This window comes from Stegostoma tigrinum, unplaced genomic scaffold (assembly GCF_030684315.1).
Source record: "Stegostoma tigrinum isolate sSteTig4 unplaced genomic scaffold, sSteTig4.hap1 scaffold_49, whole genome shotgun sequence".
NCBI lineage: Eukaryota > Metazoa > Chordata > Chondrichthyes > Orectolobiformes > Stegostomatidae > Stegostoma > Stegostoma tigrinum.
Genome location: NW_026728419.1, coordinates 4,516,795 through 4,588,883, shown reverse-complemented (window position 1 = coordinate 4,588,883; position 72,089 = coordinate 4,516,795). Strand labels below are relative to the sequence as shown.

The following is a 72,089-nucleotide window of genomic DNA, read 5'->3' as shown; positions in this document are numbered from 1 at the left end:
ATGGAACACAGTGACCCTGAATTCCCATTGTATCTCTTGAAAATAGCCTCACTTTCCAAAATAGAATCACTGCAAACAGTTCCTCCCCTAGTCTATATGTGCCAGCTCTTGCCTCGTGTGATAATGTCAAGTGATAGAAGTGGTGTAATGATAGGGGGCTTTCCTCAAATTTAGACACTTCGGCACTATCCTTGTCGCTTTCCATAATGACATTCAAACTTCGAGTTATTATCTCTATCCCCAAAAAAATTGGAGGTAGGAGGAAACTTTATATGACTTTTTAAATGCATCTTAACAGGGTCCCACTGAAGAAGCAAATCAGCATATTTGACCACATGGACTTGGAAGTGATGTGCTGGCATGCGTTGAGAATTGTTTAACAGACAGAAAAGCACATGCTAATAAATTGTTGATTTGTGAATTTGCAGGTTGTACTTTGTGAATTTGAGGAAGGATTCATGTTTGGGCTCCAGCTATTCATAATCTCTCGACCAATGAGATGTACAGATCAAAACTAATGTTTCTGTGTTTATTGATGGCCACACCATAGATGGGATTGTGAGCTGTGCAGATAATGCCAAGAGCATGAAGGGGGACATGAATTGCCTGTGTTTCGGCACACATTCATGCATGTGATGTGGACATAAGTGGCTTGGCCAACATTTACTTCCCATCTCTAATTGCCTGGAGAAGGTGGTGGTGCTTCTGAGCAATGTTAACTTTGATTTCTTTTCACATGTTGAGCTTTTCCAGCAACTTCTGTTTTTAGTTGTGAGCTGCCTTGATTGACCCACTGCAATGTGTTGGGAGTGCGGACAGCCACAGAGCTGGTAGGAAGGAGCATGGCTTGGAGGAGCCCTTGGAAATACTGCTCATGTCATACACCTGTTGTTTTTCTTCCAGGTTGTTTGTGGTCTTGTGAAAAGCTGCAGCTACCGAACCTTGTAGATTGTAGTCACTGCTGCCACGGTGTGTTACGAGTGAAGTGAGTAAATATCATTCCAAACATGAGGCTGCTTTGTGCTGGATAGTGTCAAGCTCATTGAGTATTGTTGGAGCTGCATTCACCCAGGCAGGGGGAGCATATTCTTTGACATTGATGTCCTGTCCACTGTAGATGGGCAGCGTACATTGTATGAAAAGTTGTTGTTTCTAAAATTCCTTTTCATTGCAAAATATCAGTCCTGTGTTTGGGAAGATTTATTTTATCCTGTGAATGATGAATGGCCAGTTCTGTACACGGAGCAGTCTGTTATTTTCTTGTGGATTGTGAGTGCCCAGGTCTCTGCATGTTCAGTTGTGATTGTTTTCATTCTGTGGACTGCCAGCAGTTGTTCAAGTGTGAAGTGTTACTTCTTTTTTTGTTTGAAAGAAGTATTTGGAGAGCGAACAGCTCATTCCCTGAGCGGAGCAATTTTTTTTTAGTCCTGTACACTGATTTTTTCACCCTTGTGTGTCTGCAGACTGCATATGGTCAGTCCTGCGTGAGGACTTGTTTCCAACCTGTGGGCTGCCATTGGTCAGTCCTGTGTTGTAAACTGCTTTTGTGTGTATCCGAGCCTTTGGCATTGATCTTTAACTCGTCATTGTCTACAGGAATAGTGCCAGATGAATGGAGGATAGCAAATGTGATTCCCCTGTTCAAGAAGGGGAGTAGAGACACCCCTGGTAATTATAGACCAGTGAGTCTTACCTCAGTTGTTGGTAAAGTGTTGGAAAAGGTTATAAGGGATAGGATTTATAATCATCTAGAAAAGAATAAATTGATTAGGGATAGTCAGCACGGTTCTGTGAAGGGAAGGTCGTGCCTCACAAACCTTATTGAGTTCTTTGAGAAGGTAACCAAACCGGTTGATGTTATGTATATGGATTTCAGCAAGGCGTTCGATAAGGTTCCCCACAAAAGGCTATTGTACAAAATGCAGAGGAATGGAATTGTGGGAGATATTGCAGTTTGGATCGGAAATTGGCTTGCTGAAAGAAGACATAGGTTGGTAGTTGATGGGAAATGTTCATCCTGGGGACCAGTTACTAGTGGTGTACCGCAAGGGTCGGTGTTGGGTCCACTGCTGTTTGTCATTTTTATAAATAACCTGGATGAGGGCGTAGAAGGATGGGTTAGTAAATTTGCAGATGACAGAGGTTGGTGGAGTTGTGGATAGTGACGAAGGATACTGTGGGTTGCAGAGAGACATAGATAAGCTGCAGAGCTGGGCTGAGGTGGCAAATGGAGTTTAATGCAGACAAGTGTGAGGTGATGCACTTTGGAGTAACCGGAAGGCAAAGTACTGGGCTAATGGTAAGATTCTTAGTTGTGTAGATGAGCAGAGAGATCTCGGTGTCCGTGTACACAGATATTTGAAAGTTGCCACCCAGGTTGACAGGGCAGTTAAGAAGGCCGTGTTTTGGCTTTTATTAATAGAGGGATTGAGTTCTGGGACCAAGAGGTTATAATGAAGCTGTACAAAACTCTGGTGCGGCCGCACTTTGGAGTATTGTGTACTGTTCTGGTCACCGCATTATAAGAAGGATGTGGAAGCTTTGGAAAGGGTGCAGAGGAGATTTACTAGGATGTTGCCTGGTATGGAGCGAAGGTCTTATGAGGAAAGGCTGAGGGGCTTGAGGCTGTTTTCATTAGAGAGAAGAAGGTTGAGAGGTGACCTAATTGAAACATAAAATAATCAGAGGGTTAGATCGCGTGGATAGGGCGAGCCTTTTTCCCAGAATGGTAACGGCGAGCACGAGGGGGCATAGCTTTAAATTGAGGGGTGAAAGATACAGGACAGATGTCTGAGGTAGTTTCTGAGGTAGATTCGCCAACTTTAGGTACATTGAAGTAGTCATTGGGCAAGCATATGGACGTACATGGAATTGTGTAGGTTAGATGGGCTTGACATCGGTATGACAGGTTGGCACAACATCGAGGTCCGAAGGACCTGTACTGTGCTGTTATGTTCTATGTTCTATATAACTGCACCAAGGCTGGTATGCCATCACTAAGTCACCCTTTATTTACTCCTGCACAGAACTTTGCCTATGCCCAGCCAGCTCTCAGTCATTGTCCAGCACTCAGGAGATTATAAAAACGCTGTTTTCTTTTTGCTGTCATTTTTTCTTTTTGTATTTCTTCTTCGTTTGTTTTCCCCAACACGGCAGAAGTGGGGAGTGGGTTCACACCAACAAATTGTGTTTGGCTAATTGTGTCTCGGGTTTGGGTTTAATTCCTGGATTTTGAATGGTTAGGTGGATCAATTACTCTGGTTCTCAACCGGTGGCCTGAGAATGGTCAATGCTGTCTGGGAAGATTTTATTTATCTTGCAGACTGTAAGCAGATCGTCTTGTGTATGGCATTGGTTAATCCTACACATTGTAAATGGTCAGTTCTGTGTGTAGAGCTTGATTTTATTCAGTGGACTGTGGTCATTTCTGTCTGAAGGCTGCAATTGATCTTGTGGACTCTGGTCAGTTGTGTGTGCAGAGCTGGTTTTAATTTCTCTGCGGGGAACTGAGTTTATTCTTTGTTTTTCTTTTATGGCTGGATGTGTCTGTGCGTGTGTGCATCTTTGTGTCTCTCTCATTTCTGAAGAGCTCAGTTCTCTACACAGACGCTGTCAACCTACGTACTTTGTGCACCAACTTCTGTTCTGTTTCAGATCTTCACATTTCGCAGTTCTTTGTTTAATTTTAAAGCTTTAATTTCACCTGTTAGGGCATAGGGCATACAACAGTCATGAACCAGAGCAGGTCCTTCAGCCCGTCATTTCTGCGATGACCATGATACTGTTCGAACTGATGCTATCTGGCTGCACAGAATCCGTATCCCGCTCTTCCCTGCCCATTGATGTATCTGCCCAAATGCCTCTTAAATGTCGCTCTCATCTCTGCTTTGACCAAATACCCTGGCAATCTGTTCCAGGCACTCACTCACCTCTTAAAAACTCTCATGCCTGCTTTAAACTTGCCCCTCTCAGCCTAAACTTATGACCGTTGTGTTTGATATTTTTCACCTGAGGGAAGAGACTCCAATTATTCACTATCCTTACTTCTCAGTTTTATATATTTCAACAAGTTGCCCGCTCAGCCACTGACCCTCAAGCAGAAACAATCCAAGTCTGTCCAACCTGTTCTTTTCACTCATACACTCTCACCCATTTAACGTCTCATTAAGCTCTTCTTCCCTCCTCTTTAAAGCCTCCCCATCCTTTCACGCTTGCATCTCGGTAATTCTGTGTGGACTGCTAGTTCATATGTTGTGAATTACAAATTGTCCGTGATCTGTGGGGAGCTTTTATTTATCCTGTGGACTTCAAATGGCCAGTTATTTATGATCTAATTTTCATCAAATGAATTGTAAATAGTCAGTGTTGTGTGGAGAGCAGGTTTTATGCTGTGGAGTTTTGAGTAGTAAGATCACACACAACTGACATGAATGTGGAGCTGATCTTTATTGTAATTAGTTGTATGTGTGGTCTTTGTGTGCTCGGTGAATGTTCCATTTTTGCATTTGTGTTGGCACTTCTTCCTCAAATAACAAACACACCCTTATTACTGTGACTTCATCCAGTCCCTACAGCATTCCTTATGTCTGTAAATGACAGAAGCCGTAACATCCTCCTGTTGTGACATCTCCTCACAATATTTAACCTGTTTAATCACCACCTGCCCTGTTGGTCTCTGGTATATCTCATACTGCTTTGACAGTTTCCACTTTTGAAGCCTGTTATGGATTACACAACGTGCTTTGCAGTTGTAATGGTCTCCATGTTCTGTAACACTCCATGTCACTTCAACCAACTCCAACATGGGGTCGGCCACAGTCTAGTGATAATACCACTGGGCTGTTCATCCAGCGACATAGATAATGTTCTGGGGACCTGGGCAGATTGTGGAATTAGAATTCAATAAAAATAATCACAAATGGTATGTCCGTTGTTGATCATCTTTTATTTTAAAAGAAAAAATAATCTCCACTCAATCACGAATGCCCTTTGGGGAACAGCATCTGAACAGGCCTGTTCGACATGTGACTGCAGACCCACAACAAAATGGCTGACTCTTCACTCAAAAGTGCAACAGGCACTGAATACTGGCCCATCCAGTGATAGCCGAGTCCCAGGAATGAAGAAATAAAAGGGTGTATTTCCCTCCACACCCTTTGCAAACAGTGCAGCAATTCGTACTGGGTTTGTGACATTGTTCAGGCCCTTGCCAAACCCTGCAGCGCTTTCACGACCTTCAACACTCCTTGATCCTGCCATCTCACGGAACCCCAACAATGATTCCACTTCTTACCACGTTCCTCCTGCGAAGAGACCCCTTACAATCTGTTTAACACCGACTTCTATACTTTGGTAGTCTGCTGTCATTTTTTTGATCCACGTTGTTCCTCTTCAGAATTTTAGGTTATTTTTTCGTTGTGTTCTCAGCCTGTATTAATTGCATCTGCTCATTTACTCCGAGTGACGTGCACATAGGAATTTCTTGCTGAGGTTTTGCCTGTTTCAGTGGAATATCTTTTTTTAAAATATTTTACACTGTTCCTTCAAATGTTTTTCTGTGTTCATTTGCGGCCATACATGACAGCCTCTTTACACTGTTTAACTTGGCCGGTTCTTCCCCCCCGCCCCTCCCCAAACTCATGTAATTGGCCTTGTTTCTTTTTGTTTGTAATTTGTATGATCACTTCAAAACTTCATACTTCCTTTGAATTCCACTTTTTCATAATTTCCCTGAGGATCTCTCAGTGTGACATTACTCATTTACTCAGCCTCAGGATACAGTGGTCGATCTGGCACAGCTACGTCCCTGGCCTGTTGCACAACGTGTTATTCAAAGGAACACTGACAAAAACAATCTCCGAGCTCCCCTTCGAATGACACTATCTTATTGCATATACCTTGCCCTTCCCAAAAGGAACATCGTAAGGTACATTTTACCAAAATTCCCCAACACATACCGGTTCACAAATGTACAGTTTTAGTGAAACCCTGTTGCTTCCTGTCCCGATCTGCGTGTCTTCACCAACATCACTGTGCTGCTATAATTCTTCAGCTTTTGCTTTGGTCTGGGAATCTCCTTTCACCTGACCCCAGTCTCAGCATCCTCTCTGTCAGTTTACAGGCCTGTCCATAAACCTGCTGACTTGATTGACCAGGACAGTGGTTCCAGTTATTATTTATTCACTCATGAGATGTACGTGTCTCTGCCTGGAGAGCACTTATTACCCAGCCTAAACTGCTTTGAACTGAATGAAATGGCACAACAAGCCAGAAGGTAGTTGAGAGTCTGCCACATTCCTGTGGGTCTGACCTGACCAAGTGAGAATGGCAGACTTCTTTCCCTAATTGCTGAGCCAAACTCGTTCACTACTGTCATGGGAGGCCTACTTTATGCATTTTTGTACTATGCCTTCCAAAGATAGCATAGGAAGTTCAGTTATCATTGCAGGCCTGTGCTGTCTTTGTGAGGGTCAACATAAAAGTGAAAGCAAATCTCCAACAAGAGGGCAGTAATGCTGCCTCTGATCTTTTTGCTCTGTGTTCCTCCTCCATGGCTGTGTGTATGTGGTCAAATGTAGACTCTTGTGGACCAAAGTCTTCAACTGTTCCAACTCCTCTAACTGCTCCTATTTCTGTAACCACCTCCCCGCTCGACAGTCCCTCCATATATTTGAAATATACTCCAATCCTGACTACCATCCCTATCTCTATATCTTGCTTCAATGTCTGCAACTTGTCTCGTCTTTGTCGCCTCTTTCTCCAGTAATTGGAGTCATAGAATTTTGCAGCACAGAAACAGACTATGTGACCCAATTCATCCATAAGGCCCAAGTTTCCTGAATGGAATAAGTCACATTTGCCTGAGTTTGGCCCATATCCTTTCAAAACTTTGCTGTCTATGTACCTGCCCCATTATCTTTTCAATATTGTAGCTTTCTCTGGCAGCTCGTTCCATATATGCACCATTCCCTGTGTGGCAAATGTTACCTCTCATGTCTCCTTAAACCTTTCCCCTCTCTCCTCAAACCTATGGCCTCTAGTTTTGGACGCCCCTCCCCTGGGGTAGAGATGTTGGCTATTCATCTTATTGATGCTCCTCAGGCATTAATTGACTTGTAAAAGGTCACCCTACAACCTCCTGTGCTTGAGTGAAATATCTCTGCTCGGGGTCCAACAGATTCGTCCCTGGTTCCCCAAAAGTCATCAGGTACACTTGATCAAGCTTTTCAAGACATCTAACATCACTGTTCTGTCATGTAGACTCTTTTCTGGATATTACTCTTTATTTACCTGAATGTACTGGTTTTTCCCCACCTAGTACTGATATGAAATGTTGTTTAGCGTCTCACCCATCTCCTGTGGTTGCCCATGTTGGTGGCCTCTTTGATCTGTATGAATCCCCATTTTCTGCCCAGTCGCTCTTTTGCCCTTAATATCCTATTGAATCTCTTTGGATTCTCCTTAACCTTATCGGCCAAAGTTATCTCATGCCCCATCTTTGCTCTCTCGATTTCCTTCATAAAGTTTATTCCTACACTCCCATAGTCCTCAAGGGATTCATTTGATCCAGCAATGTCCCATTTTTCTTGATCAGAGCCTCTATATCATGAGTCATTCAGAGTTTCCTACTTCTGTCACTATCGTCCATCACACTAACAGAAATATGCCGGCTCTGACCTCTCGTTTTTGAAAGCTTCCAACTTGCCAGATGCCCCTGCAAATAGCCTCCCCAACCGTCTTTTGAAAATTCCCGTCAAATACCATCATAATTGCTCTTGACCTACTTTATAACTTTATTTTGTGGACCAGGCCAATCTTTTTCCATAGCTGTTTTCAAACTAATAAAATTGTGATCTTTTTGCCAAAGTGCTGCCTCAATACCACATCAGTCCCTTGCCCGACCTTGTTTCACACGTGGAGGTCAGGGTCTGCCCCTTCTTCAGTTGGGCTGTCTACGTATTGTTTGAGGGAGTTATTTTTAAACACACTTAACAAATTCTTCCCATTGAAAGTGCATAACACTGTGCGGTATCAGTCTCTGTTTGGAAAATTATAATTCCCTACCATTACACCCCAATAGATAGCTCAGACCTCTGAACATATTTGCTCTTCAATTTCTCACCAATTGTTGGCTTGTCCAATTATATCAAAGCCATCGCCCACCCTTATTTCTCAGTTCCACAAAAATAGCTTTGCTGGGCAAACCCCAGGAATATTCTCCCTAATCGCTGCCGTCATGCTTCTCCAATTCAAAAATACCTCTTCCCCTCCTAACTTGCCTCTCCTTCGAACCTTCCTGTGGTGTCTGTACCCTGGTACATTGAGGTGCTCGCCCTTTCTTTCCCTCAGCTGTTTTTTTTTCTGTAATACGTTAGCTGTCCCAATCCCATGTCCTCATCCATGCTCTGAGTTTATCTGCCTTTCCTGTCAGGTCCATTGCATGGAAATAAGTACAGTTCAATTAATCACTTTTACTTCATTTTTTGCCATGCTGTTGCCTGCCTTGTCTGTTTAAATTGCCGTCTTCAACGTCTTTGCCAGTCTCTGCTGTTTCGGACCCAACACCCCTGCTTGGCTGGATCGATCCTTTCGGGTACATCTACTGATTCACCTTGTGAGGACGTGACCCCAGTTCATGTGTCTTCACCACCCTGTCTATCTGTGCTGATGCCTTCAGGGATCTATGGACTTGTGTACCAAGGTCCTTTTGTTTCTCAGTACTCTGCCTGTACCTACCGTTCATTATGTATGTCCTTCACTTGCCGTAACTCGCGCAGTGTATTATTTCAAACTTATTAGAAATAAGTTCCATCTGCCATTGCGCTGCTCGGTTTATCAACTGATCAATATCGGACCGTCGTCTGAGACCATCCACCTCACGATGGACAACGCGTCCAACTTTTGTCATCTACAAACCTACTGATGATACCATCTACTTTCACAACCAAGACATTAATGTACAGAATAAACAGTAATGGGCCTTGCAGTGATCCCTGCAGTCTGCTGATGGTCAAAGGCTGTCATTCACAAAAAAATACTCTCCACCAGTTTAGGATCTATTTTTGCCGACTTGTCTCAATCTCATGGGTTCCTACCTTTTGAATCAGCCTTCCATGTTCAACATTGTCAAAGGCTTCACTGATTTTCATGCAAACCATTTCATTTGCACTGACCTCATCAATAATTTTTGACACAATTAGAAAGAACTCAACTGAATTCATCAGACAGGATCTCTCGACCAAATCTCTGCTGATTAGCCCAATGAGTCCTTCCTTTGCAAGTGTTGATTTGTCCTTTCCCTCAGAATTTCTTCCAATAATTTTGTTGCGACCGATATCAGGCTATCTCTTCTCCAATTACCTGGCCAATCTTTGCTCCCCGTATTGAACAAATTAAACACATTAACTATCCTCCAGTCATTCAGCACTACACATGTGGCCACTAAGCGATTAAATATATCTGCAAGGCCTCTGCAATCTCCTTTCTTGCCTCTTATAGTAGCCTGGGATAAATTTCAATGGGCGCTGGTAATTTATCCACCAGTATGCCTGAAAAGCATTTAATTCTTGCTCCTAATTAATCGGAACATGTTGGAGATCCTCACCATCCTGAGCCACAACAATGCCACCTGAGGGCGGCAGGAACTGTACCTCATATTTTGCTTGGTAACCCCGCAGCCCAATGGTCTCAGTGTGGACTTTGCAAGCTTAAAAATCTCCCCACCTCTGACCTTATCCCAAAACCAGCGAAGCTTGTCCCCTCTTCCTTGACCTCTCCGTCCTTTCTCCCAACTTTCTTCTCCTTCAACCTCACTGACCACTACCCACTCCCACCTCCTCCCTACCAGCCGCACCCACGCCTCTGTGACCTGTCCATCTTCCCTCAACTGACCGTCCCCATCCCAACTCCCTGCTGACACTCACCTTGACTGGCTCCAGATCTGCCTCCATGGCCCGTCCATCTTCTCTCCACTAATCTGCTTTTTTAGCCACCTTCCACCACCACCTCCCCCAATTTATTTCAGAATCCCCTTCCTCGCCCCCTTTTCTGAAGAAGGTTCCAGACTCAAAACGCCAGCTTTCCTGTTCCTATGGTGCTCCCTGGCCTGCTGTGTTCATCGAGCCCTACACCTTGTTATTTTATCATGCATTCTCATTATATCACTTTATAACAGTCCAACTTTCCGAATATAGACTCAAATGCAAGTAGTTCCTCCCCCTATCTCTATGTGCCAGGTCCTGTCTAATGAAAGTGATAATGCCTAGTGGTAGAGGCAGTCTAATAATAAGCTGCATTCCTCAAATTTAGACACTTAACTTCGGTACTAAATTGTCATTTTCCATTATGACATCCAAACATAGAATTATTATATGTGTCTCCAAAAAAATGATGGTAGGAGGAAACTTTATTTGCTTTTTCAGATGAATATTAACAGGTTCCCACTGAAAAAGCAAATTAACAAATTTGGACCACATGGACTTGGAGGTGATGTGCTGGCATGTGTTGAAAATTGTTTAACAGATGGTAAAGCACGTGCTTATAAATTTGTTGATTTGTGAGTTTGCAGGCTGTACCTTGTGAGTTAGAGGAAGGGTTCATGTTTGGGCTCCAGCTATTCACAGTATCTATCGATCAGTTAGGTGCACAGATCAAATAAAATTTTTCCATGTTTGTTGATGGCATAAACATAGGATTGTGAGTTGCATAGAGAATACAAAGATGTTGAAGGGACATGAATTGTCCCTGAGTTTCATCGCATGTTCATGCATGTGATGTGGCCATTATTTACTTCCCATCTTCTATTGCTGAAGAAGGTTCTGGTGGTTCTAAGCAATGTAAACCTTGGTTTCTCTTCACAGATGTTGACCTTTTCCAGTAACTTTTTTTTTTGTGAGCTGCCTTGCTTGACCCACTGTGATCCTTTGGGTGCAAGACAGCCACAGTTCTATTAGGAAGGAGCGTGGCTTGGATGGGACCTTGTAAATGCTGCTGGTGTCATACACCTGCTGCTGTTTTCCTTCCAGGTTGTTTACGGTGTTGTTAAATGCTGCTGCTGATGATCCTCGTCGATTGTGGACACTGCTGTCACGGTGCGTTAGAAGTGAAGTGAGTTAATATCGTTCCAAACATGAGGCTGCTTTGTGCTGGATGGTGTCAAGCTTATTGAATATTGTTGGAGCTGCATTCACCCAGACAAGTGAAGAGAATTCCAAGACAATGCTGACCTGTGCAGTGCAGATGGACAGCATGTATTCTGTGGGATGCTGTTGTTTTTAAAACTCCTTTTCATTGCAAAATATCGGTTTGGTGTTTAGGAACATTTATTTTGTCCTGTCAATGATGAATGGCCAGTTCTGGACAGAGAACTGTGCTTTATTTTCTTGCAGATTGAGAGTGGCCAGGCCTCTGCATGTTCAGTTGTGATTGTTTTCAATCTGTGTTCTCCCAGCAATTGCTAACGTGTGCAATGAGAGCAAACAGTCAGTTTCCTGAGTGGAACGAGTCTTTTTTTAAAATGTTCTGTGGACTGTGATTGCTCACAATTGTATGTGTGCAAACTGCACTTGCTCAGCCCTGTGTGAGGAGTTGTTCCCAGCCTGTGACCTGCAGTTGGTCAATCCTGTGTTGCAAACTGCTTTTGTCTGTGTACATGTGAGATAACTGCACAGAGGCCGGTATCCTATCATCAAATCACCCTTTACTTACCCTTGCTCAGTACACTGCCTATGGCCAACCAGCTCCGAGTCATTCCCCTGAACTGAGGAGATTGTCAATCCACTGTTTTCTTTTTCCTTTCGAATCCCACAGTGGCAGATAGTGGAATTAGAATTCAATAAAATTAATCTGTAATGATGTGTCCATTGTTGATTATCAGTTGAAAGACAAAATCCCAACTCCTTCACGAATGTCCCTGAGGGAAGGAAATCTGACCACGTCTGACCAAAATGTGACTCCAGACCCACAACAAAATGGTTGACTCGTAACTGTCCCTTAGCAATTGCCCAGTGCAATTATCAGTGGGCACTAAATTCTGGTCCTTCCAGTGACCCTCTCATTCCACGAATGAAGAAATAATAGGGTATATTTCCCTTCCCACCCTCTGCAAGCATTGCAGCAATTCGTACTGGTTTTGTAACATCATTCAAGCTCTTGCCACTCTCTAACGCTCTCACCACCTCCAGCTCCTTCAACTCTCCCTGGTCCTGTCATCTCATTGAGCCCCAACAATGTTTCCTCTTAACGAAACTCCTCTTGCAATGAGCCCATCTGCAGTCCCTTTACCACCTTCCATATACGATTGCCTGTTGTCATTAACTGAAACACATTCCTTCACTTCAAATTTTTTTTTCTTTGCTTCTTTCTTTGGTTTTCTTTGAATCCAATACTTGGTTCCCTGAGTGAGAGAGAATGGGAATTTCTTGCTGAGGTTTTGTCTGTTCCAATGGAATGTCCTTTTGTTGAATGTTTTACACAGTTCCGTGATTATTTATTCACGCGTGGGATGTGGGTGTTTCAAGCCGGCCAGCACTTATTTGCCACCCAAGCTGCCTTTGAACTGAGTGCCTTGCTGGGCCATTTCAGAGGGAGTTGGGTGTCAGGCATGTTGCTCTGGGTCTGAAGTCACATGTCGGCCAGACCAGGTGAGCAGAGCAGATGTCCTTCCCTGAAGGATATCATGGAAACAGATGGGTATTTCAGACATTGTCATTAATTTATGGATTAATAGTCTAGTGAGAGGAACACACGGCCATTGCCTGTCCCACTCGAAGCTCGTGTATCCCTGAGTACTGATACCAGTGCACCATGAATCGAAATTCCTTCTTCCTGACCATTGGGTGATCCTGACACCTTCCTGGTGATATCAGCCAGTATCTCTTCATACAGTAACTGTCACAGTGTGGATCTAATGATTGCCGCTACAATGAGATCCTGAGCCAGCAGAATTCTCCACTCCAGAGATGTGGCAGCAGAGGCCAAGGATGGAGATGGGGATTGTCCAGATGTCTGCAGTGCTCAGCCCTCTTCCACTTCTGTAATCCTCACTGCATCAGTCTAATTTCTCAGTCTGTTTATGCTTCCGTCTTCGGCAGCTACTGAAAGCTGCTCACTGAGCAGAATTCCTGGCTCCAGTCTCGTCCATCACCATGTTGAAGTCAACTGGTCAATTCAAGCGACAACGGACAGGGAGATCTGGAGCGTTCGTCAGATCCTGCAGTCAGGTAAGATACTCATAGTGAGCAGAGCAGAAGGCTTAAAACATTGACCCATGAGATATGATGTAGCTACAGTGCAGAAGGGGGCGCACAGTGCAGAAAGACCCCAGACTCGATCACAACCCTGCTGATGTTGTAGGCTTGCTCACCGAGCCAGTACCAGGTAGACCAACATATAGGCCAGCCAAAGAACAATAACGGAAACTGAAATACTTCATGGACAACACTATCCACCCAATACACTCTTCCCTAGAATTCCTCAACATCGTCAAGGACACCAGAATAGAAGAGGAGCTGATGATGATATTCTTTGATATTACAGCACGATTTACCTCCATAAACACTGACCGAGCCAAAGAGAAAATGGCCACTCTGCTGGATGAACCAGGATGGCAGGCGCTCCAAACTAACAGAATCAACAAGAACAGCATCCTGAAAATGCTGGATATGTGTCTCACCTCCATATATTCAAACAAATCAATTGAACACCATTGGGATCCCCGATATCAGGACTGATAGCAGAAGTGGTAATGCAAAGATGAGAATGGAGAACAGTCCCCACTATCTAACCCAAATTCTGGGTCCCGTGTGGTAGATGACACCTTGATGATCACATCTAGAAGACGAAAAGAAACCCACTGACAGATGAACAACATCCTCACTAGAATAAAATTCATAAAAGAAGAGGACAATAACCCTTCCTCAGCTATGGTGGAATGTAAGAGCAACAGGGAACTCCATATCATTGTGTACAGAATATGTACAGCCCATACGCACCAGATACTTTATCACACCAGCAACTATCCACCAATACCTGTAAACGGAGGTACATCAGGACATAATTCAAACGAGCCACAACACACTGCAGCAACCTGGAACTGCTCATAGCAGACGTGGAGCACTTATACGGAGTTTTTAAAGGAAATGGATACCCAAAAGGCACAATCCACTGTTACCCACAGGACAGACCACAACAATGAGGCACAATACAGCCAGACACACCAGTCATCGTACTGCAAATCAGAGACCTATCAGCGGTGACCACAAGACTATTCAGATCCTGAGGTATCAGGCTCACCCACAAACCAACAACTACCTACGACTGCTCTTGACAAATGTCTGGGATCCCACACCCAAAACCAATACAAAATACCATGCAAGGACAGTGAGAAACATTATGCAGGCCAAACTGGAAGAAAACTGACAACAAGGATGCACAAATACCAACTATCCACCAAGAGACATGACCAGTTCTCACTGATGTCAGTACACACTGACAAAGAAGGACACCGATTTGACTGGGACAACACATCCACAATAGTACAAAGCAAACAGAGACATGCTAGGGAATTCCTGGAGGCCTGGTATTCCAACTGGAAATCCATCAACAAATAGATTGATCTGGACCCGATATACAAACCACCGGAAAACAAAACCGGAAGTGATGCCAACCACCCCAGCAAACCGAGGCACATAAATAACAAGTGGGACAGAACACCAGCCCTTCACTGGAGGCACACTGACAACGTTACCTAGCAGGGTGATGAAACATCTGCAATCAAACACACTGTCTCAGCGAGCAAGTCTAAAACATCATCCACAACCTGAGCTGCAAATCTTCTCAAAAACTTCACCACCCTACTTTCAGCTCTGTTGTACTGAACTTTCCGAGGACTGCATCGGGAGTCCATAATTCTCAATCCAGGCCTGTGCTGTCTTAGTGAGGATAAGAGCAGCAGAATTAAAAGCAGGCCTCTCAAGACAGTGGCATTGAACTCTGGGATGTTTCCGTTCCGTGTTCTCTCTCCAACAGTCAGTCATACAGCAAGTCTACAGATCCTTTGTTGCAACTCATCGTCATCAGTGCATTGAATCCTTCTAACTCCTTGAACATTAGGTGTCACTCGCTCTTCCAGTCCTCGCTAAAATCTCTCTGTATTTAAAACCTCTGCCAATTCTGACTCCCCTTCCCATCTTTGCAAATTGCTCCAGTCTTGACAACGTGTCCAATCCTGGTATTGTCCTCCTCCTCAAGCCATAACAATAATTTTGACACTTGTCATCTTATCCACTACTTACAGTCCACCACGTCTCTGTGATATCCTCCAGCCCCGACTCACCTCCCCGTCTGGACATATATCATCCTCATGCCCCTGCAACACATCATATCACTGTAACTTTCTCCAGTCCCAAGAACACTCCTGCCTCCCGTAACACAGCACCACATGACCTCTGTGACAATTGACCATTCCTACAGACCTTCCTATCTGTCTAAATTTCTCCAGTCTGATAGCTGTTCCTGCCTGTGTAAACTGCTCGAATATATTGCATTCTGAAGCCATTTTAATCCTCCTCATGTTTGCAACCTCGTTCAGAGTGTGCAATCTCTCCTATCGCTACAATGCTCCTCATTCTCCATCCTTCAGGCATTAATTAGTCTTCCTAACTCTTTAACCTCTTGAAGCCACTAAAACCATCCATGTACCTGTAAAATCCTCTTGATTGCCTTCTCTAACTCCAGCCCCGACACCTCTCTTTCTTTCTCTAACGTCCTTCAGTCTGAAGATCCATGCGAACTGTCACCTCATCCAGTGTCTACAATACTTTGTATTACTAACTTCATCCAATTGCAAAAAACATCCTGAACTCTGTAAATTGCAACATGTGAATCCCTCCCTATCTCTGGAATTGGTTGCAGCCCCCATAGACCTTCACATTCCTGGAACCTTCTTTTGTTCTTGTAACCTTATCCCATTCCAAACCTCAACTTATCTGTATCCTCCTCCTCCTCCTATAACCCTTGTGAACTTCTAGATCTTGTCCAAACTCTGTAATGCTCTGTATGTTGCATCATCTTCCAAAGCTGTCAACTGTCTTTCTCTCTCAAACCTTATGTAGTTGCTGCTCATCGCCCTCTCTCTGTCAAGTCCCTCGGTCTCCAAAGTGCTACTTGCCAATGTAAACTTCTGCTGTCTAAACAAAGGACCATATGACTGTCACCTCCTTTTTGCCACTGAAGTACTCCGTGAATGTTACCTTCTCCATTCGTTATAGCATTCCCTTTCACAGTTACCTCCTCCAGCCCTGAGAACCATTCCTGTCTGTGTAAACTCATATTGCCTGTACAAACCTCTCTTGTACTGTAACCTCCACAGATCCTCTCTATGTCAATTGTGCCAATTGATCACAATCAGTGCCCCCCATCCTTACAACACCAACCGTCTTTGTAACCTCTTCCCCACCCTACAACCCTCCCTTTGTCTGTAATCCCCTCTAGACCCTGTAATCCTTGGCTCTGTTCATAATCATCTTTAGTCCGTAGAATGCATAGTGTCTCTGTCAGTTTCTTCAATCCCTAACATTGTCTGTACCAGTGTAACCTTCTCATGGAGAGAGACAGGAAGAGTTCTATATAAACCCCTACATATCACCCAGGTACTGAAGTGACTCATGAATGCGAGCCAGGTAACCAAGACACAAAACTAAGAAATGGCCCGACAACATTCCCTATCCCTGCAGCTTCTCCCATCAACACAACCCTCCATGCCTGTGTATTCGCTTTGACTCCTTAAACCCTCTCGATCCTTGTAACCTTCACCAGCTCCATTGACTCTCCATATCTGTGAAAAAATCCAGTCGCTTGAACCATCGCCATCCATGTAGTCTCTTCCATTCAGGAGAAACTTCTCTACCTTGATAACTTTTTTCATCCCCTGACGCCCTCGCTATTGATGTAACCATCCCCCATCACCACAAACTCACTATCACCATCACCTGTTGCAGCTCCTCCCTATCTCTGTACACCATCAAGTCTCTACTAACCTTGCTATCATGTCGTTTCATCACTACAACCCTCACAATCACAATAAACTCAACACACTCATCAGTGGCAACACACTCCATCTTCCTCCACCCTTCCTTGTGCAAGTAATCTCCTGAGTCATTCAAAACCTTTGTCTGTTATCTCTTTCAAAAACAAAGATGATAATTACTTTTATAACCAAGAAAAGCTTCTACCATCCTCCCTGTCACAGTAACTTCCTCTAACCCCTACATGCCTCCAGTTTTGTCACCTCTTTCAGCCTGTACACCTCTGTGTAACATTGTAATCTTCTCCAGGCTGAATGACTCTCCCTGTGTCTTTAACTTCGACAGTGCTCCACAGTCCTCTTTATCTCTGTAACTTCCTCCAGTCACTCCAACGCTCCCGATCATTGTAGATTGCTCCAGTCATGACAGTTTCCATATGGGGAGAAAGCAGGAAGAGGGAACTGAGCTAAATGATCAGCCGTGATCTGATTGAAGAGTGGAGCAGGCCCATGGGGCTGAATAGTCTACACCTAACCCATTTTCCTATGTTTCTGTGTAACACTGCCTCTCTCCATAACCACCTCTGGCTCCTGCTATCCTCCCTATGTGTAACTTACACAGCCTCTTATCACTGGAACTTTCTTACGCTGCAGAATATTGCCTATATCTCAAACCTGCTCCAGTACCTGCAGTACTCACCGTCTGTTTCTTCCTGCAGCCCAATAGCCTTCCATGTTTTCTTTACCTTTAGATGCTGGAATTCTCCCTATTGTGTAACATTATATCCTCGAGTGTCCCGTTCTCCGTGTGCTCCTCCAATCCCTATAGCCACCCCTGCCTCTATGACCTTGTCCCACACGCTCATACCTCTTACAACATTGAAACTTTCCCTATCTCTGTTACCTTTTCCTGCTCCTTTAAACCTGTCTGATGCTCTGTAGCTCATCAGCCCACGCTGTGTATGCAATCTGAACCAGCCTCTGTTGCGCTCCTTTATATCTGTAAACTCCTCATTTTCCTGCAAACATCTATCTCCAGTAAAGTCCTCCAGCCCCTGTCTCACTCCCCATCTGTCAGGCCTCCTCCAGTCCCTGCAAACTCTGCAGCCCACAGTCTTTCTAACCTCCCCCAGGCCCAATAAATCTCCCTACACTCTGTACACTTTTTGTAGCCGTTGCAATGTTCCATTTCTCTGTTTGCTCCTCCCCTGCCTAGAGCCCTGCCATTCTTTGTAAACCAGCATCTCAAACACTGTCTCTTTGTGTAATGCTGCAATGTGTTCCCTATTACTGTAGCTTAAAAATGTCCCCCTCTCTGTAAATAGCTCTGCAAATTTCACCCATCCCTACAACTCTGTGTCTCAGGAACCCATCCAGTTTGTTCAATGCTACTTTATCTGTATAACTGTCTCCAGCCCCTATTGCTGTTTCTGTCTCTTTGAAGACACTTTTGGACTCTAGCCGTCCCATCTAAGTCTTGCTTCATCTCTACATTGCATTTCTTCAGTCGCTACAGGTGTCCATTTCTGTTTTGGATCCTATTTTCTGTGTACAATGCACCATTCCATAAAACAATCCCTGTTTTTGTAAAGCACCCCCATCCTGTAAGCGTCCTTATCTCTGCAAACTGCTCTAGCCCTCCTAACCTCCCCCTCTCGATGAACTCGTGCAGCCCCTACATCTCTTTTTCTTGATGTGAACTCCTCTTAGTTCTAAGATCCTGTCTACCTATGAAATCTCGTCCACTTAGCACAGCCCTCCCAACCTTGACATCTATTGACGTCTGTGTAATCTCCTCTACTCCTGACAACCCTTCCTATTTGTATTACCGCATTCAGTTAAAATATAAAACGTATACATTTTATATAAATTTCCAAGTTCTAAGTTGGAGTAAGGCCAACTTTGACCCTATTGGGCAAGAACTTCCAAAAGATGATCAGGAGAGGTAATTCACAGTTAATGGGGTGCTTGGAAGGTGGGAGGCCTTCAAAAATGAAATAAGGAGAGTCCAAAAACAGCATGTTCCTGTTCATGTGAAGGGCAAGGCTGGTAAATGTAGGGGATACTCGTTGACTGGAGAAATTGAGGATCTGGTCAAGAAAAAGAAGGCAGCACATGTCGGGTATTGACAGCAGGAATTGGGTCAGTCCCTCGACGTATAAGGGCAGGAGAAGTACACTCAAGGGAAATTGAGAGGGTGTAAAACAGACATGAGCCATCTTTGGCAAATAGGGTTAAGGGGAGTCCCAAGAGATTCTGAAACTACATTTGGGACAAAAAAGCAACGAGGGAGAAAATAGGGCCCCTTTAAAGATCAACAAGGCTGTCTGTGTGGAACTGCAGGCTGAGATAGTGAATGAGTATTTCACATTAGTCCTTACTGCAGAGAAGGATATGGAAGTGAGAGAACTTGGAAACATAAATCATGAAATTGTCCATATTACACAGGATTAGGAGGTGGACATCTTAAAATGCATAAAGGTAGTAGATAGGTCCCTGGCATCTGATCAGGTGTTATCCACAAACTCAGGGAGAGGCCAGGGAAATAATTGCTGGGCCCTGTGCTGAGATATTTGTATCACTGATAGACACTGGAGAGGTGCCAGAAGACTGCCTGGCGAATGTGTTGCTGTTCTTTAAGAAAGGTGGTAAGGAAAAGCCAGGGAACTATCGACCCCTGAGCCTGATGTCAGTGGTGGGTAAATTGTTGGAGGGGATTCTGAGGGACAGGATTTGTATGCGTTTGGAAAAGCAAGGGCTGCTTAGGGATAGTTAACATGGCTTTGTGAGTCAGAAATCTTGTCTCACTAACAATATTGAGGTGTTTTTTTTTGATGAAGTGACAAAGATTGCTGAAGGCAAAGCAGTGGACATTGTCTGTCTGGCTTCAGCAAGGCATTCACCAAAGCTCCACATGACAGACTAGTTATCAAGCTTCGATCAAATGGAATCCAGGGAGAGTTAGCTATTTGAAACAAAATTGGTTTGAAGGCAGGAGACAAGATCATGGTGGGGGGGTGGTCTATTTTTGGTCTCGAGGACTATGAACAGCAGAGTGCTGCAGGGATTGGTGCTGGTTCCACTGCTTTTTTGTCATTGATACAAATCATGTGGAATGAATATTGGAGGAATGGTTAGTAAGTGTGCAGATGACTCTAAAATTGTTGTTGTAGTAGACAGCAAAGAAGTTTACCACCAAGTACAATGGGAATTTAATCAGATGGGTCAATGGGCCAAGGAGTGCCAGAAGTGAAAATCAGGGCAGGGCTTAATCACTTAATGAGGAGGCCCTGGGAACTGTTATGCAACAGGGGCTCCTTGGTGCATGTGCACAGTTCCTTGAAGGTGGATTGCAGGTCTACAAGGTAGTGAAGATGATATTTGCTATACTTGCATTTATTGGTCAGTACATTGAGTGTAGGAGTTGGGAGGTCATGTTATAGGCTGAACAAGGCATTGATTATGCTGCTTTGGGAATACTGTGTACAGTTCTGGTCTCTCTGCAATAGGAATGATGCTGTTGAACTGGGCAGGCTGCAGAAAAGATTTACGAGCATGTTGGAAGTTTCGAGCTACAGGGAGAGGCTGAATATGCTGGGGCTATTTTCCCTGGAGCATTGAGGGCTGAGAGGTGACCTTCTAAAAGTTAATAAAATTATGGTGGGCAGAGAGTGAATAACTAAGGTTGTTTTCCCAGTGTAGGGGAGATGAGAACTAAAAACTGGTTTAAGCTGAGAGGGAATGTTTTAAAAGGGAAAGCGGGTGGTGCCTGTATAGAATAAGCTGCTAGAGGAACTGGTGGAACCTTGTCAATTACCCATCCAGATATCTTTTAATGTTGTATGTCAATAGGGAGGGTTTAGAGGAATATGGGTCAAATGCTTGCAAATGGGATTAGATTAATTTAGGATATCTGGTCAGCATGGACAACAGGGATTGTTCCATGCTGTACAACTCGGACTAAGCATTTTTGTGTTTTCATTTCAGATTTCCACAATTTTACTTCTGCACTGTTCTTAACCTTTCAATCCCTCTGAAAGACTGAGTTACAGATTTATACAATGCCTGTTCTTCCTCCCTGGCTCTCCCACCTCTCTTTCGGTAATTTTGTGCAAACACTGACTTGAATACCTTACCTGGAGGATACTTATGAATGGATTTGTTCTGTTGATAATCCAGCATATTCCCCAAGTGTCGCTCCACAAATGTCCAGAGGACTTCTCAGTTTCACAGTCTGTTTTCTCTTCTGGTTTCTCACTCATTGCATTTACTTTCTGTTTGAAAGCTTAGCCTGCAGTTAGAGAATTCAAACTGTTCCACATCCAGGTCTGACAGTCACTTTATTTATCACAACCCAATTATCTCAGGATTTTGAACATTGAAGGAGAAAGCAGCACTCACACTTCGAGAAATGCAAATGATTTGTGTGTCAAAGAGTCTGTGAAGATTCATCTGAAATGTCCTAACACCAGCGCAGTGACACTGGGGAGAGACTGTGGAAATGGACAGATTGCAGGAAGGAATTTCTTCATCCATCCCAGCTGGAAACTGACCACCAGAGTCACACTGGAGAGAAACCATTCACCTGCTCTGTTTGTGGAATGTGATTCACTCAGTCATCTAACCTGCTTAAACACCAGGGAGTTCACACTGGAGAGAAACCATTCACTTGCTTGGAATGTGGGAAAGCATTCACTCAGACAACTCAGCTGCTGATACACCAGCAAATTCACACTGGAGAGAGACCATTGGCCTGTTCTGTGTGTGGGAAAGTTTTTCTGACTCGAATTCCCCTCTGACACACCAGCAAGTTCACTCTGGGGAGAGACCATTCGTGAGCTCTGACTGGGAAAGCATTCACTCAGTCATCCAAACAGTCACAAAGAACCACAGTTGAAGCATTTTGCTATCACTCTCATGATCAAATGAACCTTAGTTTTGGGCTGTTTGTACTGGTGTTACTAATTTACTGCTCAATTAAAGGTGCTGGTATTGTGAATAAAAGGTTAATAACAGTTGTCTGTCAGGTGGAGCTTGGAAATAGTCACGTCATGACACATTGACACATTCACACTGACTAAAGACTATCCACCAGCACATTATGTGAAAAGGGATTTCCTGGTTCATCAGGATTGGTTAACTAGCAGCAAACTTGAGTAACTGTTGGGTTTTTTTTTGATTCTGCTGTTAGCTATCTCCAAACCAGGTATTTTTGGGCTTGTTTCTGGAGATCATAGAATCCCTCCAGTGTGGAAGCAGATGACTTGGCCCATCAAATCCACACTGAACCTATGAAGAGTGTCTTACCCAGACCCTGTCTGCGTCAGTTTCCTCCCACAGTCCATAAATGTGCAAAATAGGTAGATTGACTACGCTAAATTGCCCTTAGTGTCTTGTGTGCAAAATGCAAGGACAGAGTAGGGTGTGAGACTGGATGGGATGCTCTTTAGAGAGTTTGTGTGGACTCAATGGACAGAATGGCCATCTTCCACACTGTAGGAATTCTATGATGATCTCGATGGCCCTTTATTTATTAGTTATGTCTGCACACCTTTTACAATTACAGATCCTATTGTTCTCCAGACACGTTTCAACTTTTAATAGGTATTTGTTGATTTGGAAACAATGGTAATGTTTCCTTTTGATTTTTGCCCACAAAATGAAAGTTTTAAGTCTAAACAAAAGATTGGGAGGAGTCCAGTACTATATCCCCGATTGCATTTTCCCAATCGGCTATGAAACCTGGTGACCATTGTGACTCTGTTCGCGGGGGGCGGGGAATGCAGTCTCTTCAGATCTTTACCTGTTGTCCATAGCAGTGATGGATTTCATGATGAATACGTATACACAAGATATCACACAATGTCTTGGTTTATTTTCTGTTTAGTCTGTTGTACTTTAATGGTCAAGGGCTGGTCAGCAGCTGTGGCAACAAACATGTGTTTTGACCAAATGGTCACGTCTCAAAGTCTCAGGGAAACAGTTTTTCAGTCAGGGCAAGGGAGACAGGATTAAGTCAGGAGACCGTGATAATGGTATGGGGACGTAGGTTTGAATCCCACCATTCCAGATGGTGGAATTTGAGTTTTAAAAAAAATCTGGAAATAAGAATCTAACGATGACCGTGAATCCGTTGTCATTGTTGGAAAAACCTATGTCCTTTAGGGAAGGAAACTGCCATTCTTATCCAGTAATATCATGATCCCATGAATGATTTTTAAAAAAATTCAAAAAAATCTCCTGCAAATACATTTTTCTCTGTCTTAATTCATTTGACAACTGCCAGTTCAAACTGGTTGATGGTCACTTTCACATTTGATCAACTTGTGTCCATTTCATGGTTGAAACAAAAAAAAAGGCATGAATGGAAGCATAGTTGTTCTCGTAGGAACAATGCTTGCTCTGACATGTTTCGAAAAAAAAATCTCATCTCACTTATGAGCCAGATATGAAAGCTGACCAGATCCTGATGCTGTGGACTGTGAAAGTGAAATTCTTCACCGTCTTATCCACTAGTGTTGCTATTTCAGGGAGCTATGAATCTCCCAAACTCCTGAACACCTTTGAGAATTTCATCAAACTGACCCCCAATGGCAGGAATGGACAGGGTCAGCTTGGATTGATGAACATAGTTCAGGCTCAACAAGTCTATTGGAACATTTTGAGAATGTAATTAGGAGTGAGTGTGGCCACCTCTCTGTACTGTAGTGATACAGATCCTCTGATCCGCTTGCCCCAAATGGCTGATATTGATTGATTCCTTGGACATGCTGTGTCAGGATCTCCTGACTTAATCCTGTCTCCCTTGCCCTGACTGAGAACTGTTTCCCTGAGACTTTGGGACGTGACCATTTGGTCAAAACACATGTTTGTTGCCATAGCTGCTGACCAGCCGTTGACTGACTGCTGATAATAACAGTGATAAGCTGCCTGGCTTATGCCTGTGATAAACAACCAGGCAAGACAGGAGCACTGTGAAACATTAAGTTCGAGTTGAGATATCAAAGTGCAAAAATGCCAGGGAAAGGTAGAGATATTGTGGCAGAACACGTCTCAGGTGCTGAAAAGCTTGCAGAGTTCTTACCGAAAGCATGTACTTTGTGGACAGGCAATTCTGTATCTTGATGTAACATTTTTATTTAACTTCTGGCTCATTTTGCTAGATTTGCAAATATCTCCTAGTCTGGCTAATGTGAGAATTGGCTTGGTCATTTGCAGTTGTGTCCCATGTCAGTGAATTGGTAATCTGATTAAACTCACAGGCCTTGACTTGAGAAAAATAAAGCACACGTTTGATTGGTTGCTGTTGCACTCAAATGAAAAACGTGCATTGTATATGCCATATCCTTTCCTGGCTCAGTGTTTACAAAATCTCTAGTTCAATACATCCCAAGTCGTCACCATCAAAGTCAAAACTAGTGAATACTTCGATCGCTTCATCTTTTGTTTTTTTTTTGAAATGCTATTTGTCATGAGGTAGTATTGGCAGGCAATTTTCTTTTACTTCTGATGCCATGTGTGAATATTCAGGGATGGTGTTGGTGGGAAGATGCGACATGCACCACGGATGAGGCACAAACATTCAGAGCAAGTGCTGAGCACGCAGAAAAGGAGAGATTAACGGTTACCTTGGAAAAAGCAGATTTGGAGAAAGTTGGGTGAGAGTGTTGAGAGTAAGCACTTTGGTTGCATGGTGGCTCTGTGTTTAGCACTGCTGCCTCACAGCACCAGGACACGTGTTTGATTCCAGCCTTAGGTGACTGCCTGTGTGGAATTTGCACATTCTCTCTGTGTCTGTGTGGGTTTCCTCAGAGTGCTCCCACAGTCCAAAGATGTGCAGGCTAGGTGAATTAGCCATGTTAAATTACCTGTAGTGTTAAGGGAGAGGTCGATTAGGTGGGGTTTAGGTCTGGCTGGGATGCTCTGAGGTTTGATGTGGACTTGTTGGGCTGAAGGACTGTTATGGTTCCAGAGTGCTGAGCTGCTGGAGATAACAAGGTCTAGAGCTGGATGAACACAGCAAGCCAAGCAGCAAAGGAGCAGGAAGTCCGATGCCTCAGGCCTAGACACCCTTCTTCAGTTTTTGATAAGGCTGTTTTTAAAATTGGTTTAACGAGACTGCACCATTCCTAGAAACACTGCAATACCAGGATGATGCATGGAGAGGACAGAGCAAGCTCCTGTTCCAAAAATCGGTTTAATATAGGGTCCTTAAGTAAAGAACATATCTGATATTAAAGCTGATAAGAACTCTTTTTTATTTGAAAAAATATACTTTATTCATAAGATGTACAAAAAAAACACATTCATACACCTACCCAGTCATGCAAGCTGCTCTGGGTTTCCCAGGGCGTACGTACACCAACTAAAGGGGGAAAAAAAAAGCAAGAGAAAATACACCGGCAGTGTTCACCCCACACAGTCCCTGTTGGCCCCCTGACCAGTTGGGGAAGGCGCCAGCTGGGCCCAGTTACCAGATCGGGCACTTTTTTCTGTTCTGGACGAGGGGTTTCATAGGGTGGTCCTTCCCCACCGCGCCATTGGTGGTGGCTGCCCCAGGCTTTAGTGCCTCCCTCACCACGTAGTCCAGGACCTTGGAGTGCGCCAGTCTGCAACATGCGGTCGGGGTCAGTTCTTTCAGCTGACAGACCAGCAAGTTGCGGGCAGACCAAAGAGCGTCTTTCACCGCATTGACGGTCCTCCAGGCACAGTTGATGTTGGTCTCGGTGTGCCTCCCAGGAAACAGCCCGTAGAGCATGGAGTCCCGTGTCACGGAGTTGCTCGGGATGAACCTCGACAAATACCAGTGCATCCCCCTCCAGATCTCCTGTGCATAGGCACACTCCAGAAGGAGGTGATAGACAGTCTCGCCGCCCACCCCGCCACAGCTGCGTCGAGGGCAGCGTGCAGTGGCGCAGAGATTCTGGGCGTGCATAACGGATCTCACTGGCAGAGCCCCTCTCACCGCCAGCCAAGCAACGTCCTTGTGCTAGTTTGAAAGTTCTGGCGATGAGGCATTCTGCCAAATGACTTTGGTAGTCTGCATGGGGAACCACATGACAGGATCCACCCTCTCCTTTTCCCGAAGGTTCTTGAGGATACTACGTGCTGACCACTGCCAGATGGCCTTGTGGTCAAAGGTGTTTCCTTTCAAAAATTTCTCCACGAACGACAGGTGGTACAGGACGGTCCAACGACTCGGAGCATTCTGCGGCAATGAGGCCAGGTGCATCCTTCGCAACACCGGGGACAGGTAGAGCCTCAGTAAGTCGTGACACTTGGTGTTTGCGTACTGAGGATCTACGCACAGCTTGATGCAGCCACACACAAAGGTAGCCATTAGGGTGAGGGTGGCGTTCGGTACGCCCTTTCTCCCCATTTTCCAGGTCTTTGTCCATGGTGTCCCTGCGGATCCGGTCCATCCTCGATCCCCAAATGAAGTGGAAGATGGCCCAGGTGACCACAGCGGCGCAGGTCCAGGGAATAGGCCAGGCCTGCGCCACATACAACAGTACCGAAAGCCCCTCGCACCTGACAACCAGGTTCTTACCCGTGATGGAGAGGGACCGGAACGTCCACCTGCCCAGCACCTGCTTCAGTTTGGTGATACGCCCCTCCCAATTCTTAGTGCACGCCCCAGCTCCACCGAACCAAACACCCAGCACCTTCAGGTAGTCTGTCCTGATGGTGAAGGGGATGAAGGAGCAGTCGTCCCAGTACCTGAAGAACATGGCCTTGCTCTTACCCCTCTTGACTTTGGCCGCAGATGTCCAACAGCCTACTCACCGACCGATGATCTGTGCAGAAGACGGCGACGTGGTCCATGTACAGGGAAGTCTTGACCTGAAGGCCTCCGCTGCCTGGGATAGTCACGCCCTTCAGGCTCACGTCCTTCCTGATGGATGCAGCGAAGGGCTCCACACAGCACATGAACAAGGCAGGAGAGCGCGGGCAGCCACGCCTGACTCCAGACCTGACGGGAAAACTGTCCGATTCCCACCCGTTGATCGAGACTGCGCTAACGATGTTTGTGTAGAGCAGCCAGATCCAATTGCGGATGCCCTCCCCGAACCCCAATTTGGAGAGGACGTTCCTCGTAAGCATGAGGCCCCCTGTTGAAGGCCTTCTCCTGGTCCAGGCTGACGAGGCAGGTGTCCACCCGCCTGTCCTGCACGTAGTCGATTGTATCCCTGATGAATGCGAGGCCCTCGGCGATCTTCCTGCCCGGCACAGCACAGGTTTTGTCAGTGTGAATCAGCAACTCCAGGACAGACATGACCCGGTTGGCTATGACCTTGGCCAGGATTTTGTAGTCCACGTTCAATAGTGAAATGGGACACCAATGCTTAATTTCTTCCCTCTCCCCCTTCCTTTTGTAAATGAGGGTTATGAAGCCCTTCCCCATGGACTTGCACATTTCCCCTGCCTGAAGCGCATGATCGTACACCTCCAGCAGGTCCTAGCCAACCAGGTCCCACAGAGCGGAATAGCGCTCGACCGGTAAGCCGTCGCTCCTGGGAGTCTTATTCCTCTCCAAGTACTTGAGGGCTCTGGTCAGCTCGTCCAGGGATGTCTGCCGGTCCAGCCACTCCCTCGTTTGCCGTCTAAGACCTCCGTGATAGACAACAGGAGCAACTCGGAGGCCGTGCTGGCCGTGGGCTTCGCATCATACGGTCTGGCATAGAAGGATCTGCTAATCCTCAAAATGTCGGGCCGAGACGATGTCACCGAGCCGTCGTCCTCCTTCAGCTAGCTGAGCACAGAGCTCTCTTTGTGCACCTTCTGAAAGAAGAAGCGCGAGCACATCCTGTCCTGCTCCACGGAGCGGACCCTGGACTGGAAGATTACCCTGGAGGCCTCCGCGGTGAAGAGCGAAGCTTGCTGGCACCTCACCTTGCGGAGGTCCTCCGTGACATCGACCCCCATCGACTGCAGAAGGAGCAGGTTCTGCGTCCTTTCCTGGAGTCGCGACAGCTTTCCCCGCCTCTCTCTCACATTCCGAACACCCTTGAGCACAAATAACCTCTTGATGTTCTCCTCCACTGTCTCCCACCCGTCGCCCAGAGACTCAAGGAGGGGTTTCATGGTTCTCCAACCAGCGTACTCCCTCTTAAGCTCCTTGACGTTCTCTGGGGTCAACAGAGTCGTGTTGAGGTTCCACACCCCCTTGCCGGCCTGCTGGTCATCCTGTAAGTGACAGTTGGCCAGCAGGAGGCAGTGGTCAGAGAACAATACCTTGAGCGGATAGACCCGTGTGGCTGCGACCAGGTGTATCTCTGCTGCGCTCCGTCTACAGGGGTGCTGAAGACATTGAGCAGCTTGGCGTCCTTCACTGTGCCCAGCAGGAATCTGGACGTGGCGTCCAGTTTACTCCCCACCCGCTGTCCCCACGCTGGATCTTCCATCTGCATCGATGATGCAGCTGAAGTCTCCACCGAGAATGACTGGCGTGGATGTAGCCAGAAGGGGTGGAAGCTGCTGCAGGATGGCCAACTGCTCACTCTGTACCGCTGGGGCCCTCCAGCACGCTTTCCTCCTTGCCTTCCGGACTGTTGTCCACTCCCCTGGATCAACTGTGCCTCGTCCATCGACTCCGGGTTGTCAGGGGTGGGGGAAAGCGGGGCCTGCAGGGGCGCTTTGCTGGCCTCGAGTCCATCCTGCGTGGCTGGTCCCTCCTGCACGACCTGGCCCTCCTGCACAGTAGGACAAAGGTCTTTGCATGGGCCTGGTGCCTGCCTCTCCTCCCGGTGGGGGGTGGCTTGCCCCACATTGCCCCTGCTAACGAACTGGGCGTAGGTGGTCCCCCGCCGCGGTCACGGCCGGTAGCTGTAGCCCACTTCCCTGCAAAGGTTGCAGCTTTTTTCCTTTGGGCAATCCTTTGCAAGGTGTTCCTCCTCCTTGCAGTTCCTGCAGATGGTGACTTTGCAGTCGGCCGCCACGTGACCTGACCTACCACAGGCATGGCAGACTTTGGGTTGCCCTGCATAGGTCAGGTAGTCCTTGCTCCGACCAATTGCGAAGCTGGCCGGTGGGTGTATGATGTTCCCGTCCACGCCCATCCTTGGCATCACCCTGACCTGCCTCTTACTTGTCCAGATCCTGAAGGGGTCCAGGATGTTGGTCAGGTCCCGTTCCACCTTCACGTACCTTCCAAGGAAGGTCAGGACATCAGCTGCTGGCACATGCGGGTTGTACGTGTGTACAGTCACCATACGTCTCCTCTGCGCTGGCATCACGAACAGTGGGACAGCGGTCAATGCCGAGAGGGGGCTCTCACCTCATTTCTCCTTGAAAACCTCCAGGAAGTGCTCACAAAGCTTGGCGCTCCTGAAGGTTACATCGTAAAATCCTCCTCCGGGGAAATCCTGCAGGCAGTAAATGTCCGCAGCAGCAAACCCACAACAGTCCAACAGGACCCTCTTCACACAGAAGGTGTGGTCCACAGGTGCACCTTCATCCACCTTCTTTGCGGAAACGTGGATGGTGTTCCGGACCCCCTGACGCAGGGCATGAGCACTTGCTGCAGCCTTCACTGCAGGTTTGCTGCTCCCCTGAACCAGCATTAGGCCAAAGCCAGCATTAAGATCCACCGGTTACAAGGGTGCACAATCAACCTGACATCTTCCTTCCACATCCTACACAGGCACTCTCTCCTCTTCTCAGTCCACAATGATAAGAACAGGTATAAACACACCCTTGATCTTTGCCAATGACGGCCAACAAGCAATGCCATTGAAATACTGGACTACCTTAGGTCCCAGTTACCTTCCATATTTTCCATCAGCCTGAATGAGTGCAAAGACTTGTAAATCACTGCTGACAGTTTTTACTGTTGTTCCCGTACTCCTGGGTTTCCTAACCGGGGAAAACCGACAGTCGGTTTACACCAGTACTTTTTCAAGACCTTTTCTATAAAAATCTCTTCGCAATGAATGTAGATCATTGGAAATGTACCAATCAGATGAGGTGGGGCATGTCACTAACAAACCCCATCAACCAACTCCGTGACGACCGGAGGGTCAGTGAGATTGCAGCAACAATTGGTACAGAACCGCACACTCAGAGAATGACCCAGCACAGAGGAAGGTACTTCAGCCTGTCACTGTCTGCATCAGCTGTCTGTACAGGTAACTTCACCATCCCACACCCCATGCTCTTCCCGATGCTCTGTAAATCTCTCATCATTCAACTCTTTCCTGAGGGTCACGAATGATTCTGCTTCCAGCGCCCTCTCAGGCAGTGTGCAGCTGGCAGGAACCACTTGCTGAAGACATTGGGTCTATCTCCCTCGATAAATATGACTCTTCGTTGCAAAAAAGGCAAATCACCACTCCTTCCCTCCAAACCCATCCCACCCCATCTGTTTCTTTGGAATGTGTAACTGCCTGCAGTGTCAATGTGCCTGCAGTTGTAAAAGGGTCTGATTTTGTGCTGTTCAATTCTGCGCACTAAACAAACTGAACTGTTAGCCATGCAAAAAATGCCTGCCTCTTCCCAAATCAAATTGAAGCAAATACTTGAAACAAATTCTAATTCTGTTCAAGTAATATCACTGTCAGGAAGTACTGGATCACAATTATAAACATAATTTCTTAGACTAATCCATCTGATCTGGAATATATTGAACTCTAGTTCCCAAGCCACTCCAACGTCCCTAACATCACTCCCATCCCTTCATGGATGGTGGATATTAAGTTCAGTGCATTGAATAAGTCACAAATGGTTTGGCTTCGACTCCAAACATTCCAATTACAATCTGGAAATTTAGAATTGCAAATTAAGATCCAAGAGCTGTAGAGATATAAAGGATGGAAACAGACTGATTGCTGCAACTTAATAAAGTGTGAAGCTGGATGAACACAGCAGGCCAAGTAGCATCTCAGGTGCACTAAAAGCTGACGTTTCGGGCCTAGACCCTTCATCAGAGAGGGGGATGGGGAGAGGGTTCTGGAATAAATAGGGAGAGAGGGGGAGGTGGACCGAAGATGGAGAAAAAAGAAGATAGGTGGAGAGGAGAATACAGTTGGGGAGGTAGGGAGGGGATAGGTCAGCCCATGGAAGACGGACAGGTCAAGGAGGTGGGACGAGGTTAGGGGGTAGGAAATGGAGGTGCGGTTTGGGGTGGGAGGAAGGGATGGGTGAGAGGAAGAACAGGTTAGGGAGGCAGAGACAGGTTGGGCTGGTTTTGGGATGCAGTGGGGGGAGGGGATGAGCTGGGCACATCCCCTCCCCCCGCTGCAACCAGCCCCGCTCATCCCCTCCCCCCACTGCATCCCAAAACCATCCCAGCCTGTCTCTGCCTCCCTAACCTGTTCTTCCTCTCACCCATCCCTTCCTCCCACCTCAAGCTGCACCTCCATTTCCTACCCACTAACCTCATCCCACCTCATTGACCTGTCCGTCTTCCCTGGACTGACCTATCCCCTCCCTATCTCCCCACCTATACTCTCCTCTTCACCTATCTTCTTTTCTCTCCATCTTCAGTCCACCTCCCCCTCTCTCCCTATTTATTCCAGAACCCTCTCCCCATCCCCCTCTCTGATGAAAGGTCCAGGCCTGAAACATCAGCTTTTTGTGCTCCTGAGATGCTACTTGGCCAGCTGTGTTCATCCAGCTTCATACTTTATTATCTTGGATTCTCCAGCATCTGCAGTTCCCATTATCTCTGATTGCTGTAACTTGTCTATTCGGACCAGATATCCTAAATTATTTTACTCCCATTTGCCAGCATTGGGCCCGTATCCCTCTGTCGCCTTCCTATTCATTTACCAATCCTGATGCTCTTTAAAAGCTGGGATTATACCGCCTCCTCCATACATGCAGCATTCTCTACATGTAAAACTGTCCCTCAGGTCCCTTTTAAATCTTTCGCCTCTCAACTTAAACCCTTGCTGTCAGGTTTGGATTTCTTTCCCTGAGGAAAAGATATTGGCAATTCACCCCATCCAAGCCCCTCATGATTTTATAAACCTCTATAAGGTCACGCCTCAGCTTATGACGTTCCAGGGAATCAGCCCCGGCCTATTCAGCCTCCTCTCCCTGTAGCCCAAACCATTCAATCCAAGCAGCACCCTTGTAAATCTGTTTTTTTTTTCTGAAACCTTCCAACTAAACAACTTACCTGTAGCAGGGATATTATAACTGAGTGCAGTATTCTAAAAGTAGCAATGTTCTATACATCTGCATCGTAACCTCCAAACTCCTATACTGAACACATTGATCAATAAAAGCAAGCATGCCACCTTCTTCGCCACCCTGTCTAACTGTGGCTCCGCTTTCAAGGAACTATGCATCTGCACCCCAATGTCTCTGTTTGGTGTCACTCCCCAAGGCCCTACCATTAAGTTATAAGTACTGCCCTACCAGTTTGCCTTACCAAGTTGCAACACCTCACATTTATCTAAGCTCTATCTGCCTCTCCTTCGCCCATTGGCCCATCTGATCAAGGTCCCGTTGTATTCTTGAGATAACATTCTTCACTGTCCCGAACAACATGAATTTTGGGGCCATCTGCAAACTTACTAACCATCCCTCCTATGCTTCTATCTAAATGATTTATATAAAATTATGGATAAGCAGTATCCCAGCACTGATTCTTGTGACACACCCCAGGTCACAAGTCTCCAGTCCGATATATAACACTCCACCATCACTCTGTGCCTCCTGCCTTCAAGCCAGTTTTTGATCCAAACCACTAGCTTCCACTGGATTCCATGTGATCTAACCAGTCTACCACAAGGAACCTTTTCAAACACCTTTCCGAAGTGCATCCAAACAATGTTTACCCTCTCTGCCTTCATCAACCTTCTTTGTCACCTCTGCAAAATCCTCAAGTTAGTGGGACATGATTTACATCACACCAACACCAGAATCAGATAACTGAGAACAGCACGTGAAGCAAAATATGTACATGAGATAACAAAGCGTGGAGCTGGATGAACACAGCAGGCCAAAAAGCCCACAGCCTCCACAGCCAGCAGCCCCAGAGGAGACAGCCACGCTGAGCCCTGCCGAGTTTGCACCATCCCCCCTAGACCTCCCACTGACTGAGGTCAAATGGTCAGTCCTCAGAAAGGAGCTCACCTTTATCCCCCTCCACCCACACATCAATGAATACCACTCACGTTCGGACATCGAGCAGTTTTTCCTCTGCCTTCACCGCTCCAACTATTTTCTCCTCTCTCCCTCTTTGATCTGCCTCTCCCTATTTATTTCAGAACCCGCTCCCCATTCCCCTTTTCTGATGAAGGGACGAGGCCCGAAACGTCAGGGTTTGTGCTCCTAAGCTGCTGCTTAGCCTGCTGTGTTCATCCAGCTCCACACTTTGTTATCTCGGATTCTCCAGCATCTGCAGTTCCCATTATCTCTGATACAAAATGTGTACAGTACTGGTTAAAAATACTGAAATAATTTCATTGTCTTCAACTTTAAAATCAAATGCTGGAGTCTGCAGCTCAAAAGATATCAGTACAACTGGGGTCAGAGGAAACCCACAGTTCATGAAATGCCCATGAATTAAGGTGATGCCACTAAGCAATTGCCTGTGTGTGATAACATCACCCACTTGAACACAAAGCATTCGGGTCTGCACAAACAGGTGGTGTGCACAAAGGACGTGAGGGTCTGTGCCGATTGAAAGGAGATTGATCAGAATGACTCAAGAACTGAGGGATATTAGTTGTAAGCTCAGGTTGGAGAAACTGAAGTGTTCTGCACAACGCAAAGGAGACTGAGGTGATCTTTGACAAAGGTGTCTAGGTTTATGATAGATTTAGATAAGGTAGGTAAATAGCAGCTGTTCCTCTTCACTGATCGTAAAAAAAATTAGAAACAGAGATTTAAGATATTGGGCAATAGTTACTGGGAGATGAAAGGAAGGAACTTAACATTACTTTTATTTGACTCAGTACTGACATTCAAAGACCAATAATATCCAGTGCTGATCTGCAAATCCTTTTCTAACACTCTGAAGCTCTGAAATTCATTTCCTTCATCTGCTCAAACACTGTACTGCAAAACAAAAACTTTGCTCCTTATTGAAACATGCAGGTTTTTTGGAGGATTAACAGGTTGCTTGCAGAAAGATTGGTTCCCTTCTCGGGCAGTCTAGGACCAGAATACCTCATATCAGAGTGGGGTTTCATATTTAAACCAGAGATGAGGAAGAAATTATTCTCTCAGACAGTTGTGAATTGGTGGAATTCTTTGCAGCAGAGGTTTGTTGTGGCTGGGCCAATAAGTATATTTAAGGCTGAGATCGACAGATCTTTAAGCAATAAAGGTATCAAGGATTATGGGGAAAGACAACAAAGTGCAGATCAGACTGAATCTCATTGAATGGTAGAGCAGAGGTGATGGTCTGAATGGTCTCTTTCTGTTTGTAAACTCAATGGTCTTGAAACGAGGCTGCAAAACTCTCCGCAGTAAAATGTGCAAAATGAAAAATGCATGGAACCCTTCAGAAAGCTGAACCAAGGTGAGACATGGAAAGGGAAACACACAAATGATAGTCAATGTGGCTGATTGATCCGGAGTGATCTGTTTACCACGGTAAACAGGAAAACTGGTCTTCAGCTCTCACATTGAGCTCGGCTCAAAGTTTTGGCAAAGATCTATAGCTCAGTTTGAGGGTGAGTTGTTGACTTGTTTGCCGAGCTGGCATGTTCTTGCTCAGATGTTTCATCACCATGCTAAGTGACATCATCAGGAGACCCTCCGTTGAAGCAATGTTTTTCTCCTCTGCTTGGAATTTATACTGTTTGCTCCGTTATTGTGCGTAGTGTCATTTCTGGTTTTGATCTGTGTGGGTTTGTATAGGGGTCCAATTCTTTATGTTTGCTGATTGCATGACGGCTGGAGAACGATGCCTCTAGGAATTCCTGTGCATGTCTATGTTTGGCTTGGGCTACTATGGTTACCTTGTCCCAGTTGAACTGATGGCCTTCATTGTCTGAGTGTCTCGATATTAAGGAGAGTTTGTCATTCCGTTTTGCTGCTAGTTGAAGTTTTTGAATTCCAGTGTCTAGTTTCATTCCTGTCTGTCCGATGTAATGTTTACAGTCGTCATTGCACGGTATTTTGTAAACCACATTGGTTCTGCATGTTGTGGGAATGGGATCTTTAATTCTTTTAAGTGATTGTCATTGAGTGGCTGTGGGCATGTCGGCCACCATGATTCTGAGTGGTTTGAGGGGTCTTGTCGTCACTTCCAATATATTCTTGATGTATGATAGTGTGGCCAGTGTGTGAGGGCGTACTGTGTCCTTCTATTGTTGTCTGTTTAACATCGGCAGCCTCACCAAAATTCCCTCACACAAGGTACTGCTGCAGAAGACCAGATAATCCGAGTTCCCAGGCCTGGAATCAGAGCCTCAGTAGCCCAGCCGCAAAGATACAACGGGAAATGGGGGATGGCAATGAGCGCACAGGGCTACTCTGTAGTTCCTGTTACACAATCGGTGAGTGTGTGGTCCTTCTATGGTGGTACAGAGGTGCGTAAAATGCCGAGGCTGTGAGCTTGAACCTCACCCAGAGATGCTTTTATTGACACGGAGCAGGGATTATTGGGTCAGTGGGCTGTGGGAAATATCACAGAGCAATATTGGTCAAAACAGAATTTGTAAAAAGACGAACTTCTTTTGTTGGATCTTGAACTGTCCCAGGGAAATGTCTCAATTATCAACCATATTAGAGATTGCTCTCCCATCCGCTGTGAGACTCCCCCTGCCTGTTAAACTCACTCTTTGTATGTCTATCTCTGTGTCTTTTAAAATTTGATTTTTATTTCATATCCACGACCTTTTCATCGGAACCAGTTGAATTTTCATGTGTTTGACACCATTATGGAGAGGAAGTGAAAAAACCTACCAGCTGTGGGGTGTGACAATGGAAGGCAGAAGGGTGAGAAAAGGATGATCAAGAGAGTGGGGAACGATGATAGCCTTCAGATGAATTTGAATGTCATTGTTCACAATCCAGGGAAAGTTATCACCCACAGATAAATAACAATGAGAAATATAACAAAGACAGAATTTGCTGGTGAAACTCAGTAAGTCTGATGGCATCTGCGGAGAGAAAGCAGGGTTAATGTTCCCAGTTCAGTGACCCTTCTTTGGAATGAGGGAAGTAACTGTTGGTTTAGCGTTTACCAAAAGTTCAGTCAAATCATGCGTCTGCCCACCTGTGTGGGTTGCTGGTCTGCTTGGCCCCTTTGACATTGTGTGCCTGTTAGTCATACATTTGTGTGCACGTGTGGGGGCGGGGGGTGGTGTAGAGGGAGCATGCTGGGCCCATTACCCAGATGGTCACTGGATTGAAACCATTCTCTGCTGCTTACGCTAACAAATTGATGTTTGTTAGCAGCTAAGTTAATTTTGCTCACATTGTCTCTGCTTCAGCTTCTTGCTGTCAGTAACCACTTCAATCTACATTTAAAACGCATTTATCCTGACATGGACACACACTGTAAATGTGACAAACATGCACCAGCTGGTACTTTTTCCTTTCACTCAATCCCTTTCTCAACAGGAACCAACACTCGTGTGATGGTCCAAATGGCCTTCTCCTGTTCTCTGTCACTCTGGGATGATCTGAACAGTGAAAGTTATCCTCTACAGTAAGGCAATACAGCGGAGAGACAGCAGTGCAGTGGTGATAATCCTTGGGGACTGAGACACAGCAGCTGCTGGAGTTTGAATTCAATGAATAAAATCTGGAAAGTAAACTTGAATTTCAGGAACAGAGGCCATGACTTTAATTTCCTGAAATCCCATTCATTCATGTCCCTTTGGAAGGGAAGTCCTTGCCTGGTCTGGCATACAAATGACTTGAGGCCCACAGCAACATGGTTGACCCCTAACTGCCCTCTGACATCAGTTCAAGGTAAATTAGGGATGAACAACAAATGCTGTCCTGACCAGCGATACCCACATTCTACGGGAGAATAAGGAAGAACAAAAACACATTCACAACAGGGAAAATGGGCGTTCTCTCTGCATTGACTCAAGTTCACCTGATCGTCCAATCTGGACAGAGACAAGGACACCCACAGCACAGAGAAACCAGGGAACTGTGCAGACTGAGGGAAGGATTCAATTCCCCACTGAGGTGGAAACTCATTTACTCAGGTGTACTGGGGAGAGGTTGTTCACCAGTCCCATGTGTGGGAAGGGATCATTCAGTAAAATAAACTCCGGAGCCACCCACAAATTCGCACATAGTTATACTCTGCTGTTATAGCTGCTGCGAATCCCCACCGAAGAAGGAACCATATCTGGACACCTGTTTCCAGTGGAATTCTGAGGGTTACTCGACCTGAAAGGTTATCTCTGTTTTCTCTCCCCAGATGCTGCCAGTTCTACTGACCTTTTCCAGTAATTTCTGTTTTTTATTTGTTTCTGATTTACAGCAATTGCAGTCCTTTCAGTTTTTAATCCAGTGGAGTTCCACTGCTTTCTGATGTATAACCATCATTAAATCCTAGTTGTAGAACCCATAATTTAGAATAAATAATCATGTAGTTGACCATGATGAAGAAAACCGTGGACTGCAGGGAGTTATCAATCAAGTGGAAAGATAAAATGGTGAAAGGAATTGAATCCACAGGAGTGAGTGATAATGAATTTAGGGAGACTGAACTATGAAAGTGAAGAATAGTGAGTGGTGGAGAGGGACAAACAGACCTTGGAATGAACATTCACAAATCCCTGAATGTGGTTAGATAGGAAGATCAGGTGGTTGAGAGGGTTTGATATATTTTGTATGCACATTATTCAGCTGATAGCTCCAATTCAGCTTCTCATCAATATTCGCCCCCAGGATGATGATAATGGGGAATTCCATAAAGATACACCCAGCGAATGTCACTTGGCTGTGGTTAGATTCTCATTTCTCAGATTTGGTCATTATTTGTTGGTACTTGTTGGTGCAAATGTTCTTTGTCACATGGCAGGGTCACTTCAATGTTGTCCAGGCTCACTGCATTTAGATATCTACTGCTTCGGTATCCAAGGAGCCACAAACGGTGCTAAAGTATTGTGCAAGCATCAGCAAACATTCCCACTTCTGACCTTATGGCGCAGGGAAGGTCATTGATGAAACAGCTGAAGGTGGTTGGGACTAGAACCTGATCCTGAGGAACTCCTGCAGCTGAGACGATTGCCATCCTACAATCATAAGCCTCTTCTTCTGTATTCAGTATTATCAAACCAGGGTGAAGTAGGGTAAGGAGGGTAAGAGAATGTACATTGGAAACAGAGAAGGAAAAGGAGCAGAACTTTAAAACACAGAACAAGTAGAAAATAAACTTGTCCCAGCAGTGCAGCACAAGGTAACTGTCAAATACAACCATATCAGGTCAGAGTTATTGTTGCTCCGACAGTTTAACTGCAGGTCCATAACAGTGAACCATCAACAGTTACTTAGGGCTCAGAAACTATCTGTATAGCTTAAGATAGTCACGTAAGTGTTACTCGCCCAGCTGTGAGCTGACGGTCGGATAGAGAAGCTCTGAAGATAGTATGGAAGTGGAAGTCCTGTTGAAATTAGAGGACTCAGAACTTTTTCAGAAACTGAACAGCATCCTTTTTTTGTAGTAAGTAAGTGACATATACATTTATTTTACATCAATGTCATATGCAACCATTCTTACATGAAAATGCCTTCATATTGCTGTTTTGAGCTGTAAAAGTTGTAGTGTCTCCAAGCTAAACTTACAGACCTCTTCCACATGTATGTGGTACTAGTTTGAATAAATACACCTTGTTTTGATTTACTGAGGTCTGAAGATGCAATCTTTTCAAAAACCAGCTATACAAGGAAGAATAATATTCTCTGGTTCTTATTGAACTTCGCTTTGTCATGATTCCTTCATACAATGCTCTGTCAAATGGAGCCTTAAGATAGTGGATAGTCCCTCTCACATTTGGAATTCAGCTGTTTGGTCCATGTTTGCACTTAGAATGTAGGGAGGACAGGAGATGAGTGGCCCTTGCTTAACTCAAACTGAGATCCATGACCATGATATTATAAAGCAAGAGCTGTTTGATGTTATGGTTGTCACCCAGTTTTGACTGCATTTACGTACTGACAGGCCAGACAATTGACTGAAGGCTTGTCCACACAGACCACGTGTATGGTTTCTCTTCACTGTGAATGACACTTGTTCCTTCCATATTCAAAGCTCCTGGGAATTAAGTGTTCCTGGCAGTTCTTGATCCAGTGTTTGAGTTGGGCAGCCTGTCAGTAAATGTTCCTTTCCAATTCCCTGGAAAAATAAATTTACAATAGTTAAAAGTAGAATGAAAGCTGCTAGATTGTCACCTGGATCAGTAAAAACTGCAGATGCTGTAAATCAGAAATGAAAAGTAATTTGCTGGTAAAGCTCAGCAGATCTGGCAACATCTGTGAATGAAAAAACAGGTTAATGTTTCAGGTCTGATGATCCTTTCTCAAGTTCAGAGGAAGGGTCACCGAACTCAAAACATTAACTCTGTTCTTTCCTTCACAGATGTTGTCAGTCCTGCAGAGCTCTTCCACTTGGATCTTTGAATGGACAGAAGATGAAAAGTACAGGATAAATCAGGCTGTGGGAACTGGCTGCAGAGCCAATCATTATTTGTGCAGAGCCAGCAGAGTGGGAGGTTTGAGTGAGACCACAACAATGCTGTCGGTGTAACAACACAAACCGTACAACTATCTGACCATAACCTGTGTCAGTCTGTAACTGGATACGTGTAAATGACCGAAGCTTGCTGAAAATGCATTCCTGCAAGCAGGTGGGAATTCATCAGGTGGGAATTATCCTTTCGATAATTAATTCCCCTTTTGCACTGGTGGGATTTGTATTTGGAGTACTGTGTTCAGTTCTGGTCACCCGACTTAAAGAAGGTTGTTATGAAACATTTCCTGGCCGATTCAATGGACTAATACCTGGAATGAGTGGATTGCCTTAAAGGGACATCTAGAGGAAAATACAGGCTCGGCCTGTATTGTCTGGAGTTTAGAAAAGAAAGAGGAGACTAAATTGAAACATGAAAGATCCTGAGGGGACCTGACCAGATGCATGGTGAAAACATGGTCCCTCTTGTGGAAGGATCTAGAACTGAGGGTCATTGTTTGAAGGTAAGGGTGAGTCCATTTGAAATAGTGAGGAACATTTCTTTTCTCTCAGAGGGCTGAGAATCTTTGTGACTCCCTTCGTCAAAAGGCAGTGGAGGCAGCATCTTTTTTTTTTAAAAGGCAAAGACAGATTCTTGCTGACCAAGACAATGAAAGATATTCTGAGATATGCAGGTACATAGAACCGAGGTTGAAATTAGATCAGTGATTTTATTGAGTCGCAGAGCAGGCTCGAGGGGCCGAGTGACCCACACTTGTTCCTCATTCCTACGTTTGAATAAACCGCAGGACAAAGCAGCTCAGGTCGTGTCTGATTACTGTGGGTGAGGAGGGTGTTTGAGCTCCCACTACACTCACCCAGTGGATTAGTTCCTTTCTACACCCCGGCCAGCTTCAATTAACATTTGAAAAGTTTTAATCACATCAGCTGTCATCCTTCTAAATTACAGGGAATACATCATTCCTGGTGAGATGATGCATTTTAATAGGAGTAGAGAACACACAAATTAGCAGTTATCCATTCTGCCTCTCGAGCCTCAAAAAGGTCAAAGTTGATCTATTTAGGATTCAATTCCACATTCCCACTTGGCCTTGATAGTCTTTTTCCAAAAAAAAATCCTGTGGGCATTGCTCGCTGTGTTTAATTGTCATTAAAAAGTTGGCAGTGATCTGTCTCCATGAACCACTGTAGTCCATGAGCGGTAGGTGGACGCACAATGCTGTTAGGGAGAGAATTCAGGATTTTGACCCAGCAATACTGAAGGTACAACAACACATTTCCCAGTCAGGATGGTGAGTGGCGTGGAGGGAATTCACACCCACCACAGAGTCTACAGCACGGAAAAAGGTTCTGCTGACTCTGTCTGATCTTGACACTATCTTGCAAGTACTCTGTCATTCCATCTTTTATAGCTGAACCTAAGATATTTTTCCAACCAACAACTTTATGCAAATTCCCTGTTTTCTTTCTGACTCCCTTCTTACATATTGGGGTTACAGTAGCGATCCTCCAATCCATAAAAACTGAGTCTATAGAATTTGGAGGAAAACCACTTGTGAATCTGCTATTTCTACAGCCACTTCCTAAGGTACTTTAAGATGAAGGTTATCAGTGTCTGGGGATTTATCTGCCTGTTATCCCATTAGTTGTCCCAATATCATTTTCCTACTAATACTGATTCCACCTTCCCATTAGACCCTGTGATCCCCTTAATTTGGGGGGGTTATTTGTATCCTCCTTTTTGAAAACCTCAGACATATCTAATTGGTTTGTCTTCACTTTGTACCGCATTATAAATTCCTTGTTTCTGCTCGTAAGGAGACCCTATATTCCTCTTGACAGTCTTTCACTACCAATCTTCAACTAAGAGTTTAATGATGATCATGAAACCGTTGTTGATCGTCAGGAAAAACCCATCTGGCTCACGGATACCCTTCAGGGAAAGGAACTGTTATCCTTCACCTGGTTTGGTCTGTGTGTGACTCCAGCCATACAGCAATGCAGTTGACACTTGATAGCCCTCTGGGCAATCACAGATGGGCAATAAATTCTGGCCAAGCCAGAAAAGTCCACATCCTTTGAATGAATATAAAACAAAATTCTATTGGTTTGTACTGTCCCTGCAGCATGCACTCATGTTCTGTTTTCTCACTCTGACTAAATCCCTTTGTTTCCCTTTGCAGAAATCTAAACTGCTCCCAATCATGTTGTCAGTTGTTTTATTGGCCTAATTGTGTATGCTGCTTCCTTAAATTTAATACCGGTTCATTTCCCTTTCTGTGCTGTGGTTTGATCATGTTTCCCATTTTGTTCTTATGCCAGGCTGCGATGAATAACTTCCCCAGCTTGTCCACGTCCTCTTTCAATGTTTGCCATTACCCATTTCCCATCATCCATTCAAACACTGATTCACCATTTATCACAACTAGCTCGTGCCTCATACCATTTTATCTCCTTTCATTTAATTACAGGACCAAGTCTCAGAAACAACAATATCACTCTCCAGCTTTGTGAAGAATTCTATCCTATTGTGGTCACTCATCCTTAAGGGCCCATACTCAACTGGATTGTCAATTATTCCATCCTCATTATACAATACCCATCTGCTTCTTCAACATGTTGATTCATAAAATTGTACCATATCGACACAGGATTCCTCCTCGACTATACTGCTACAGTGTGATTTGGGCAATTTAAGTAGGTTGCAGTCACCTGTAATTAAAGCCATACCTTGATGCCTTATATCTCTCAAATCCACCCTAATGCCTTCCCCAATATTACTGCAGCTTGGGATCCATATGCAGCACTAAGGTTATTTTCTGTCCATTGGTGTTTTTCAGCTCAACCCAAACAGACTCTACTTCACTACAACCTATAACCTGGCTCACATCAGTTTCCTGTTTTAATCAGCAACTCCTGACAAATCCTTTCCCCTCTTTCCTGCCCAATCCATCTTCCTCAGACAACCCAATTATTCCAGGTTTCAATCTTGCAAACCTTCTCTGAGCCACTTTGAATAAACGAACAGAAGACCAAAACCTGCAGACAGTATTCGAGATTTGGTTTGACCCCTTCCTTGTACAAATGAAGTGAGCATCTTTTCATTGATGATTACTTGTTGTCATAATAAGGGAGATGGCCTCGTGGCTTTCTGGATTTCAGAGAGATCTTAATCAATTGGGGCAATGGGCTGAGGAATGGCAGATTGAATGTTATTTGGATAAATGTTTGTTTTACCACAACGCAATACTTCACAAGGGCAGGACTTACACAATTAATGGTTGGGCTCTGGGTAGTGTTGCAGAACAGAAATAACCGCGGGTTTCAGGTACATCATTCTTTGAAATTTGCATCACAGGTAGACAGGGTGGTTAGGAAGGCATTTAGCACACTTGTCTTCATTGCTCAGGCCTTTGAGTACAGGAGTTGGGAAGTGATGTTGGCTAGTCCTCTTCTCTCAGGCTGTGTGCTGCTCTGGTTGTCCTGTTATGGGAAGATTATTATTAAACTGGAGTGGGTTTGGACAAAATTACCAGGATATTGCTGGGAATGGAGGGTTTGAGTTATAAAAATACGCTGGATAGGCTGGGACTTCGTTCACTGGAAGGTAAGGGGTTGAGAGATGGCCTTATGTAGGTTAATAATATAATGAGACACACAGATAAGGAATAGCAAAGGTCTTTTCCCTCAGTTGGGGAGTTTCAAAACCAGGGGCATTTTTTTTTAAGATGAGGGGAGAAAGATTTAAAAAGGACATGATGGACAACTTTTTGTTTTACACAGAGTGCTCAGTGTGTGGGATGAACTGCCAGAGGAAGTGGTGGATGTGGGTACAATTACAATTTTTAAAAAACATTCAGGTAAGTACATGAATTTGAACGGTTTAGAGCGAATATCGGCCAAACGCAGGAAGATGGGACTAGTTTAGTTTGGGAACATGGTCGGCATGAACTAGTTGTATCGATGGGCCTGTTTCCATGCTGTGTGACCCTCTGATAACATTCTATATCTGCACACTAACTCTGAAACTCAATTTCTTAATTTAAATTCTTCTGCACTTCAGAATTCCATTTAACGAATGTTGTGCTCCATTCATTTTGGGAGGAAGAATTTTTCCACTTCATCCACATCCTGCAAGATATTTTGCCTGAAATAATGTTCCAGATTTCAAAGAAAAGATCGAAAGGGGGGCAAAACAGGTGAGGGAGTAGCTTTTATTAATAAGAAAAACATTGCTGCTATCACCAGAAGAGATATTTTAGAAACACCATCCAATGAAAACATATGTTGAAATTAGAAATAAGAAGGAAAAATCATCTAATGGGATTGTACCATAGGCTTCCTAATAGTCAGAAGGAAGTTGAGGAACAAATGTGCAGAGAGATCTCAGATAGGTGTGAGAATAATAAGATTACAATAGTTGGTCATCTTCAGTTTCCAAACATTTACCCAGACTGACAGAGTGTTAAAGGTTTGGATGGTGAGTAATTTGTGAATTGTGTTCAAGAAAATTTTCTTTCCCAATAAATCAATGTTCCTCTGAAAATAAAAAGCTTTTCTTGGTTAATAAGGCATAGCAAGTGACTGAAGTGACAGAACAGAGAAACTTTGAACCTTGTGATAGTAATTCTATCAGTTTTACAACAGTTGTGGAAAAGGATATGTCTTTCAGAAAAATTAAAAGTTTTCAATTGGAGGAAGGCAATTTTTAATGGTATAAGATAAGAACTTTCAAAAGTTTGAGGAAGGATCAACGGACCCGAAATGTTAACTCTGATTTTTGCTCACAGATGCTGGCAGCCCTGCTAAGCTTTTCCAGCAACTTCTGTTTTTGTAACTTTCAAAAGTTATCAGGAGTAGACTGCAGGTATAAGGATGTCTGATAAGTGGGAGGCTTTGAAAAGTGTGATAATTCAGAATCATTATGTCCCTGTTCGGGTGAAAGGTAAAGTTGGTAGGATTAGAGAACAATGGGTGAAAAAGATACTCAGGTTTTAGTCAAGAATAAAAAATGATAAATTATTAGATGCAAACAACTTGGCTCAAATAAATATCTTGAACAGTGTAAATAGTGTTAGGGGAATTCTTAAACAGGAGATCAGGGCGGCAAAAAAGCAACATGAAACTTCCGTGGTAGATAAGCTTAAGAATAATTCATAGAGTTTTTACAAGTGCATTAAGAGATAGAAAGCACCGAGAGAGCAAGCAGGGCTCCAAAAGGTGAAAAAGGTCAACTCTGTGTTGAGCCACAGGAGGAAAGAGAGATCTTAAAGGAATATATTGCATCAGTTTTTACTGTTGAGAAAGAAATGGAGGCTAGACAAGCCAGGAATAGAAATATTTTGGTTTGAAGACAGTTCACAGAAATGGGGGAGATTTTTAATGAATTTGTTCTCAGTGTTTACTGAGTAGAGAATCATGGATGCTAAGGATAAAAAGGGAAGCAAGTGGGGATGTTCTGGACCATTGCGGAGGTGTTTACAGCCTCAAAGCACATTAAGGTTGATAAATCCACTGGACCTGATGAAGTCCAGCTTTGGACACTGCGGGAGGCTGGGGAAGAAATTGCAGAGATTTTTGCTTCATCTTTTGCCACTGCTGAAATTCTGGAAGACTGGAGGGTGACTAATGTTGTCTCATTGTTTAAGAAAGGTAGCAAAAACCAGTCAGGGAACTACAGGCCAGTGAACCAGTGGTAGACAAGGTATTGAAGATGATATTCAGGGAGTGGATGCACAAATGCTTGGATATTCAAGGTCTGATTTGGGATAGTCAGCATGGCTTTGTGCACAAGAATCATATCTGACAAATTATTCATGCTTTTCAAAGAGGTAAGCAAGAGGATTGATGAGAGTAAGGCAGAGAATTCTGTCCATGTGGACTTTAGTAAGGGCTTTAACAAGGTCCCGTACAGCAGGCTAGTCATGAAGGTTCGGTTGCGCGGGATCCAGGGAGAGCTACTCATGGGATTGATGGTAGGAAGCAGAGCACGATGGCCGAAGGTTGGCTCTTGGACTGGAGTCGTGTGGCTCATGGTGTGACACAGGGGTCAGAACTGGGACCTTTGTCATTTTTCACTGACATAAACAATGTGGATGTGAATGTGCACGGCATGATTAGTAAGTTTGCGGATGATACAACATTAAGAGGTATCACTGATAGCAGTGAAAGTTATCAAAAATTAGAGCAGGATGGTGATCAGATGGGGAAGTTGGCTGAGGATTGCCAAATGAAATTCAATACAGCTAAGCGTGAGGTGTTGGCCTTTGGAAAGTTCAACCGAGGTCAGAGTCATACAGTGAATGGTAAGTTCTGAGGAGTATTGTGGGACAGAGACAATGAGGAGTACAAGTACATAGTTGGTTGAAAGCAGCATCACAGGTAGACAGGGTGGTGAGCAAAGCATTTAGCAGGTCGGCCTTCTTCGGTCGAGGCAGGGCATATAGAAGTTGGGACATTAAAGATGTACAGGTCATTGGTGAGGCCACACTTGCAGTGTGGTGTACAGTTTTGGTCACCCTGTTACAGGATAGGCATAGTTAAACTGGAAAATGTGCAAAGAGGAGTTATAAAGGATATTGCTGGGAATAGTAGTCCTGAGTTCCGAGGAGAGGTTGGCCAGGATTGGGCTTTATTCCTTGGAATGTAGGAGAATGAGCGGTGACCTCACTGAGGTGGATAAAATCATGAGGGGCTTAGACAGGAAGAATGCATGTAGTCTTTTTCCCAGGGATGGGGAATGGAAAACTAGAGTGTACAGATTTACGGTGAGAGAGGTCAGATTTAAGGAGGATGTGAGGAGCAACTTCTTCACATAGAGAGTGGTGCATATTTGGAATGGGCTGCCAGAGAAAGTGGTTGAGACAGGCACGAAAACAACGATTAAAAATCATTTGGGCACGTTCATGGATGGAAAGCGTTTGGAGGGGGATATGGACCAAATGCAGGCAATTAGAACTTGTTGAGTGGGCACCATAGTCAGCACGGACCAGTTTGGGCCGAAGGGCCTGTTTCCATGCTGTATTACACTCTGACTTTAAACCTCCAGGTCCTGCTCTAGTGCATCAAACCATGTTGTGGGAAGTTAAAGAGAAAACATGGGGCGCCCTTGCAGAAATATTTGTATCATCTATAATTACGGGTGAGGTGCCAGATGACTGGAGAGTGGCTAAAATTGTGCCTTCGTTTAAGGGACGTAAGGAGAAGCCTGGGAACTATCGAGCTGAGAGTCTGACTTCTGTTTTGGGTATGTAGTTGAAGGTAATAGTGAAATGTAGGATTTATGTCTTTGGAGAGGTCGGAATGATTAGTTGATTGATTTTCTTGGAGAAGTAACAAAGAAGCTAATTGAGGGCAGAGTGGTGGAAGTCGTTTATATTGACAAGAGTAAACCCTTTGACAATGTTCCACAAGGTGGACTAATTAGTAAAGTTCGATCATATGGGACTTGGGGGGAGCTTGTCAACTGGATATAAATATGGCTTAGTGACAGGACACAGGGACTGGTGGTAGAGGGTTGTTTATCAGACCGGAGGCCTGTTACCAGAGGTGTTCCACAGGGGTCAGTGCTCTGCCCAATTTTGTTTGGCGTCGTATAAAAACGTGATTTAGATGAGAATAGTGCAGACATGGTTAGCACATTTGCAGATGACACCAAAATAGGCAGGATAGTGGACAGCGAAGTAGGTTGTCCAAGATTGCAAAGAGATCTTGATTTATAGGGTTAAGAGGCTGAGGAATGGCTGGTGGTGTTGAATTTGGATAAAGGCGAGTTATTTCATTTTGGTAAAACAAACAAGAACAGGACTTATACAATTAAACGTAGGGCCTTAGGGTTAGTGTTGTCGAACAGAGAGACCTCAGGGTTCAGGCCCTTAATTCTTTGAGGTTGGTGTCACATGTCGAAAGGGTGGTTAAGTCGGTGTTTAGCCTGCTTGCCTTCATTGCTGGGACCTTTGAATATAGGAGGTGGGACGTGATGTTGAAGCTGTGCAGAACATCAGTGAGGCCTCTTCTGGAGTAATGCGTCCACTTCAGATCTCCTGTTATAAAGAAGAATATCATCAACCTGAGGAGGGTTCAGAAAATATTTCTCAGAATGTTGCCAGGAATGGAGGTTTTAAGTCGTAAGGAGAGGCTTGATCGGTTGAGACATTTTTCCACTGCAGTCTAAGAATTGGAGGAGTGGCCTTATATGTTTATAAAATCATGACGCGTATAGATGAGGTGAATGGAAGGTCCCTTTTCATTCAGGTGAGGTATTTCAAGACTAGGGGGCTGGAGAAAGCTAGCTGAATCATTCACTCTCCATTTATGAAGCTGAACAGTTCCTTTTGCCAACCTATTTGACGAAGGGCCAGAGAGATGGAGACTAGGTGATGCTTCTCGTGGCTGGATTAACTTTCTACTCTGGGTGGCTTCATGCTACACTTACAGTCTATAGGTTACCAGTACTGGAGGGTACGGGTTATGAGGAGAGACTGGGGCTTCACTGGAAAATAGGTTGAGCAGTGACTTTGGAGAGGTTTATAAAATCATGAGGGGTATAATGTGAACAGCAAGGATCTTCTCCCTTAGATATGGGAGACCAAAACTGGAGGGTATTTTTTAACAGGAGAGGAGAAATATTTCAAGGGCAGCAAGGGGGAGCTGTTTCAAACAGTAGGTTGTTTTTATGTGGAATGAACTGCCAAAGGAAGTTGTAGATGCAGGTACAGTTCCAATATTTAAAAGACATTTGGACAGGTACATGAATAGGAAAGGTTTAGAGGGATATGGAACCAACTCAAGCAAGTGGGACTTGTTCAGTTTGGGATGGTCAGCATGGACAAGTTGGAACGAAGGAGGCTACAGAACTCAGAAATATTTTCTTGATATTTTCAAAATATTTCACATTGCAGGAGTGGGAGTGCTAGATGTCTTTTAAAATATAAAGATGGACAAATCTCCAGTACCTGATCTAGTGTATCTGAGTACATTGTGGGAAATAAGGGAGGAAATTGCAGAAATATTCATATCATCTATAAATATGGGTGGGGTGCCAGATGACGGGAGAGTGGCTGATATTATGCCTTTGCTTTAGAAGGGATGTTGGGAGAAGCCTGAGAACCGGAGACTGTAGCCTAACACTGGAATACAGTCACAGAATTAAAGTCAGTGTGGATTTACGAAAGGGAAATCATGCTGGATAAATCTGCTGGAATGTTTCAAGAATGCAACATTTAGAGTTGAAAAGACATTGGATGTGGCTTATATGGGCTTTGAGAAGGCATTCAAAGGTCCCACAGAAGAGATTAGCATGTAAATTTAAAGCATGAGAGATTGGGTATTCACAGGGATACAGAACAGGTTGGCACACAGAAACAGTCAGAGTAAACAGTCATTTCTTGTATGCCAACCAGTGACCAGTGTGGTACTGCAGGGGTCAGTGGTGGACCGCAGGTATTCACACTATCTGTTAGTTATTTAAAATGAGAAAGCTTGAATGTCATATCTGCAAGCTTGCAGGTTCAGGACAGTGATCTGTGAGGAGGATGCAAATATGTTTCAGTGTGACTTGAAGTTGAGTGAATGGGGCGAAAATGCAAGGCAGATGAAATATACTGTGGATAAGTTCGAGACTATCCAGTTGATTTACAAAACTAGGAAAACACAAGTCACTGACAGTCAGCATGCTGGTGCAGCAGGGAGCTAAGAAGGCAAATGGTATTTTGACCTTCAGAGTGACAGCATTCGAGTACAGGAGCAGGGACGTCTTGCTGAAGTTGTACAGTATCTTAGTGAGACCACACCTGGGGTGGTATGTGTAAATTTGGAATTCGTACCTGAGGAAGGATATTCTCGCTATGGAGGCTATTCACAATAGTTGATCAGACTGATTCCTGGGATGGCAAGGCTGACATATAAGGACAGAATGGATTGGTTAGGATGAAATTCACTGGAGTTTAGAAGAATGAGGAAAAATTTCACAGAAACCAATAAAATTCTAGGTAAATACAGGAAGGATGTTGTCAATGACCAGGGAGTCGGAGCTTAGGGGCATGGGCTAAGCTGTTAAGGACTGAAATGAGGAAACCTTTTTAAAAAAACAGAGACTGGTGACCCTGTGAAATTTGCTGCCACAGAAAGCAGTTAAGATCAAACACTGGATGTTTCCAAGAAGAAGATCATATGTATAGTTGTGAGGGTTTAAGGGATCAAAGGGTTTGGCTCTAAAGTGGGAAGAGGCTGAGTAGAATGATCAGCAATGATCAAAGTGAATAGCGGAGTAGGATCGAAAGCTACAATGGCCTGCGCCTGTTCCTATTTTCTATGTTTCTATTCTGTTAAAGGTGGAAAAAGAACAAAATGATTACAACTGACACAAATATCAGCACAACCTTATCACCACTGGATGAAAATCCTATAACTCCTTACCAAACAGCAACATGGGAGCTACTTCACCACGTGGATTGCAGCAGATCAAGAAGGTGCAGCGTGATTTTGAAAGTTTCTGGAGTGGCCGCTCTGTCTCTCATTTTCAATCCAGTTTTCAAGTTGTTGAATGCCCTGAGAAAAGCAACATAGTATGTCAGAAATATCTTTGGATGTTTGCTGATACTGGGGGACCTGAGGGGTGGGACTGCGGCTAGGGTTACAGAAGTGGGTAAAGTTGGGGAAGAGGGAGAATAAGAGAAACAATTGGCTGGATTTTGTGGTGGGGTGATGGGCAAAGAATAACCCCAATATCCAAACCACACGGCCCCACCCTGCTCAGTTCTCTCCCTCCACTCTGGTCTTTCTCTGAGCCTCTTTCACACCAACAGCCAGCTCAGCGTCAAAGACATGCATGTGGACACTTTTCAATCAGTCTCGGGCACTAGGACAAGCATATTGCAAACAGTCCTCAGTGTACACAGCAATGATTTAAACCATTAGCTTTTGATACCAGCCCCATTCACAGCAAAGATAGTCACAGGATAAATTTTAAAAAATCAAAAACAAAACTGACCACATTACATAAGCAGTTTACATGATGCATTGTTTCACATGGACAGAGGATTGTCAAACTTTTACCCTGTCACATCAGCAGCTAAATACCTTTTCTCAGAAATCCCCTGTTGTAAAGTCCTTCTGTTTGGACCATGTTCCCTCCCAGACTTGCTGGCACCAGTTCCTAGATGCTGACCTTATTAATGGCCAAAAAAAATGTCTACATCATTTTTGAATAAGAAACAACCTGCAATTAACTTAAAGACCTGGCCTCAGAAATCAATAACTGGTTTTGTATTTTTTTTTAGCACAACTGCTGCTCACAGTCCAGACGTCACCGTTCAACTCTCAGATGCAAGCCAAACATGACTTTTAAAAACTCAGCGATGGTGCTGACACTGGACATAGCGGAAAGACCTCTAACCAGTGAGTGCACACTGGAGTTCTGCTTTACTGAGAACACCTCTCATTGCTGTAATCACATTCTGAAGTGGCTTGACAGGGTAAAAGCTGACAGGACTTTCCCTCTCACAGGACAGCCTAGGCCTGTTTCAGGGAGGAAGCCTGAGGCTCGCTGCAACCTACACGCAGCACCAGAAGACCCCTGTTTGAGACTTGTGACCTAAACTGAGCAATCATGCAGCCCTCTTGCTGGAATACAGCACCAAAGCTGCCCTCCCCTTTAACCCGTACTCACCGCTTGTGGCTTACATAGAGGCCCATTTCATTCCGGACATCCCTCCCAGTACGCATGCTCCGTGGCTGAACGACATCTAACGACCAATAGTAAGCAAGAGGCGGAACAGGAAGAAGGCACCGGATGCGCTTGTTCTCCAACCAATCAGAGGACGAGGCCACAATTCTGGGGGCGGGTCACCGGACCGGAAACGTTGAACTCTGCCTGATCCTTCACAGATGCTGCAGACAGGCTGAGCTTTTCCAGCAAAACAAAGTGTGGAGCTGGATGGACACAGCAGGATAAGCAGCATCTCAGGGGCACAAGAGCTGGTGTTTCAGGCAGTTTTAATGTAGTTCCCATGGTCTCTGAGCTTCTCCAACAGAGATAGTAGGAACTGCAGATGTTGGAGGATCTGAGGTAACAAGGTGTGGAGCTGGATGAACACAGCAGGACAAGCAGCATCAGAGGGGCAGGAAGGCCAACGTTCGGAGCCTAGACCCTTCATCAGAAATGGGGGAGGGGAAGGAGGCTCAAGTAAATATGGAGAGAGTGGGGGAGGTCGATACACGATGGATAGAGGAGAAGATAGATGGAGGGGAGACAGACAAGTTAAAGGAGCGGGGATGGAGCCAGTAAAGGTAGGTAGGGAGTTAGGGAGGAGATAGGTCAGTCCAGGGAGGACAGACAGGTCAAGGGGCGGGATGAGGTTAGGAGGTAGAAGATGGGGGTGGGACTTGAGGTTCGTGGAGGGAATAGGTGAGAGGAAGAACAGGTTAGTGAGGTGGGGACAATCTGGGCTGGTTTTGGGATGCAGTGGGGGGAGGGGAAGAGCTGGGCTGGTTTTGGGAGGCGGTGGGGAAGGTGAGATTTTGAAGCTTGTGAAGTCCACATTGATAACATTGGGCTGCAGGTTTCCCAAGCGGAATATAAGCTGATGTTCCTACAACCTTCGGGTGGAATGGTTGTGGCACTGCAGGAGGCCCAGGATGGACATGTCGTCTAAGGAACAGGGGGGGGGATTTGAAGTCTTTTGCGACTGGGAGGTGCAGTTGTTGACTGTGAAGCAAGCATAGGTGTTCTGCAAAGCAGTCCCCAAGCCTCCGCTTGGTTTCCCGATGTAGAGGGTGCCACAACGGGAACAGCAGATGCAGTATACCATATTAGCAGATGTGGCGTCTCGGATGGGGGTGACAGGGGAGGTATAGGTGCACGTGTAGCTCTTCCTGCGTTTGCAGGGAAAAGTGCCGGGTGTAGTGGGGCTGGAGGGGAGTGTGGAGCGGGCAATGGAGTCATGGCGAGAGTGGTCCCTCCAGAAAGCAGATAAGGGTGGGGAGGGAAAAATATCTTTTGTGGTGGGGTTGGATTGCAGATGGCTGAAGTGTCGATGGATAGTGTGTTGGATCGGAGGTTGGTGGGGTGGTACGTGAGGACGAGGGGGATTCTGTTATGGTTGTTATTGCGGAGAGGGGGTGTGAGGGATGAGTTGCGGGAAATGCCTGAGACATGGTCGAGGGCGTTCTCGATCACTGAGAGGGGTGGTTGTGGTCCTTGAAAAATGAGGACATCTGAGATGCACAGTGGTGGATTGCCTCATCCTGGGAGCAGATGTGGTGGAATTGGGAATAGAGGATGTCATTTTTGCAGGAAGGTGGGTGGGAGGAGGTGCATTCTGTAGCTGTGGGAGTTGGTGAGCTTGAAATGGATATCGGTTTCTAGGTGGTTGCCGAAGATGGAGATAGAGAGGCCAAGGAAGGAGAGAGAGGTATTAGAGATGGTCCAGGTGAACCTAAGGTTGAGGTGGAAGGTGCTGGTGAAGTGGATGAACTGTTTGAGCTCTTCCTGGAAGCAGGAGGCGGCATTGATACAATCGTCAATGTAAAGGAGAAAGAAGTGGGATTTAAGGCCAGTGCAGGTACGGAAGAGGGATTGTTCCACGTAACCTACAAAGAGGCAGGCATAGCTTGGGCCCATGCGGGTACCCATGGTCACCCCCTTTATCTGTAGGAAGTGGGAGGAATTGAAAGAGAAGTTGTTGAGTGTGAGGACGAGTTTGGCTGAGCAGATGAGGGTGTTAGTGGAGGGGGACTGGTCGGGCCTGTGGGACAGGAAGAAGCAGAGGTCCTTTAGGCCATCTGTATGGGGAATGCAGGTGCATAGGGACTGGACGTGCATGGTAAAGATGAGGTTTTGGGGACCGGGGAATTGTAAGTTCTGGGAGAGGTGGAGAGTGTGGGTGGTGTCTCGGATGTAGGTAGTGAGTTCATGGACAAAGGAGGAGAAAATGAAGTCCAGATAGGTGGAGAAGAGTTCAGTGGGGCAGGAGCTGGCGGAGAGAATGGGTCGAGCAGGGCAGGCAGGTTTGTGGATTTTGGGAAGGAGAGAGAAGTGGGCAGTTTGGGGTTGGGGAATGATGAGGTTGGAGGCTGTGGGTGGGAGGTCATCTAAGGTGATGAGGTTGTGGATGGTTTGGGAGACAATGGTTTGGTGATCGAGCGTGGGGTCATGATCAAGGGGACAGGAGGAGGTGGTGAAGGAGTGTCGGCATATAGCCTCAGCAATGTAGAGGTCAGTGCACCATACTACAACTACGCCCCCCTTGTCCATGGGTTTTATGGTGAGGTTGGGACTGGAGTGGAGGGCTGCACTTTCTGCAGGGGAGAGGTTGGAGTGGGTGAGAGGGGTGGAGATGTTGAGGCGATTGATGTCATGACGGCAGTTAATGATGAAGTGGTTGAGGGAGGGTAGGGGCCCTTGGGATGGTGCCCAGGAGGGGTGGGTGCATTGGAGGAGAGAGAAGGGGCCGATAGAGGGAGGGTTAGGCTCACGTTTAAAGAAGTAAGGTGGAGGCGGATGCGGTGGAAAAACTAATCAGCGTCCAAGCATGACCGGTTCTCGTTGATTTGTGGGTGGAGGGGGACGAAGGTGAGCCCTTTACTGAGGACTGACCGTTCGTCCTCAATAAGGGCGGTAGGAAGGAGGGATGGTGTAGACTCGGCAGGGTTTAGTGTTTCTGTCTCCTCTGGAGCTGCTGGCTGTGGAGGCGGTGGGCAGAGTTGCTTCGGCAGTGGCAGGTGGAGCTGCGTCAGTGTCAGCAGTGGGCAGTTGCATAAGGCGGCAGTGGTTGGAGTTGCATCGGCGGTGGGCGGAGCAGGGTAGGAGGTGGCAGCAGCGGTGATGGTAGGGGTGTCCTCGGAAATGGAGGCGGTGGCATTCTCTGTCCCGGAAACGGTGCATCCGGCGGCGGAGGATGTGACATCTTTCCTGGTGGCTCCGACAGAGGCCACATGGCCAATGGTGGTGGGCACATTGTGGGGGAGTTCCTGGGTAGGGTTGGTGATTTGGGAGGTGGGGGAAGCCTGTTTTGGGTGGTAGGTACCATAAGTTTACTGTACTTGGTTTTTGTCTGGAAGAGGGAGGCTCTGAGCGGGGGTAGGCTGGATTACAGTGCCTGGAGATGCCGGCGCATTGCTGCGACTGTGTGTTTCAGGAGTCGCAGGGAGAAACACTTGTGAATGGTCTTAATGCTCTGGATGTAGACATTGTCACGTTTGGGGCCAAATTGGGAAGGCTTGAATGTGGACTGCAGTACGTTGGGGATGATCTGGTTCCATAGGCAGGTACTTAGGAAGGTAACATGGCTCTAGTATCAGAGATAATGGGAACTGCAGATGCTGGAGAATTCCAAGATAATAAAATGTGAGGCTGGATGAACACAGCAGGCCAAGCAGCATCTCCGGAGCACAAAAGCTGACGTTTCGGGCCTAGATCTCTCTGATGAAGGGTCTAGGCCCGAAATGTCAGCTTTTGTGCTCCTGAGATGCTGCTTGGCCTGCTGTGTTCATCCAGCCTCACATTTTATTAAGATGGCTCTAGTACCTGGTTTGCTGCATGACATGGTCAAGCAGTTTCAAGGCCGAAGAGGGCAGTTTTTGGACACTTTTCTAGGGTAATGGTGAGACTGCATGAGGCTGTGGGCATGATGAAATCAGAAGCCATCCAGAGATGATTGGCTGAACTGATTCCTGTGAGAAGTATTTATCTTCAGAGGAAATCATGACCAGACTGGCCCTGGATTTATTGGACTTTAGGCGAATGACACATGGTCTTGTTTAAACCCAAAATATTCTGAGCAGTCTTTTCAAGTTGAATGCCGAAACAATATTTCCATTTGTGAACAGTGGATGGACTGTAAAACTGGAGAATATCTCAGTTAGACAATGGTAACTTATTTCTTTTACCCTTTCAAAGGATTGTATGCTTATGGAAATCTTTCCAGAAAGAGATGGAGGATAAGTCATTGAATATTCTTAAGGGAGAGGCAGAAAGATTCTTGACTAAGAATGGCACACTAGTGTTATAAGGGTTAGAGAGGAATGTTTATTTGAGGCCACATCCAGATCTTTCAAGAGCTCATGGCATGGCAGACTGGGTTTGATTTTTCTGATCACTTACTCCTGATCCAAGTTTCTACGTCCATTGTCTGTAGAAACCGGAAAATAAAGAGATAATTAATGTGGTCATGAAGGCTCTCCCTTTCAGAATGATGGGTACAACTTCCAAATACGATTTTTAAACAGCACTATGAAAATACTCAGGAAAGTTTCATGGTTTTTCAGAAAGATCAGAGACATAGAACGAAGTTAAATTCTCATTAAAACTGCTTTAGTGAACAGATTGGGCTGAATATATGTCTTTAATAGAACAGATTACTTTTAGTTGTTCTGGTGAGATGAGTTTCATTGGCAAGACCAGCATTTATTGCCTCTGACTAATTCCCATTCAGAATTTGATGGTGAAACCCAGGGACACTAACAGATATGTTTCATGGAGAAGTACAGGATTCTGAGCAAGTGACAGTGAATGGACAATGATATATGTCCAAACCAGGATGCTGTGTGGCTTTGGACAGCATAATCCTCAACATTTGATGCTCACAACATAATAGAAATTGTAAGACTGTATTTTCTGTTTTCAAAAATTAAGGTCAGAGTCATTCAGTAAACAAACAGGACCTTCAGCTCAGCATGCCTATTCCAGTCAAACAAACAAAACTACATTGACCACACTTACCTTGAAGTCTACAGCCACGAGGCTCTGGCGATTTGAATGCTCCTCCAGCTGCTTCTCAAATGCTGAGTTATCTTGAATTATCTGTGACCTGAGATTTTGCTTTTTTCTTTCACTTTATGCATGAATTGCGTTTTGCAAATATATCCCACAACATCGAAGACAGTGATTAGCTCGATAGATCATTACAAATGACTACATTGCTTTGTAAACTTCTGGAAAATCAGACTTTCTTTTTAATTCATTTGGGATTTTAATGTAGCTAGATCAGCCCTAGTTGACCTTGAAAACTTCCAGCCCGAATTAAATATAGTGGACACTGAAAAAGGTTACTTCAGAGTACAATGGGATCTTGATCAGATGGGCCACTGGGCCAAGAAGTGGTAGATAGAGTTTAATTTGAATAAATGTGATGTGCTGTGTTTTGGAATTCAAATTAGGGCAGGACTTATACACGAAATGGTAAGCCCTTGGGTAGTATTGCTGGAAAATGTGTCCTGTTAGTGGGCGCATAGTTCCTTGAAAGTGGATTCAGAGGCAGCTAGGATAGTAAAGACAGAATTTGGTGCACTTCCCTTTATTGGCCAGTGCATTGCGTGTAGTAGTTGGGAGGTCCTGTTGCAGCTGTACACTGGTTAGGCCACTTTTGGAATATTGCATGCAATTCTCCCTCCCTGCTATCGGAAGGATGTTGTGAAACTTGAAAGGGTTCAGAAAAGATTTATAAGGGTGTTGCCAGGGTTGGAAGGTTTTAGCTGTAGAGAGAAACTCAATAAACTTTTTCCTGAAGATTCGGAGGCTGAGTGGTGACCTTACTGATGTTTGTAAAGTCAGGAGGGGAATAGATGGGGCATCCAGACAAGGTGTTTTCACTGGGGTCGGGGAGTCCAAAATTAGACGGTGTGGGTTTAAGGTGAGCTGGAAAAAATTTAGAAGGGACCTCAGGGGTAACTTTTTCACACAGAGAGTGGTGTGTGTGTGGAATGAGCTGCAAGGGGAAGTGCTAGATTTTGGTACAATTAGAACATTTGAAAGGATGGGTATGTGATTCGGAAGGGTTTAGAGGGATATGGGACAAATGCTCACAAATGGGACAAGATTTATTTGGGATATGTAATTGGCACGGACGAAGTGAAACTGAACCCTCTGTTTCCGTTCTTCACAACTTTATGACTTTATGATTTGGTGAATTTCTGATGACTAGTTACATGCAGGATATTTGTTGCTGGAAGTTGATCATCTCATTGAATATCAAGGGAGGGCTTTTGGTTTGCCTCCTGTTGGACAACAATAAATTCCTGCCGGACAACATTGAAGAACTGTTCTTGTTAGCCATTCATCAGCTAAACCTGAATGGTGCCCACATATTTTGGAATAACGACATAGACGACTGCAGTAACTGAGTACCATGAAATGGTGCTGAGGACTCGGTTTCAGTACAGTTGGTTTGCTGATGTTTTAATCTCCTGTCAATATGTTCTGTTCGTTTGTGAGCATTCACAATCCTGGCTCAAACAGAAACATTCTCTTTGGCAATGCATATTCGAGTGACACAAACATGGAACCAGATCATGGAAACAGCACTGGAAGGGAGTGGAGGTTAAGAACTGGCAGGAAAACAAATACATCATCAAAATATGCACATGGGAAGCAGGAGTTTATTGTTCTTTTGAGGAAAGACACCATAACAGCTAAAATACATTATTCTCATGAAGGGAAAGCTATATCAATTTTATTAGTTTCATTAAAATAATGGTGATAAACAGCTGGAATAATCTGGCACTGACTATTTGAAAAAAGTTGGATGTTTTCAGAGATAGCTGGGCTGTCCCAGGTTGAGTAAGTGCTGATACTTTATGAGAGATGCGGTTTTGAAAAACTTTCTGAACACAGTTGATGGAACGGACAAACAAGTGGCATTGTGTCGTACTTCGGAATATATCAGACCTTCCATGGCTGCTACCGCATAGAATCAGACAATTGAGAAAAGACTCATTGAGACTGCACCACTAGGTGCTGATCCAAATGCTTTTTATAATTTGGCATGTTTCCTGCCTCAGCCACCCTCATAAGCAGTGCATTCCAGACACCAACTAGCCTCATCACAAATAGGACAAACATCTCCTGACAGAATTGGAAGTCCATACCCCAAATTCTTTGGACTTTTGTGAGGACAGTGAGCACAGTGTTCTGTACTTTCGCTCTTTATTGTTTCAGCTCGTGTTCCAATATCATTTGAAGTGTCATCAGAGTAACTTCCCATGCCAACCATGCTACCTCACTCTTTGTGGCATCATGGACCCGAAGCAAAAATGTGATCAATGCAAATTGGAGACAATCCTGCACAATCTTGGAACCCCTTATAAACAGCTCTGTGTGTACTTCTGCACCACTTGGATTGTAAGCGTTTCAGGAAGGCAGCTTCATGTTACGTTCTCGAGAGTTCTTGATGATGAAAAATAAACATAGCCTTTGCTCGTGCCTGCTAAAAATCCATGGATGAGTGTGTCTTATTAAGAATATCAAGATACTTTATGGTTTCAAAGTTGAGTCTAAAGTCTTGGAAGGTAAGACTTTGCCAAATGAGTTTTAGCCCAGCAACATCAGGAGCATGGCATGACATTGTGGTAAGGATCCTCATCGTTTTCAATCAGAGGACTGATCATGCGAAATCAGTGCCACTGAGTTCAAACCATTCTTGGCAATTTATCTCAATGCGACATGGCATCAATATTAGGGATCTTTAATACAGAAACTTTGCAATGTCTCATTTAATGATCATTCACAAAGACTTGAAGGTCAAATCAAATGGCAGCTTTGTTGTTCTGATCCAGATCAAACAAATTGTGACAGTCCAAAAGAAAGAAAAGAAATTCTGGAATGTAACTTATCCAGTCCAGCAGCATCTGTAATATGACTTTTTCAGAACAGGTTCATAACAGACTGGATATGTCAACTCAAAATCTCTCTCCAGATGTTGCTTCATCTGTTGCGTTTCTCCACCAATTTCTGTTTCTGTTTCAAATTCCCATAATCTCCAGCATTTTGCTTTTCTGGACTGGCCCAGCTTGGTGAGATTTTGACAATATCATCCATTCCTGTTTCCGTTAGTGTTATTGTGCCGATTACACTCATCATGCCCCAGTGTCTGTTTCTTCTTTCAAGTTCCAAAACAAAATTGCGAATATCATCCTAAATGCATGAATATCTGGAAATCCATTTTGATTAAAAGTAATTTTAGAGGCAGCTGCACTTCATGAGACAACAGAAATAGATTACTCATGACGGCACAATTCGTGCCCTTCATTGAAAGCATCTCCCCTCAGGCTCTGAAAACGTTTCATACAAATCTCAGAATATTTACAGCAAAGCTGTGGTCACTCAGCGCATCATCTCCTTACCAGCTGGGGATGAACTATATTCCTGCTATTATTATTCTGTCATCTCGCGACATACCTAACATTTTGAAATCTTGATCTGCTTTTAATTTTGAATATCCTGGGCATACCCCATGATTTAAAAGTGTACACATAATACATAATTTCCTACATCACATTTAAAGTTATCATACTCTGATCATATTGTTGTTTGGCACTCCATCTCCCAAGTATAACGTATTGACTTGCTCTGCTTTGCATTTCATTCTGTCTGTCAGAATAAGTGCTAGTTAAATACTGGTGACATTGGGATATCACTGTCCTCCTCTCCAGTCACGACAGCCACTGCCGCCATTCCATTCTGTCTCTGAACCATTGTCACATTCATTCTGTCCATGACTATTTAGTCCATGCTCTTTAATGAACAACATCATTGCACACGTTGCATTTGATTTTAGTTTTGGTCAATTGAATCATGAAATGTGAGTCTTACTGTTTTAAAGCACATAACCTGCAATGAAGAAGTTTGCGTATTGAAGATACATTGTTGTTTTATTACAGCAGCGAGAAAACCACACTTACTCTGCAAGGTCAGCCCGACTATGCCCAGCGATTTATTTTTTGTTGGTTGCGTCAGAGTAATCAGCACAGTAATAACATTTTGATTGTGTTTTTTTTGGAGGGGGAGGGTGTTGTTGCTGGTGGTTACAGCATTGCACATGGACAACAGGGCAGAGCCATTTAGCCTGAAAAATGAAAACATCCATCATTCTCCCTCACGACAGACGTCGTTAGAGCAATTGCCAATGGTATATCAGACCTATAGCCAACGATGTTAGCATGCAATCCAGTCCAGTTTTAATCGTGAACTGAAGGTTCACTGAAGGTGTATTGAAAGGGGTTAACTAGAACTGTTTGTTCGGTGACTGTGATTGATGTCAGTCTCCATGGATTCGAACTGTGTCACAGGAGGGTTTCCCTATCCTATAACTAAGGGGCTGCATTCAGTGTGTTATCCCATGGTATAAGTGAGACATCAGCGACAGCGCTAACAGGGATCAGCAGCTGCAGAGAGAGGGGGCGGAGAGATCAGAATCGGAGAACAATAGACTGGAATGTTACAACAATGGATCAGAATCTGAGAACAATAGACTGGAATGTTGCAACAATGGATCAGAATCTCAGAACAATAGACAGGAATGTTGCAACAATGGATCAGAATCTGAGAACAATAGACTGGAATGTTACAACAATGGATCAGAATCTGAGAACAATAGACTGGAATGTTGCAACAATGGATCAGAATCTGAGAACAATAGACTGGAATGTTGCAACAATGGATCAGAATCTCACAACAATAGACAGGAATGTTGCAACAATGGATCAGAATCTGAGAACAATAGACTGGAATGTTACAACAATGGATCAGAATCTGAGAACAATAGACTGGAATGTTACAACAATGGATCAGAATCTGAGAACAATAGAGTGGAATGTTACAACAATGGATAACAATCTGAGAACAATAGACTGGGATGTTACAACAATGGATCAGAATCTGAGAACAATAGACTGGAATGTTACAACAATGGATCAGAATCTGAGAACAATAGAGTGGAATGTTACAACAATGGATCAGAATCTGAGAACAATAGACTGGAATGTTACAACAATGGATCAGAATCTGAGAACAATAGAGTGGAATGTTACAACAATGGATCAGAATCTGAGAACAATAGAGTGGAATGTTACAACAATGGATCAGAATCTGAGAACAATAGAGTGGAATGTTACAACAATGGATCAGAATCTGAGAACAATAGAGTGGAATGTTACAACAATGGATCACAATCTGAGAACAATAGACTGGGATGTTACAACAATGGAGAGGATTTTATCCTGGGGTCTTTACTATCTTACCAACTATAGGTCGACATTACCAGATCGGATACTAGGTCTACTGTGGGTTATTCAGGCTGGTTACTATCCCATTCTCGCTATTATTGGTGTTTCTGGTAAGTCTCTCTATCTCTGTCCAGTCATTACTTCCATAAAGTATATTCAACTTTATTGTTGTTTCTGTTGCCTACGTTTGGAAAAGATGGAATCTATTATCTTCAGTTTAATTAAAACGTCACTTCATTGTTCATGAATTTCAGACTCATCCTTCACAAGCATCTGAGAACAAGAATTGTTCACTTCATTGAGGGCCTTTATTGATTTATGTTTCACTGTTGTCTCCATCGCCAAACCTGTCCAACACCAGCTCCATAATATCCCCACTCTCCCCCTCTGCCTCTGTACTGTTATTGAATAAACCATCATCTATGACGTGGTAAAATTCAGACTTTATAGTTCCAGCTCTTTTCTCACCAGTCTTCCAAGTTATAAATAATTTGATCACACCCTTGTTCTTGTTTCTGAAGTAATTAACGATAGGAACGTCATGTCAGAGCAATTAAGTCACTCAGCAGGTAATTCCAGAGTCACAGGTTATTACTCTAAAGATACTGTTTCAAATCACACCACAGTTGGTGGTAGAACTTAAATTCTAATGATAAGAATTGTAATGAAAGTGAATTTGAGTAATAACAACCATAAAATCAGCAGCATTTTGACTAAAAAACTGATCTCATTCCACTGATCTCCTCTGATAAAGAAATCTAACGTTTTACCTGGTCTGGATTAAGTGTGAATTCAGACCCATAACAATGTGTTTGGCTCCAAACTGCCTTGTGAAATGGTCACAGTTAAAGGTAATTAACGATGGTTAACAAATGCTGCTCTTGCCAGTGATTCTGACATCCCATGAAAAAAAACGTTTAAGTCAAAAAAAGAAAGATGTCAGAGATCTGAAACAAAAAGAACCAAAGTGTTGAGGGAAATGAACAGGTTTGACAGGCTTTGATGAAATTTAAACAGATTTAGCATTTCAAGTTCACTGAACAGACATCAGAACTGAAATCAGCTGGTAACTATTGTGATTTATTCTGTTGACAGGGATGTTTGTTTTGAAGGCGAGAAGGAATGAGTTGAATAAATGCTGAAAGATAGAACTAGAGGAAAACAAGAAACAAAGAAAGGGATTGTTGATGATCAGGTGGGATGGAAATAAAATGTGAAATTAATTACATTTATTTTTCGCTTTTTCCCATATTCCTGAATGTCGTGCCCATGTAGATATACTTCAAAGTCCCTGTCTGAAATAAGTTATGTCCCCTCAGTCTGTCTTTCCAGAGTGTGGTCATCTTCACTTATTCATTAATGGGATGTGGGTTTGACTGGCTGGGCCAGCATTTATTTCCCTTTCCTAGTTGCCCTTGAGAAGATATCTGTGAGCTGCTTTCTTGAATCACTCCAGGCCATGTGCTGTACGTTGCTGGTAAATAGGTCTGTCCTGTACCATTTCTTTGAGACTTTGCGGTGATTGATACAAGTGAGTGGCTGGCTTGGCCATTCCAAAAGGCATTTGAGAGGTAACCACATTGCTGTTGGTCTTGAGTCACATGTAGGCCAGACCAGGTGAGGATGGCACATTTCCCCCCTTGAAGGCCATTCGTGAGCCAGGTGGATTTTTCCCAATGATCAACGATGGCTTAATAGTTTCATCATTCCATGTAGTTCATTGAATTCAAATTCCACAATTTGCCATGGCAGGATTTGAATCAGGGTGTGGGTCATTACCTGGATCCTTGGATTAATAGACTGGAAATAATACCACAAGATCATCACATCCCAACATCCCCAGTCACCTCCAGCACCAATAGTGGTGTTGCTGCTATCGCGACTGTGGTACAGATTGTGCAATTACATTGTCAACTGCTTCTGTTAAGAGCAGACTCATTAATATTTCAGGCCACTGCGACTGTGTAGAGATATGATTGTTTATCAGCCAGGAAAATAAACTAAGGCGAGGAAGGCATTTTCAACACTGAGAGAGTGCACCATGTCTGCATCAGGGAGAGGGCAGTACTGACAAAGGGCATCAAGTGAACTGGTTTCATTCTAGAACTTACTCAGAGATAGTAGGAACTGCCGATGCTGGAATATGAGATTAGGTATAGAGCTGGATGAACACAGTAGGCCAGGCAGCATCAGAGAAGCAGGGAAGCTGATTGTTCGGGTCTGGGCACTTCATCCAGCTCTCACATTGTTATCTCATTCTAGAACTTTCTTTGCAGCAGTGGGTGACTTATCCATCATGTGCCAGAGTGCCGACCTCCAATATATTCACGACATGACACACCCCAGCCCTGCCTGGTGTAGTGAATGTGATGTTCTGTTTCCATGAAGGGAGGAACAGAAACTCTTCCAGAAATAGCAGGGAACATGGTGAACAGTGAAAATGAGGAACTGTGGGAAATTCAAATCAAATTTCACTCTGAGATAACTTGCTTCATTGTTCATTACATCACCAATTTTAGTGTCAGCTGCAAACTTACCAACTATACCTCCTGTTTTAAAAGTGAAATCATTATAGAATGACAAAAACAATGGCCCAGCACTGGTCCTTGTAGCACACCATTGGTCACTGGTTAGCATTTCGAAAAGCGCTCTGTCACTGCGCTTTGTCTTCTTCCTTTGAGCCAATTTTTATTCAAATTGTTCGTTCTCCCTGTATTCCATGTGATGTGACATTGCTAACCAGTCCACCACGTGGAACCTTGTTGAATGCCTAACTGAAACCTTTATCGACAACATCTAACACTCTGCCTCCATCAATCCTTCTCGTCATTTCTTCAAATTTAATCAAGTTACTGAGACACTATTTCCCAAGCGCAAAGCCAGGTTCACTGTCCTCAATCAGCCCTTCCCTTTCCAAATACATGTAAATCCTGTCCAGAAAATCCCCTCCAACAATGTGCCCATCACTGATGTCATCCTCACCAGTCTGCAGTTCCCTAGCTTTCCCTGATCACCTTTCTGAAATAGTGGGACCATGTTAGCCAACTTTCAGCCTTCCATCACCTCATCGGTGGCTATCAATGATACAAAATATCTCAGCAAGAGGCCCAAAAGTCAGTTCCCTAGGTTCCCATAAATGCCGAGGATACACTCGATCAGATCCTGATGATTTATTCATCTTTATGCATTTTAAGTGTCAAGCACCACTACCTTCGTAACGTGGACACTTCTTACTGTTTATTTCCCCGAGTTCCCTCAGGTTCATATGCTTTGAACAGAAAGCACAGATACAAATTGTTCATTTTAGTAACGCACTCATCTCCTGCGGTTCCACACATAGGCAACCTTGCTGATTTTTAAGGGGCCCCATTCTCTCCTTATATACTCTTTTCTCCAAAATGTATTTGCAGAAATCCTTTGAATTCTCCTTAACCCTATTTACTGAAACTCTCTCATGACCACTTTTTGCCCTCATGATTCCCTTCTTACGTATACTCCAACTGTCCTTTGCCTCCTGTAGGGATTCATGCAATCCCCGCTGACAACACCTGATACATGCCTCCTTCTTTTTCTTGATCCAAACCTCAAGTTCTCGAGTTATCCAGCATTCCCTGCACCTATCAGCCTTGCCTTTCATCCTAACCAAGTGTACTGTGTCTGGAATTTCGTTATAAATTTGTGATGATTTCCCATTGCAAGCCATCCCTTTACTTGTGAATATCACTCACATCAACTTTTGAAAGTTCACGGCTAATATCGTTCAAAATGACCTTGCTGAAGTTTAGAATTTTAGCTTTTAGATCAGGTCAATTCTTTTTCATACTTATTTAAAAATGAATAAAATGATGGATTTTTTTATGCCCGAGGGTGCTACCCCACTGACAACTCAGTCACATTCCCTGCCTTATTCCCCAAGAGTACGTCTAATTCTTTCTTTCACCTTCTCTTGGAGGTAAATCGATATGCTGAACAAAAAAAAATTCATGAACATACACAAAAAAACGCTCTTTCTATCCGATTCTTTCACACTATGGTAGGCTCAGTCTATTTTTGGAAAGTTAAAATCCCCTACCGTGGCCACCTTATTATTTTTTACAGAAAACTGTCGTATACTTACAAACTTGCGTCTCAACTGAACCACTGACTGTTTATTTTTGTGGTGGGGAGTACAATTCCAACAAAGTGGTCAACACTTTCTTATTTCTCAATTGCACCCAAATAACTTCATTGATCAAACATAGGAATATCCTCCCTAAGTAAAGTCAGAATGTTATCCCAAATCAAAAATGCCATCGCCCTTCTTCCCCACCTCCTTTGCAACCTTTTCTACCTGTCTGATAGCAGCTATCTGTTTGAACGTTAAGCTGCCATGACTGTCCATCCAGGAGCCACATTTCTGATAGCTATGTTATCCCAGTCTCATGTCACTAACCGTGCCCTGAGTTAATCTGCAATACTGTCAGACCACGTGCATTGATATAAATGCAGTTTAACTTATCAGACCTACCTCATTCTCTGCTTTGCTCCAGCCTGCCTTGCCTATTTGACTTGCTTTTTTTTAAGAACTACTGCACCAGACTCAGACTGCTCCCTTTACTCACAATGTCGCTTGATCCCTCCAGCATATCCAACTGCACCAACCCCGCATCCCACCCTCATCATGTTACCAGTTTAAATCCTCCTGGACGGCTATCACAATTCTCACTGCTAGAATATTAGGCCACTTCCCATTCAACTACAATCCATCCTCCTTGTAAAGTTCACTTCAACCCGGAAGAGATTCCAAATATCCAGAAATGTGTATCCTTTCCCCCACATCAACTCCTCAGCCCCGAGTCCATCTGCTCAATCTTCTCTATTCCAAACCTCACTAGTTCGTTGCACCAGAAGTAATCCAGTTATTACTGTACTCACCAACCAACATTCATACATCCTTCCCTAATTTCCCATGTTCTACCCTCATAATCTCATCCATTTTCTCGTCCTATGTTGTTAGTTCCAAAGTGTACAACAATCTCCTGTTCGCCTGTCGAGCCATTGAGAATATTATATACCCTGTCCAAGACATCCTTAACCCTCGCACTCTGTAGGCAACACACTATCCTGCTGTCTTGCAGTTGGCTGCAGAAACGTCTGCCTGTGTTTCTGCCTTGACAGTTCCCTGAAATCAATCACTTGGAACCTGATGTAACCCTCATTACAGTAGAGACAGTATGGCGACCAGAAACTTGGCTCTGAGTGCTATATTCCTCAGAGAGTCTGTCACGCCCGAATTCCCCAAAACAGCATAATCGTTTGAGATGGAGATGGCCACAGGAAACTCCTGCATTGCCTGTCTACCCATCCTACATTTCCTACAAGTAACCCGTCAACCTCACTGTATCTGCAGTATTTCTACCCCCGGAACAGATTTTCATCACATTCCCTCACTCCTGTAAATTCCTCCTTGCCTCCAGCTACTGCTGTAACTGATCCATGCGATCTGATATGATTCACAGAACATTACAGTGCAGTACAGAACCTTCAGCCCTCGATGTTGCACCAACCTGTGAAACCAAACTGAAGCCCATCTAACCTATACTATTCCCTTATCATCCACTGTCCCTCCTGACCATCAGCAAGTGACATTAAAGTAACCGTTCTGAGGGAGGGTCACCGGACACAAAACATTAACTCTGTTTTCTCCTTCACAGATGCTGCCAGAGCTGTTGAGTTTTTCCAGTGACTTTGTTTTTGTTCTGACGTTAAAGTCACATGTGTGTACCATTAGCAATGGCACCAGGAGAAACCACATGGAGCAGTCTGTCTGTGCATTCTCTGCTTCATTGGTTTGTCATGTTGGAGCATCATTGACATCATTCTGTTTCTGTTTATGTGGCTTGAGGGTCGGAATGGCCGACTCCTGGTCCCAGGGAAAAGGTTCAAGGACCTGATTGGATGACCCCTGGTACCTGTTTAACAGCTCGATGTGCTGACGAGACTCCTTGTCTTCCTGTGTAATAGGCAGGAGAGAGTGAATGGGCTGTGCCTCTTATTTCCCAATAGTTTTGATGAGCTGAATGGCTTCATTCCCTTCCTTTGACACCAGCTTGAAGAGCTGGATAAACTGCTCCATTATTACCGTGGACGTGAGCAGTGTACAGCTAAGTGCTGTTACATGAATATTACCGACACTTCAACAGCATAAGCTTGACTGTTGTCGTCCCACACATGTACACAGACTGCTTCGGGGGCTGAGAGTTGTCAATTTTTCCCTGAATATTGTGTGATACAGTGAACAGCCAGGGTCATTTTTTCTCAGGTGAGGGTGTGCAAAAATAGAGCGCATAGAGTTATTGAGAGATGGAGGAGATTTTAAAGAGACCTGAAGGGTAACTGTTGCATGCAGAGGGTGCTGTGTGTAAGCAATAAGCTGCCAGAGGAAGTGGTTGAGACTGGTACAGTCACAACATTTGAAAGGCACCACGATGGATACATGAATAGGAAGGGTTTAGAGGGTTATGGGCCTAATGCTAGCAAATGGAAATACATCAGTTTGGAAATTCTGGTCAGCATGGATGGGTTGGACCAAAGGGACTGTTCCTGAATTGTATGATTCCGTGGCTCGACAAGGCTTTCCTTCCAGGAATGAGTAACGTGAAATAAATTTGATAAGCTTCTGAATTAAGTGCATTTTGTTTTCAGTTTAGGGAATTGTAACTGCACGCAATATATCGGGAGTGGTCTCAGTAAAGCCCAATACAGATGTAGTACACAGGGCTCTGTCCTTGGGCCTCTACTGTTTGTAATTTTTATTAATGACTTGGACGAGGGAATTGAAGGATGGGTCAGCAAGTTTGCAGACGACACAAAGGTCGGAGGTGTCGTTGACAGTGTAGAGGGCTGTTGTAGGCTGCAGCGGGACATTGACAGGATGCAGAGATGGGCTGAGAGGTGGCAGATGGAGTTCAACCTGGATAAATGCGAGGTGATGCATTTTGGAAGGTCGAATTTGAAAGCTGAGTACAGGATTAAGGATAGGATTCTTGGCAGCGTGGAGGAACAGAGGGATCTTGGTGTGCAGATACATAGATCCCTTAAAATGGCCACCCAAGTGGACAGGGTTGTTAAGAAAGCATATGGTGTTTTGGCTTTCATTAACCGGGGGATTGAGTTTAAGAGTCGTGAGATCTTGTTGCAGCTCTATAAAACTTTGGTTAGACCGCACTTGGAATACTGCGTCCAGTTCTGGGCGCCCTATTATAGGAAAGATGTGGATGCTTTGGAGAGGGTTCAGAGGAGGTTTACCAGGATGCTGCCTGGACTGGAGGGCTTATCTTATGAAGAGAGGTTGACTGAGCTCGGTCTCTTTTCATTGGAGAAAAGGAGGAGGAGAGGTGACCTAATTGAGGTAGACAAGATAATGAGAGGCATAGATAGTGTCGATAGCCAGAGACTATTTCCCAGGGCAGAAATGGCTAGCACGAGGGGTCATAGTTTTAAGCTGGTTGGTGGAAAGTATAGAGGGGATGTCAGAGGCAGGTTCTTTACGCAGAGAGTTGTGAGAGCATGGAATGCGTTGCCAGCAGCAGTTGTGGAAGCAAGGTCATTGGGGTCATTTAAGAGACTGCTGGACATGCATATGGTCACAGAAATTTGAGGGTGCATCCATGAGGATCAATGGTCGGCACAACATTGTGGGCTGAAGGGCCTGTTCTGTGCTGTACTGTTCTATGTTCTATGTTCTAATCGAATGATTATACAGATAGCTTTTGCATAAAACAGCACCATTCCATATACTTTCTTAATCACTGACTACATGCGCAGACTAAAGTTAGAGGATTCATGTGCCAGGACTCACAAATACATCTGCACTACCATGTTCTGCAATCGCTTTCCGTTCATGTGCTTTACTGTTATTTTGTCCTTCCATCATAGCACAGACTTCCCCATAACCATGGAGTCAGCCTGGAGTCAGGTCACTAGTGGTGTGCCTCAAGGATCTGTTTTGGGACCACTGCTGTTTGTCATTTCGATAAATGACTTGGCTGCCGGCATAGGTGGATGGGTGAGTAAGTTTGCAGATGACACTAAAGTCGGTGGAGTGGTGGACAGTGTGGAAGAATGTTGCAGGTTGCAGGGAGACTTGGATAACTGCAGAATTGGGCTGAAAGGTGGCAAATGGAGTTTAATACGGATAAATGTGTGTTGATTCACTTTGGGAGGAATAATAGGAAGGCAGAAGACTGGGTCAATGGAAAACAAAAATATTGGTAGTGTGGATGTGCAGAGGGATCTTGGTGCCCATGTACATAGATCCCTGAAAGTTTCCACCCAGGTTGATAGTGCTGTTAAGAAGGCTTACAGTGTGTCAGGTTTTATTGGTCGAGGGATTGAGTTCCAGCGCCGTTATGTTGTCAAGTTCGTTTTCGGAGACCCTCACGGACTTGCTGCAATAACAAGACACTGACCTGTTTAGAAAAACACAAATCCATTTATAACCAAGCAAGTACAAGCTGTGGAGAATTACTGTACTCAACCCGGCGCTGAGTGCACAGTCTCACAAGTAATTCTCCCCGAGCAGCAGACAGTCCCCGCTTTTTATTCTTTACAAAAGACATGATACACAAAACGATTTCACAACTTACAATGACATGATACATAAAACAATTACTACAACTGACAAAAACAGGATACCAAACAATTATTACATCAACAACAGAAAAGACCAGGATATATTATCGATTGCTGGTGAAGTGGCTGCTCATGGCAGGAGGCGATTTCGAGTTGTTGTCTGGGACAGATTGTGATTTCAAGTGGCCAGTGTGTCTGGCTGGAAAAAAGTCAGTGCCCTGGCCCCTTTGTCAGCGGCAGAAGTTACATGCTTTAGAGGTTTCACACCTTTACAAATATTCCCCACCTACCCCGATTTAAAACAGTTTGATTCGGATTTTAATTCAGTCAGGAAGTTTAACTCAGTGTCTGCATACCGATGTGCGAGAAGATAAGGAGTTACAAAAGCTTTACACTGAATTCCTAGCTGGGCAGGAAGCTTCAGGGCAGTGCATGCATACCTATGTGTTGGTAGATAAGAGTTTACTTCGACAAATTAAAGTCTCTGTATAGGAGTCAAATGCAGATAAAAGACTTTAATTTATAGAAGTATAGAAATCAATGAGATGTTATCAGATTAACAGCTCATTCCCTCCTTTTATCATTTCATGACAACCTATAACGGGGCCAAGAGGGGAGCTGCCAGCCTGTCAAACACAAATCTGCAGCAAGGGCTCAGGCATGCCATAAATGTACAGCAGGCAGCTATGACAACCACTAGAACAACTAACCCATGCAGCAAATATGAGCCCCAAGAACCGCCCAGAAGCCATCCCAAAAACCCTGTCCAGGCCGGGGTCCCTCACTGTGCTGTTCCAACTGCCCCTGTATGGCTTGGATAGCCTGGGTAATGTCATAGGACTCGTTGGTGACGTGGGTAATGCACTTGTCCCCGATAATAGCGCATATTCCTCCTTGCTGAGCCAGCTGATAGTCCACTGCATACCGGGTTTGCTGAGCTTAGAGTCGAAGTTCAGCTAATTCTTGGTTGACTGCCTCCAATGCCGTCATTGTACTGTTTCCCAGGGCGGTGAGTCCACATACAAGGTAATTTCGAATTTTCCTTTGTGGCCACCAACCCAGGGGAGCCTCCACAGCCGACAGTTCCCACGAAGCCGTATCCCAAGGAAGAGCCCAGGGCAACTGGGTTCTGCGATGCAGCGCAAAACTCCTGGGCCAGGTAGCATGTGACAATTCGCCATTGAATTCGTGCTTGTTGGGGACAAGGGACCGTGAGGGGCCCAATGGTCCCAACAGCAAACAGCGCCGGCAGGGTTGGAGTGGCAGTAGTGAAGGTCCCATTAGGGAGGAAAACTAATCCCTTCTTTAGCCCGGTAGCAGATAACAGACTCACGTATTTCTTGATAGCTATGTCAGGAGGACTGACTCTTATATGGAAGTTTGCAGAGTTAAATGGACATGACCCGTCGTCCGTTTTGTACATGGGTGCTATTGCAATCCCCACAACTCTACTGTATGCCCGGGGTCACAGTTATGGGCTTAGGTTTCGAGCAGGGGCAGTTCAACAATCCGCCTCTAGTGGCGCAATTTCTCTTTACGCACCGATGGGGCCAGGAAACATTTTGGGGGTGATTAGTGACGAGAGCAGGCACACAACAAGTCCCAGTTCCATTCAAGCAAAACGGATAGCTTTTGGGATTTGTACAGCTAGCCCCTTCCTTCCCATGCCCAGGTCTAGTGTACACACAACCAGAGAGACCACTAACTACCAGTTTCACACATGTGCCCTGCACACCCCTCGTCCACGTTCCCCTCTCCCCTCGGCAAGGCTTACCGGAATACTCTATTTCATAAAGCTGACTCGGGTTCCAGGCAGGTGTCGCCACAAATAACGCT

The 72,089-nt window shown here is 44.6% G+C and overlaps 1 long non-coding RNA gene and 1 pseudogene across 1 annotated transcript; both read right to left on the bottom strand.

Annotated features, from left to right (window-relative positions):
* Positions 1–25,136: 25,136 nt before the first annotated feature.
* Positions 25,137–25,296, bottom strand: LOC132208631 (U2 spliceosomal RNA; annotated as a pseudogene).
* Positions 25,297–39,254: 13,958 nt separating this feature from the next.
* On the bottom strand, positions 39,255–51,363 carry LOC132208618 (uncharacterized). Its single transcript, XR_009444760.1, has 3 exons — positions 51,310–51,363; positions 50,058–50,189; positions 39,255–39,287 (listed from the first exon to the last, which is right to left on the bottom strand). It is a non-coding gene; the product is annotated as an uncharacterized LOC132208618 (long non-coding RNA).
* Positions 51,364–72,089: the final 20,726 nt, after the last annotated feature.